Source organism: Ceratotherium simum, chromosome 13 (assembly GCF_057802395.1).
Source record: "Ceratotherium simum simum isolate JZ-2026a chromosome 13, ASM5780239v1, whole genome shotgun sequence".
NCBI classification, from domain to species: domain Eukaryota; kingdom Metazoa; phylum Chordata; class Mammalia; order Perissodactyla; family Rhinocerotidae; genus Ceratotherium; species Ceratotherium simum.
The window spans coordinates 50,908,446-50,980,534 of NC_141912.1; positions in this window are offsets into that span (position 1 = coordinate 50,908,446).

Genomic DNA, 72,089 nt, shown 5'->3' on the forward strand with positions numbered 1-72,089 from the left:
GGTGGGATCTCAGGCTCTTAGTAAAATAACAAAGAACCTGTTGATACCTTTTGCTGTATCCCTTTCCTGTGGGCCCATCTTTACCTATTTGATTGCCTCGCAGCCTGTATGTGGATGATCTAAAGGTCTGACATCTTTAAAGCTTTGATCATTCCAGCTTAATGATTAATCTGGCTTCAGCAGCTCTTAATAACATCTTTTTCCTCAAGGTCCTTGCTATTGTCACCTCTAGGCAAGGCAACTCTTGAGAACCAGGGCCAGTGGAGGACGAAATACATCTAATAAGCCCTCCCTAAGTTTCTGGGAAGTAAAATCTCTACTCAGTGAAAGCTAAAAGCCAACACAAAAGGATGAATCTTGGCATGGATATATCTTACACTTTGGCTAAACTACAACTAGACTCAGTCAAAGACTTCTTTAGCCTTGGCTATCTGCTAAGAAATCCCATTTTCTAAGTGTTACCAGATGAAGCCTGGGAGGGCAATTAATTGCCAACCTCAGGGCTAAATGCATGGAAGAGAATTACTGGTCCACTGCTGGATGGTCTAATATCTGAGTCCTACTTAGCATCGTCTTATAAACAGGAGTTAGTTTCTTTATATGATAATGATAATGTAGCGACCAGTACACCAAGATAAGGAAGTGGATGTTCCACATGGTGTCTGTCAACTGAAAGAATTTCTGAGCAGATAAGGGGCCAGACTATAGAACTGGAGCCCCCAAGAGGGCTTCTGGGTCTGTTCCACCTCCAGTACATTTCAATGAATTTTTATCTCTAATTTCTCTAAGTCTTGCTCTTTCTCTGTGTCTTTGGGCGCTTCTAATGCTAGCCTTAGCTGGATATAAGAAATTGAATTATGTGCAAATATGAAAATGCAAATGAAAGTCATGGATATTTCTAGCCCCTTTGCCTCTGGCTCAGACCTACAAATGGGAAAAGATGGGGATGTAAGCAAACTGGCTAGAATGTTCTAGTTTCCAATAGTGCTTTGGTCACGTTAGTGCTGATGAATCAGTAGGTACCGTATTACCTCATTCATGTAACTGCTGCCTTTCTTCTCAAGTATTTCTAGACTTGTTGAATCTCATTTAAAACATACCCTGAAAATCTGATTCAAATGCTAAAATTTGCAAACCCATCACTGCACATTTGAGGAGAGAGATTAGACTAAATAAACACCACAGCAAGCCCTCTCCGGCTACTTTGTCTTCATGGGACATCTTTTAATCCTGAAAAAATATGTTATAGATATACTTCTCTTTCTACTATATAATATAAAACACATGAATATAATATACAAAACATACAACGTGAATGTATAAAGCACTTATACCCATAAACGTGTACATATTAAGGCACACAACGTGTATACATATTTAAAATCTATGTCACATGTCCATATAGCACATGTGTGCACATACACACTTGTGATACAAATGCATGTACACATGCGAAATCTATATAATGTGTGCATGGCATATAACGTGTATGCATGTGACATGTGTATATTTTTGCATTATGAGGCACATAATATAAATAATATTTTACTATACATGTGTAACATATATACCTATATAGCTCATATATCTATAACATATAACATGTACTTATACTATATGTTTTATATATATGACATTTTTATATATATGTAAATATACAATATATAAAATATAAGACATATTTCAGAACATGTATATGTAACACACGTACATAGCAATTTACAAATATTTGTATAATATATGTATTATATAAATACGCTCCTCTTGCTATTCTAAATTGAAAATTCATGAATATAAAAATATGACTTCACATGTAATTTAAAATTTAATAAAATGCCCTTTCATAAAAGAGAAATAGAAAGAAAGCAATTGATAATAAAATAATATGTATTTCAATTAGGAAAATCTGGGGCATGACTATACTAGAAGTCATGATGGTGAGTTAGATTTTTTTTTTACCTACGTGAAATGACTAACTCTGGATTAAGAGCTGTAAAAAGATCAGAAGCCATTCCAGTCAAGCTAAACAGGAAAATGAAAGAACAGAGGTGGAAGCAAATACTAGACTAAAAACTAGCATTAGGCTACCTAATAACAGACTAGATTTATTAGCACATTATGAGAGGAAGAGGGAAATAACCCAAGTGAGTAAGGACAACATGTCAGCACACTACCTTTGCATATACGAATGTCCAGTGGGATATAAAAAAAGTCATGAGGGATGTAGGACAACTCTTTATTGTGTCAGACCGTCCACACTTGGCAGGACATTAACACCCATGGATTTCACCCACTAAATTCCAGTAGCACATCCAATCATTGGGACGACCAAAATTACTTCAGCAAATTTCCAAAGCACACTCAGAGACCCGGCCTTTCTCATTGAGAGCCACTGCTATAGAGAATGGACTAAATATTGCTTTTATCTGGATTGTCTTTCTCTAATTAATGAATTTGGATAAGCAATAGTGTACTATTTAAAACTTCTTCCTTTGAGATTCACAATTCTTTTCTGTTCCCATTTAAAGCAATTTTACAGGTTTCCATATGTCAAGTGTTCTTTAGCTTTCATTTCATACGTGTAATAATGTAGACGGGTCTGAAACATTGGTACATTTGGTCCACTCAGGGTAGACTGAAAATCTATGAGCGATACAACACGTTAGCCCTACATCCGTAAGACCGCTTAAGCAATGAGGATACCACCACGGTGGTATATATAGATCTTCTCTCACAGAAAGCAGCCTCAATAATAAACATCCTGGTTGTATTCAATCTCATTACTAATGAGGTTCACCATGGCCTGGTGAACATTTGTATATAAGAAAATTACATTACAATATATGAAAGGATAACTTTCAAGGGGAAGAAGTCACCAAAGCATAATCCGTAATCTCAGGGATGTCAGGAAGGAACAGTCTTTTAGCTTTGCTTGGTGATTTGGGGATGAAAGTCAGAGAATAATGGTGTATGATTCAAAGACCTCTTCTTAGTATTCATTTGCTCTTTCTCGGGGTCGTTGACAAGATGTTACCAAAACTTCTAAAAATGGGGCTTGGGATGACCATCCTAATTCAATGTATAACTCTGGCTAAACAACAGAAAGAGTGAATAAAGATTTCATGGCGTGTACTTCTGTATCCAACCTGGGTGATAAGCTGAATTCAAATGCTTCAAGGTCATAGAGAAGATGCAGGTGTGATTTGCATTTTGTTCAGAGCAAAACCATTAGCATTCACAGTGTCATACATCAAATGGAGAAAACTCGTGATCAGAACCTTCGAGTGTCTTCTCTGCTCGTGGATTATCTTATGTGACAATGTACTGGGAGATGCTGGTCCTCTATTTGACAAGGACTCTTTAATAATAACAACAAGCATTTTATTGAGCACTTACGATGTGCCAGGCACTCTTCTAAGTACTTCACCTATACTAACTCATTTAACCTTCACAACAATATTCTGTGGTGCTTTCTATTATTATTTCCAAGTTATAAATGAGAAACAGAGATACAGAGAGGTTGAGTAACTTGCCCAAGTTTACACATTAATGAAGGATAGGGCTAATTTGAATCCATGTAGTCTCATTCCAGTCTTCTCTTTTAACCAATATGCCCTGCTGTCTCCTTAACTCTTTCTTTCCTCTCCTTGAAACGTATCAGCTATATTTTAAGAATTAAAGAGAAAAATTTGGTGATTGGCCAATCTGGGATTGATGCCTGATTGTGAAAAGATGAGAACTGTCAAGAATCCCTAAAAAGCCTTGAAACTTTCTCAATAGCCTTAAATTTTTTTTTTAACCTCAGCTGATTGCCTATCTTGTGAAATGTCTACCTTACATAATGGCAGAGAAACTCATTCTAATGCTGCCCAGGAAAACTAAGACTGGTTGGAGTAAATATCTTTGTGTTAAAGGCTACAGAAAACGTTCTTGTGGTCATCAGATCTGCTCTTCTGTTTGCGTCAAGCATCATCCTACCTGTTTTTCTGGCTCCCAAAGATATTAGAAACCACAAGCACAGTTCTTTATATCTATGTTCCCTTTTTATGCCCCCTGCCCTTTTCTATGTAGCCAGCATTAACTATGGGGAGAGTTCACAAGAGACTTTGCAAATGGTCAGGCAAGTTTGACACACTGGGCTTTTCCTCACTCAACCCAGCTGCTCCTCGCCTCCTCCTCTTGCTTCCCTCCTGATGGAACACACCACACCCCTCATCTTTTTGATTGTGTGTGCTTTTCCCTTTCATTACTGGTAAAGACAGTAATGAATGAACCTCTTGTGTGAAAGGAGAGACAATGGTCCTCATTTGATGGGATTATTTACAATAGGAAAAATAGCTTTAAAAAGAGAAAGCGGGAGAGACAGTTATAGCAAGAGGCCTGACTGTGAAGCCATTCTTTCATGGGGAGTCTGGCACACTCCGCACCTTTTCCTGGCCATCTGCCAAGCTCTCCTCCACTTGAGGGTGGCGCTTGAGTTTTGTTAGTTTCCCTGTGATGCCCCAGGAGCCCGGCTCTGGGGTGTGACTCATTTCCGCAGGGAGAGCGCTCCGGTACATTAACAGCTCTGTCTTCTTTGATCAAATGACAGCAGGGCATCCGTTCCCATGGCCAGTGTTTTCAGATGATGAGTCTTTTCCTGGGCACACCCGCCTGGAGAGCAGAACACTTTCTGTAGAGGAGGCAGCTGAGGTTGGCTCCGTAGGCAGAGTATGTGCTAGACTCGTGAAGAAGGGGCAGCTTGAGTCCAGGGCCTGCCCTTGCCCAGGCTGGGCTCTTGTGAGTATTGGAAAACCCTGGTCCCTCGGGGCTAGTGGATTAGGAAAAGTTGCCTCTTCTCAGTGGATACAGCTCTCCAGCTACACACAGTGGTCTACATTCTGCACAATACAGAATGATACGTGCAGCTTGAGTAAGCCATGACACCTCTATTAGCCATTTGAGTTTCAGCCAGTGTTAGCAGTAACGTGGTGCACGGGCTGGGGGCAAGGGATCCACACGCAACTGCATTGGGAGTTTGTTAACTCTGCAGGTCTGTTATTTTAGGCAGGAAGTTTAAGTACTTCATGTCTTGATTTCCTTATCTGTGAAATGGTTATGCAATAATAACATCTAATCAGAGGTCACTTGAGGATTAAGTGAGAAAATTCATAGAAATCAAGTAAAACAGTGCCCAGTACAAAGAAAGCTCTCACTAAACGTTGGCTGTTACTATTTATAACTAGCAGAGTGCTCAGGTACCCTAGACCAAAGGGAAAGTAGCTAATGTGGCCTCTAGGATTGCAACTTCACCCTTCTGAATGTTTTTCTTTAATCCCAAGAATTCTACCCATTATTGCGTAAAAATTACAATGATAATAATGACTGGCTTTTATTGTGTATTTATCATATTTCATGCCCTGTGTTAAATACTTTGCATATATAATATCATTTAAGTATCCCAATGTCTTTCTAATAGAGATTTTTCTTTTAACCTAAGTTTTCAGATGAAGAGGTTCATGCGCAGAGAGGCTAAGCAACTTGTCTGAGGTCTAAAAGCTAGCAAGTAATTCAGGTGGCATTTGAGAAAACCCCTTATCTAGGACCCCACCGCTGAAATATGCTTCAATCTGCATAAATTTGTTGCCCCAATCTTTTTTTCTTCCCTCTTTCTATGTCCTAAAAATGCGTATCATTTCCTGTCCCTGCTGATTCCTTTCTGGAAGCTGAGATCATAACATTACAAACATTTAAGAGGTTGTACAAATAGGTTGGTGCAGCTGCTTTGTTTACAAGTGAAATGGAAGTGGTAAACTCATAAATAAAAACATCCTGTCCACAATGGTATAAGTTAAAGCTAAAGTATAATGTATTGCCCCTCCCAGGGGCGAGTTCAGTGGAGATCAAAGGAATCAATTACATCCTCCCAAATGCTGACGAGGCTGGTGAAGATGGGGTGGGCTCTAGGGGTCCTCCCAGTGTCCTCAAAAGCAAAAGCATTATCAGCCACAACGAGTTTTGTCTGTTTTCAATCTTTTTGTGTACTGGCTAGTTTTTCAGGTCATACGCTATTATTATTATTTTTAATGTAGATGGTTTTGCTAATGGACTAATTTTTTCTCCTTCCTTTCCTGGACTATTGTCTCATTTGTCTCCTCATTTTATTTATTCAATTTTCTTCAGATTGCACCGTTTGTTACTTGGCCTCGGGGAGCACTGGCTATTAAAACTACACTCATAACTGTAATTGACTTAAAATGATTTAAGAACAGCACAGCTGCCAAGAAATACAGGGCCTCCAAGTAGGTGCTGTGGCAGGAAGGAGGCATCAAACAAAGCAAGGTGCCTAAGGCGCTGAACCCCCAAATTCCGCAGAATGTTACCGAAGAGATGTTCTCAACGGGAAGCCCATGCGGGCCCCATTAGAATGCAACTATGCTCCTACTTCAGTACACATTACAGTAAAAGTGTTAAGTTTCTGGAACAAATCACTGGGGACGAGGGGTGCCATGAGGTGTAATTATTCACTGTATAAAATTTTCTCCATTGAACAGGGCTCCAGCATATTCAAAAGTTGATTACAAGAACCATTCATAGTGTTCAAGCAGGCATCTTTATCATAGCGTGAGATGCATCGATACTTATCCACACCTCTGACCAACCCTATTCTAACACCAGATCAACAAATAGTTTAAACAAACAAAAAGAAAAGAAAGTGACGGTGGTGGGATGGCGTCTATTTCAGAAAAGTAGCTTATACTTAGGCACTTGAGAAGCAGGGGAGAAGACAATAGCCTTTCAAATGATATTGATGGGGAGTGTCATGGCCTCAGTTTCCTCTTCTACAAACATGGGCACACTAATACCTGTGCAGCTAGCTGTGTGACTGGAAAGAGATGATGCACGAGAAAGCACTTTGACAGTCACAACACGTGATATAGTTATGAGGAATTATGTGGCAACACTTTGGGGAAAGCCCAAATTATGTTTTAGTGTCAGCTCCCAGAAAGCAGAATCCAAGGGAATCATCAGAGCACACAAGTAATTCTAGCCATGAGCTGATGGCAGCTGCTTACTCGGCCTTAAGATCAGGCCGGGGAAAAGTATAGACATACAACATATTGGAAATTTGAAAGATTATTAAGCCCAACTCCCTTATTTTACAGTAGAAAAACCTGATATCCAGAGAAAAGTAGTTACTTGCTGAAGGTCACCATCTAATTATAGGGAGAAGCAATACGAGAACCCATGTCTCGCAATGATTCACCGTGCAGTTTTCCCCGGCAATATCACCCTCACTGCTTAGAAGTCATGTGGAGATCCCACTCCCCAGCACTACTCCTAATTCCATTTTAGTCAAAATTCATTACCTGACTTCCTTTGGAGGGAGTTGCACATTCATGTGCAGTGTCACGTGAATGGGATAGTAATTATTTTATTCAAAATACTGGCTCAGTTGCATATTAGGCTAGTAAATAACAGGTAACTAATCAAAAGTTATCATGTGCTTCTTACTAGATAACTGATATCATAGAAAAACAAAACCTTGGGATTTAGGTTTTAGTCCTGACTGCTACTGTTTTCTAGTTTTAACCTTGTGGAAAAGACTCACATTCTCCTTCTGAACACCCTGTGGTACCTAGAGCATACCTCTATTGGATCATACATTATCTCCATCAGGACAGCAGCTGGGAGTTATCAAGTATTATATCTCTAGTAATCAGCAAAGTGCCTGAGTATCTAGCAGGTGCTAAAAAACGTTTGAGGAATAAAAGATAAAAACGAAGGAATGGACAGACTTGGGAGCTAAGGCCTATTGGTCTGGGATTGAAATGGGATATAAGTCTTGGGAAGGTCATGGTGAGTCAGACAGAGGTCTGGATCAGACTAAATTACTGGCTCAGCTGGGCTGAGGCTGCGGGATCTATCAAACATGGCAAAATGATCAGATGGATGGGGGAGGCACCATCAGGCATGATCAAGTACAGACACTGGGAAAAGTCCTTTCCTGGAGGATGGATACAAGAGATTTCATCAACTATTTCCCCTAATTTTAGTTTGTGTGAAATTTTCCATAATAAAAATTTTAAAAAGAGGTTTTGTCTTGTTTCTGAGCAACTAGGCTTACAAAAAGAAGTTAGAGCTGGAACAGCAAAACATACTGAATCTGAGGGTTGGGGCCGGGCTGTGGCAGCACCAGGGAGAGCTCCCGACAGTTGTTGGTGCTGCTTTAGAAGCTGGTTGTGGAGACATGCTGATGTTTGGAGGAGCCATGGAGGTCTCCTCTGTTGACTCTTGTACCTATGAACAAAGTCTTCCTTGGTGTTAGGAGGCTCAGGCTTATTAGGGTAGGTCCTGCTCCTTCACTCCAGTGCTTTTGTCTCACCCTCCATCCATACCATCAGCTATGACAGCCACAGAGCCTCTTGATAGTCTGGGAGCTCAAGGTTGGAAGTTGGTTTTTCCTGAGTTGGATGAGGAATTTTGCTTCTTCATGCAGGATCTTCTTCATTAGGCTCTTCCCCCACCAGGGCCCTTCCTAGAGTCTTGAGAACTGAGCTCTTGATTAGAGCCTTGATAGCAACTGACTGCTGCTAAATCACTTTAGGAAGGCAATTCTGCCTCTCTGGTCTCCATCTCATCATTTAAAAAATACCATACCTGAACCTGATCAGAAATTCGGAAGGCATGTCTCTGAAGAGCTAATCAATCTTACTATTCTTTGTTGCTGAGCACAAATTTTATTTGAAAATTCTTCTCAATGCAGTGTGACAATTGGTAATATTTGGCATCACTATCACATAATTTATGAGTTTCTCTTAAATGAGCATGGTAAAACACTTAGTGCCCAAGTTCTGGCATTGTGTATTTTTCAGGTTGGGTCACAAAATCAGGTGACTGAAATGAGATAATCTTTTCAACATAACTTAGTCCTGAGCTGATTATATCTTGGTTTCCTTCGTCCAAAATTGAATCCATGCCATACAGTCTCTCAAAATTATCTGTCCATTCATATGTTCATTAAATGAATATGGAATAACTCCACTGAGCATTGTACCTTCCCATTTGCTAGATACATAAAAGGCTGAATTAGACCAACACCTTGCCCTTTGGGAGCTTACAGTTTAGTAGAGGAAATATAAGGAAGTTATATGAATACTTATAATATGAGGTAGGATGTGATAAGTGAAAAAACTGAGGCACAGGTGAAATGTTTTGAAGTTTAGGAAAAGAAATATTTTGCATGAGAGTCGAGTATGAAAAAAAATTAGACATAAATAAATCTATTAGAAGGTCTTTTTGTCTGGTTGACCTAAGAACCAGCTTTCACAAATGACGACCAAGTGTCTACCATTAGTCAAGGAGAGTGATTTGATGGTCTACACCAAGCCTGGATATGTACTACTGACTTTCCTCCTGTTTCCCAGAAGCTCAAAGGGACAGAGCTGTGTGAATGACCTGTTGTAGAAGGTTACTTGCTACAGCTTGAATTTTATGGGAGTTGGCATTAGATTACAGAGAAAGCCATACAGCTGAGAAGCAGTGAAATGTGGTACATTTGTCTTGGCCTCTAATAGACATGCGCTGATGGAAGTGGTGGGTATTTGGAGAGGGGAGTGGGTATTTGTGCTCTCTCTGGAAGTGAAAGGATTAGTGCCAGATTCAGTCCGATACTTCTGTAGTACACGCTAAAACCTCTATCATTGTGGTATTTAAGAAACTTGACATGAGCCTCATCCTTTCAATGAAGACACATACATGCAAAGAAATGAGATATATTTCTTAATCAGTCACTTCCACTTCATAAGAAATCTTCGACCAGAAGGCACAACCATTGATATTCCAAGCAACCACAAAGTCATGATTTCTACTATTATTTTGTATTTCCATTAACTTAATTCATCCACCATGCCCCACCACTAATTGACCCAAATCTCTCAGACTTTGCAGAAAAAGTTGTTCTACAATTATTGATCAATCCACATTGTAAAATACCTGGTAATCCTCACAAGTGTTATAGGCATTGTGCCAGAGCTAAATCTGTTATTTGACTTAACACTGTCTTTCCCACTTGGAAAGTTTCAATTACAAGAGTGTTTCAAAGCGGCCCTAGAATAGTGTTATTAACACAGTGATGAATAGCTATGCTCAATTGAAAGTTGCTTAAGTGCAATTTCAACTTGCTCTCTATATGCAGTGAATGAAGTAAGACTTAACTAGCTTGCTAGCAGACTGCTTCTGTTTTCATTTTCTTTAAAAAAGTGGAAAAGCACCATGTTAGCAATACTTTTGACAGTATTTTATATATATACTTAATTTCTCAAAATGTGGTCTTTATTTGTTTCCTTTAAAGTAAAAACTTTTTTTGTCAATAACTTAGCTCCATATACTGGAGATGGATGTCACATCCAATTTCTATATACCTATAAAAGACACCCCCCCAAAACACACATGCAAAAGATATAATTTCATAAATGTAGATGTAAACTAAATAGATATGAAAAAGGAAGAATTTACAATGATAAAAATACATGGGTAGAAAGTCTCTTTTGTCAGAGCTGGCATAGAATTCTATAGAGTGCACCTGGTGCCTACTTTCTGCACCTGCATCCCACAGACTAAGAAGGAAAAATGCAAATGAATAAGAGGAGGAGTAATGGGTGTGGCAGAAAAAGAGTATAAAAAATGCCTAATTTCATGCCTGCCCTCTAAATAACTCTAGTTTCAATTTCTTTTCTTAACATATTAGACAATGATGACATTTTTGGAAAAGCACATATAATTGAGCCTGAACTAATAAAATTAGTGTGTATAAAAGGAAGATGCCAGTGTGTTCTTAGCCTTTTGACATTATCTACCACTATCCCAATTCCCTACTGTTTTCTGCTCTTCACTTTGCTGCAATTTAATTTTATCCAATTCAATAAATACTTACTGAGTGTGTTGTGTGCCAGGCATGGGACTTGGCAATAAGAGTCTAGAAATTAACAAGATGACATCCATGCCTCCAAAAAAAAAACTCATATCTGGATGAGAGGACAGCGCTTACCTCACTGCACTGTAGTTAATAACACAAGACCTAATCCAGACAGGGTTGGCAAATGGGAAGTGGGGATGGTGGTTAGCATAAGTCTTTCCAGATGAGCAGATATATGAAATAAGTATTCAGGAATGGAAGGCACTTAGCTGGAGAAACAGAGGAGGAAACAGCGTTCGCAAAGGCACGAAGTAGGGAGCGAATCCAGGCTTCGAAGGGAAGCGTAAGTAGTCCAGTGAGGCTATCAGGTAGATTTTAAGGCAACAGACACCAAATAATGAACAGAGAGCGGAATATGGGACCGAAAAAATGAATAGAAAAAAATAATTTTGTAAGATAGCAAATGCTACCTTGCATATTTTCTCTCTTTAACCCCTCTATCCTTAGTTTTCAAAACACCATCTTGGATTGGAAGAAGAGAAGGGCAGAAAAATATTTTACTTTGTTATTGTTTTGTTTCAAGTAGCATAACAGAAAAAAAGAAGCTGCAGGCTACTAGAGAGGCCCCTGCCAAGTGCGGCAGCAATAGAAGTCTACATGACTGACAGGTTAGAGGTGTAAAGGTAGGTTATGGAATATGACTCTCTTCCTTCTAGATTATTTCTCACGTGGATAGTCATAGGTAACATTGAAAGTTGAATAAATTACACATAAGGCTTACATAATTTTTAAGGATATTTAGGTCATTTCTAATTATAACCAGTTAAAAAGAAAACTTGGGCATGGTCCACCTTCATTCATCTATTCACAATTATGTACCGTGTATTGCTATGTGCCAGACCTAGTTCTAGAGATACGGCAGTAAGACAGGTAAGGTCCCTGCTCCAATGGGGCTTATAGTCTTCTGGGGAGATACTGATATCTAAAGCTAAACAAATAGATGAATAAGGTAGTTTCAGATAATGATGACATCATGATGAGTGAGTGGAGCAGAGTAGGTGATCAATTAACGAAGGTGGTCAAGGAACGTCCTTTCTGAAGAGATGTTTGTGCAGAAACTTGAATGAAGTGAAGGAACAAGATGTATAAAGATCTGGGGGGGAAGCTTTCCAGGAAACGGCAGTAGAAAGTGACAAGGCTGTAATGTGGGAATGAGCTTGGATTGTTGGAAGAAAAACAAAAATGTCAGCATGGCTAGAGCAAAGTGAGCAAGGAAAAGAGTAGAAGGAAATGAGGTCAGAGAAGTTATAATGGAGCAAACCACACAGGACGTTGCAGGCCATGGTAAGAAGCGTGAATTTTATTCTCGGTATAATGGAAGCATTGGTTAGTTTTAAGTGGAGGGGTGACATGATCTCATTTTTATGTTCCCTTTGTGATCACTATTTGTGGTCACATCAAGGTGCATAGAATTTACACCCATCATGAAGGATCTACAGACTGTATTTAGCATGTTCAAGACAGAAACTATGCCTCTGTGAGAATCTCCAAAGATGACTACTATCAATTCCTTTCCTCTCTCTATTAGCTCCATGTCAAGAGATAGAGCCCTATTTTCCCTCCCCTTGAATTTAGGCTGTACTTAGTGACTTGCTTGACTATTACAGTGTAGCAGAAGTGATCATATGGAACTTTAGACGCTGGGTCATTAGGTTTCTTAGTTTTCAACTAGGTCTCTTGGAATGCTTCTTCTTTGAATACTCCTTCTAAAATCCCAGCCACCACACAGTGTGAAACCTAAGCTACATGGAGGGGTCACGTGTAGGGCACCACAGTTGACAGCTCCAGCTGAGCTCCCAGACAACAGTTAACCTCAACTACCAGCCAAGAGAGAGCCATCCTGGATGTCCAGTCCAGTCAAGACTTGAGAGGACTGTAGTCCCAGCCAACACCAGACTGCAATTTCCTGAGAATCCCCGGGAAGAATCTCCCAGATGAGTGCGAGTCACAGAACTGTGGGAGAGAACAAATTGTTGTTTTAAGCCACTGAGTTCGGGGTGGTTTACAAAGCAGCAGTAGTTGCCAGCCTCTTTTGCTAAAAAGTTCGCTGTCTATTCCAATCATTCTCCTGCTGCCAAATCTGGTACATCCAGGTATCACTGGTCCTGTTTTATTCCTTTGCTTTTTCCTGAGTTTCAGAGAGTTTGGGGTTTTTTTCCCCAAAATAGAAGCAGGTGCAGTTGCCTCACATACACTTGGCTCAAATTCAAGAATAAGCCAGCCGTACAGTTCTGGATGTTCCAGAGCTGAGCTCAATGATCTCTCATAAAAGCCATGAAGATTGCCTGATCAAGCATTATCCTCTACAGCTCTCTCTGGCTTCCCCTCTCTTTCTTTTTGCAGTTTTAGGCATCTTCATTTCAGTATTTTATTGTTATTATTTATCAGGCAAATGAGGTTCATCTTATCAGCAGGCAGTCAGTGACTGCTATCTTAGATCACCCTGATTCCGTAGAAATGCACGTTATATCCAGGTTAGTTAGATGTTCATGACTATAAAACATAGGAAAGTTCATTAATTAGTTGATCATCATAGAGTGACAACTCTTCCTCTTTACATGCCAAGATGACCCAAGTCTGAATATATCTCATTTGCTATGCACATATTAGTTTTGGCAATAGTGTATCCTTAACATTAGTACATTACTTACTGCTTAAATGTCTGATAACAAAAACTTTGGTTCTTTAATCTTATTCTGAATGAACAAGTCAATGAGTTTATAGATAAGCATGGCTCTGAATGTAGCTCTTTCCACATCCATAAACATGAATAAAAGCAGTATTATGTAGAACAGAACAAAAATAAAATAAAACCCCTGACTTCATATTAAAATATTTTTAGAGAAAGGGAAAAAAATAGAGCGGATATCCTGTGGAACCTTCATGCCCATCAGTTCTGGGAGCTAAAAGGCTGAAACCAATCTCAAACTATGGAAAACATTTTGACTTGGAGTTGCAATGACTTAGTTTAAGTAAGCAATTAGCACCAGTAGTCTGTTGGCTCAGCAACCAATATGGAAGTAAGTCCTAATAAATTAGTTTCTATGATCTTTCTAATCTTATACAAAGTAACTCTTCGTTGTCTAACTAGGGTTTTTACGAAGGCTCTAAATAGCTATCAATTAACTTTCTATTTCCTGTTATAAAATGTGAACATTGCGATAGTCTTGAGTCACCCATGGACTCAAGGGGAAAAACATCACTTTGGTCATGTGACCTCTACATGGGGCATAAATGTAGTCTTTATATATTACTAATCATAACTACAATGGGACTAATCATGTTCTGACACCAAGTTAAACTGAGGAATTGGAAGAGGTCTTTTTATTTTGGGTCTTTGGAAATCTAGATACAACCCAGCAATTACCCAGAGGAAGTCGTCTTGCGAGGGCTTGGTTTTGGCAGAACCCAGTCTGCAGAAGTGGGCTTCTGTGCTTGGTAACCTTATCGTGTTGTTTCATATGTTGCTCTTGGAAAATATTGAAATTTCTCTTGAGTTCTTTTTTTTTCTAATTATGAAAAACAGCTGAAATTAATGAATGTTGTAAATTTAAATAACATCATACCATTAGTCATAAATATCTCAATAGTAGAGAAGCATATTACCATTAACATTTAAAATGATCAACAATCTGCTCAAGCTACATTTTTCTACTGGACAAATTTATCAATTTGAGGTTGGCTCCTATCGTTGTGACTTGTCAATCCATTTCATTTGGCTGCAAGATACGCCAACATATTTTGTTTTGAATAACAGCTACTTTTTACAAAGTGATCTATTTCGGAAGGAGGTGGCCAGAGGGAGGAGTGAGGAAATAAAGTTAACCTCATTACAATATTTATTTTCTTGTTAATAATTTATATAGGATGTTTTGAAATGTCTTTTTTTTTTGTAAATGTAAAGAAAATGTAAGCATTTCCTTTATCAGGACAAAGCAAATGAAGATACTAATCGATTTCAAATGAAATTATTTGGGTTAATTCTCATTTTTTGATATTTGAAGGAATAATATTCCTATTCACACATAAATGGTGCAAATATGATATCTGTTAAGACTATTTTGATCAAATCATCTAAGTTTTATGAAGAAGCCTGAACAGTAAGAGCCCTCATAGGAAACACAGAGACTAATGTTTCCCTGAGGCTTTGAGCTATGTGAGTTGCTCTGCCTGCAATTCCCTTCCTCCATTTGACATCTTCTGGAAGAACTTCCTTACTCTTCTGTCAGTATCTGCTCAGAAGTAACTTTCTCTGCGAAGCACTCCCTGATAACACTGAGGTTTCTACTACTCACCTCCCAGAGTCCCTGCAACACATCTCTAATATTATGCCCATCTGATATTATTTACATTTCTTTCTCCAATGCCATCTCCTTCTCTGACCAAAAAAGAAGAAGAAGAAAAAAAGACTATGGCTTCCCCAATGTGGAGATCATATCTTATTCTTCATTATAATCCATGGATTTAGTGCCTAGTACCTGGCATGTGTAGACAATAATACTGGCAGGTGAAAAGCTAGAGGGCTGTCCCTAAATGGACACTATTTCAGAATAAGCAGAGTTTTCTTTGAACTATTACAGTTATGCCTGGAAAATACTGCAGTTTCTTACCTTTCAAACCAATAATTGATTTGGTTTTCTGATCTGTAGTGGTTAACCTTAGTCTACAAGATCGAGAGGTTTGAGGCCCTATGAGAAGCATGCGAGTTTCCTAAAAGGATAAGAATCATTCCTCCCTAAAGTTGAAGGAACAGAAGAGTTCCAATGAGATAAATAGTAATTCTAGTTCTTTGATTACAGACGCATGTAAACCATGCATGTTTAAAATAAGGAATGGTGTAAGTAAGGTGTTCTTTAACTAGTGTGTTGTAGGTGAGCTGAAATACTTGTTAAAAAGCATTTTTTTTAAAAAAAGGATGTTTCTATGTATGTCTGTGTGATTTGTTTTTCTTTCCTCCACTTAGAATATAACATCATCAGGACAAACACCTGGCCTTTTACTTGCCTATTAGCTCCATCGCACTGTATTCAGTGCTCTGTCCTCATGGTACCACCAGGCGTTGCGTGAATATTTCTGGTTTTTAATAACTGCGGATACCGACAGGGCACATAAAAGCAAGTCCTTGGCAGTCAACACATATTGGTGCCCACATCTTGGTCAAACGCTCCTGCATCAGTCAACTCCCAGGGCTGTTGATCCAACATCAATCCACTGGCATCCATCTATCACTCTCCTGCTTAATGGCTCCCAGTGACTCCAGCCACCTCTAGGAATGAGTCTAAACCCTGAACTGGACTGAGAGGCTCGTCGTGAGCTGGCTCCTGTCTCCCTTTTCATCCTCGTCTATATCATCTGCCTCAGATATGTGACTCTCTAGCTGATGGGACTTCTTGGAGTTTCCCTAATGCTATAATAGGCTCTTTCACAGTTTCTTATACGTGTCACCTCTTGCCTAGAATGCCTTCACAACTTTGACTTTCTGGTTAATGCCTACTCAGTCTTCAGTGCTCAACTCAGTTATCACCTCTAATGGGAAGCCTAGAGTGACAAAGCCGACTAGCCTGATGTGTTTAATTTCTCTATTTTCATAAGCTTATTAGACTGTCATAAAAAAAAAGCTAACATTAGCTAACCTCAAGTATATTAACTCATTTAATCATTTTAACATTTGATCATTGAACCACCCTATATTTGAATATCAATTTCCCATTTACAACTGAGAGAACCAAGGCTCTGAGAGGGGAGGTAACTTGCCCAAATTCACCCAACTAGTAACTGGAAGAGTTAGGATTCAAACTGATATATCCTGTCTCTAGCTCCATGCTCTTACCCTTTCCACCATAACTAAACGGTCTTATACTCATGTGCCTTCTCCTCTAGATTAGGAGTTCCTTGAACACAGGAGCCACGTCTTAGTTTTATCTGGATTCTACTTTCCTAGCAAACTTCCTTGTCTACAGTAGATGCTCAATTAACATGTGATTGAATAAGTCCTTACTAAGATCACACGTCTTTGCCTTGACAAGGTTTGCAAGAGCAGTAAAAGCCACAAAAAGACCTATCTGAACCATCCAACCAGAACCCATTAAGACCTCACAGTTAGGGCCGGCCCGGTGGCTTAGCGGTTAAGTGCGCGTGCTCTGCTACTGGCGGCCTGGGTTCGGATCCTGGGAACGCACGGACACACCGCTTCTCCGGCCATCCTGAGGCTGCGTCCCACATACAGCAACTAGAAGGATGTGCAGCTATGACATACAACTATCTACTGGGGCTTTGGGGAAAAAAAAAAAAAGGAGAGGGATTGGCAATAGATGTTAGCTTAGAGCTGGTCTTCCTCAGCAAAAACAGGAGGATTAGCATGGATGTTAGCTCAGGGCTGTTTTTCCTCACAAAAAATAAACAAATAAATAAATAAAACTGTAAAAAAAAAAACAAAGACCTCACAGTTATAGCCTGTAGGGGAGACATAGAGACTTTCAATTTCTACATTAAGCTAGAAATTAGTAAAATGCAACAGTGATTTATTTGCAGTTTACTTCTAGAGACAGAGATGTGAGTTAGGGATGATTTGTTCTTTCGGTCTCCTGTAGCTATTTCTGGGTTTCGTTGTGGCAAGTTTCACCTCAGGTGGTGTGGGACAGTGATGGGCCCAGTGATCAAAGTGCCAGTGGTGCTTCGTGCTCAGAGGCCTCTGACTCTCTCTCCTTCTTGTCAATGTTCCCAGACAGCACAGCCCAGCTCAGCTGTAGAACAATTGGATCCTCTGACCTTTCAGCGTGTGCCCAATCCTGAAGGTGTCTTTTTAGTTGTTCCAGGACCCCACCAATTTCAACCTTATCCAAGCACATACTCTAAGCTTTTGGGTCAAATAGACCTGGGTTTATATTGCAGCTTTACTATTTACCATAAATGACTTTGGACAATATACTTGGCCTCTCCAAGCCATACTTTCTTTATCTCTAAAATGGGATTAATGAGTATCTACTTAATAGGGTCATTACGAGGATTAAATGACAAAATGTGTATCCAACATTACTGGATAAGGTCACATATCTAATTAAGCTGGGTCTAGGAAACAAATTCAGGTCATCTAATCCCAGAGCCTGAACTCATAGCCCTTAGCTCCTCAACAACACATTCTACTTGCTCAGACACATTCCTTCTTCAACTCTCCTACCTCTTCCATCTCTATCCTTTCACTGCTGAAATTCATAGAAATATAGTCTATCCTCATTGCTTTCCGTTGCGAACCATTTTTTCATCCCACAATCCAATGGACTCTGCCTTCCGTCACCACCACACCACAGTAATTACTCTCTAGGTGGTGAACAATGGCTGCTGACTGTGTTGATCAGTAACTACTAATATGCAACATTCAAACTCTGTTTGAGTTTATTTCTTGCTCACAGTGCTGAATAGTTTTGGGTTAGCAGGTTCACACATTCATTTAGAAACCTAATCTGACCAGGGCTTTCTTTCATAACTTGGGTCTTCCACTTGGGCTCATCTTCGTTTGGTCAGCCAAGACAAAAGAACATGGAAGAGTGCCAGGGAATGGTTCTATGGAGCAAGCCCCAGAGTGGCACGCATCACCTCCACTTCACATTCCACTGTTAGAACATGTAGACTAATTGTGAGGCCAGATAGGAGAGGAGAATATGGACTTTCCTGAGTAGCTAGAAACTCTTTGCCACACTTACTGAAGAAAGTCAAAACTATTCATAACTTTAAATTTCTCTAATATTAGGTCAGTGCACATTTCCAACCCTTTCTTGAACCGTTTCTGTACTTTCCTGCCACACTGTCTCTATCAGACTGCTCATTCTATCTGAATGCTCCAAAATACTTTCTTTCACACCAAAACACTTAAGGCAAAGCACAATATCACCTCTTTCACTAAGTTTTCTTTCTCCTTTCCTCTGAGGAGGAGGACAAAGGTAGACAGCAAACTTTTCTACTTTAGATCATCTAAGATCAAATCATAAAAGGTTAGCGCAGAAAGAGGCCCAACAATGCTTAGCCCAAAGTTTTCTTTGTGCGGGAGAAGAAGGTAAAATCTAGAGAGATAAAGGGATTGCTCAGGGCCAAACCATGACTAGAAACTACAATCTATTAGATTCTATTCCTGTCTATTCAACACCTCATGTTATCTTCTCTTGGTGTAGGACTAGCCCTATGGGCAAGTTTTATTCATCAATATTTTTCAGAATTTCTCCAATTAACCCAAAGTGTGTATTAAAAACAATAAAATTTTAGGGTTTGTAAAAATAATGCCAATAAAATCTTCCTTGTATAGACTGACAGATTAAAAATATTTTTCCTAGTTCTGCTTCATGATCCTGTAAGTTTTGAAAATCACTTAGATTTTCCTAGTGATTGCTCAAATTTCAGTGAGAATGAATATATATATATATCTCTTAATTCTTGGCAATTAAGTCTAGTGATAATTGTTTTTGTGCATTAGTCATAATCACTTTTTAAGCAGCAAAGCCTATTACTGTTACAGAGTGAGTTTCAGATGCCCTGCAGATTTGAGTAATTTTGGGTAACGCAGCTGTGTGTGGTAAAAAGATTTTACAACGCCTATAAAATGTTGCCTCCTGACATGTTCAGCAGTGAATCTGTGGCACCATATAGCAATTTCGGTGCTTTTCGTTAAATGCCAGATACCGTTTACATTGTGCAGTTTTTAAACAAGAGCCATCCTCCAGGGTCAGGAGGATCTGCAAGTTGTAAGGCATTTGGAAGTCCTGGAATGGGTGGGAGGGTCTTACAGATATTTTTCTGGAAACAAACGCGAAACAAACAAACAAAAAACATTGCACATGAGGGAACTGCATTTGCTTTACTTTGGCCTTCGCTGCATTTAGAAGTATTAGCGCTTCTTCCTAAATGTTTCTTCTCACAAAAGATCAGACGATCTGACTTGCAGTAAATTGTTTGCCCGAAAATAGTTTCCCAGGAAAACAGAACAAGATGAGAATAAGAAAACCATGGTGGATTGTGTAATACTTTTTTTTTTATAATAATAGTAGCTATAGTTTATTGATCCATACAACATACCCGGCATTCCTCTCAACTCCTTATATATATTATCTCCTTTTTTCTTTGTATGTCTTTTTTTTTTTCAATTATTTTATTGAGGTCATAATGGTTTATAACATTGTGTAATTTCAAGTGTACATTATCATTTATCAGTTTCTGTATAGACTGCATCATGCTCACCGCCAATAGTCTAATTTTTATCCGTCGCCATACACTTATGCCCCTTTACTCCTTTCACCCACCCTCCACCCCCTTCCCCTCTGGTAACCGTTAATCTGTTCTCTTTACCCATGTGTTTATCTATCTTCCACATATGAGTGAAATCATGTGGTGTTTGTCTTTCTCTGTCTGGCTTATTTCACTTAACATCATACCCTCAAGGTCCATCCACGTTGTTGCAAATGGGACTATTTTGTCTTTTTTATGACTGAGCAGTATTCCATTGTGTGTAATACTTCTTTTTGTTATTTGGAATCATCTCTCTTGGCTTCAACTACCTTTTTTGTTACTGTTATTGCAGGTGAAAAAAAAAAACCAGATATAATTATTAAATCGGTCATTTATTCAACCAACAATTTACACATATTTCTTTAGCCCCAGTATATGCCAGGCAAAGGGACAGAAGCACAAGATAAAGATGGCTCTGAGAAATAGGAAGAATTTTAAAAAATGGTTTCTGCCTTCTAAGAGATAACAATGTTGTAACTTGAAGCTCTGGTTTCTCGCCCAAAGTCGAGGCCCAATTGAACATTTTGACTTGGATGTTCTATCATCTCCTTAAGCTCAACCTGTTCAGATCTAAGTTCATCATTTTTGTCTGAACCAGCTTTTATCCTGGACTAAAGGAAATTACTGTATCTTATAACAGCAAAGCACCACACAAGTGCTTTGCTTTTCATTAGAATTATTCTCTACAGTGGTAATTATCTAAGACACAAAAAATAAGATGTTGGTCTCGATAAGCTAATCCAATTAATGCATCAAAAATGCTTCTTTTTTTAAATAGAGATTTTCCATGATTTCTCCTCAACACAATGTACAGTGTGTATTTCTAGGTAAACTGAAAAATATAGATGTGAACTAGAACCAGGTGACAGCTATATATTTTTGCAATACTTAAACAATTAGTTGGCCTATTTCTTTTTTTTCCTTAATCATCTCTTTATTTTTTATTTTTTTATTGAGGTCACATTGGTTTACAACATTATATAAATTTCAGGTGTACATCATTATATTTCAACTTCTGTATAGACCACATCCTGTTCACTACCAAAAGTCTAGTTGCCATCGTCACTGTAAAAATAAGATTTTGGATTCATCATCTTTCTGGGTCCCAAGTTCTCTCAAATAGCACAGCCTAAGCCCATGCTTTCTGGAGACTGTACTCGTCTTTCATGTCTGCTGCCTCCACTCTGTCTCCCCTTCTAGTCCACTCATTGCTCTTTACCAGGCACTCCCTGTTTCTCATGCACTGTGGGGTCATCACAATAGGTCACAGACTCTTGGAATTCGGCGCCTGTACCTTAAGCCTTGTTTTTCAGCTGTGATGGTGACTGAGCATAAGTTTGCATCTGAAAAAGGAGTTCAAACCCAGGTCCTGACGCCAACAAACTATGCAACCCAGTGAAATCAAAACAACTTTCCAACCTCAGTTTCCTCCTCTGTAACGTCAATAAGAGAATAAGGCCCAACTCACAGAGTTGAAAAGAAAGTAGAGTATACTTGAAAGTCATTCATAAATGTAGACTCCACACAAATGTAAATTATTAGTATTATTCTCCACAGTTCCTGGTTCAACACAATAAATATCAGTAGACTGTTTATTGATATCAAGTGAGTCTCCTAAATGTCTAAGACCCTGGAACATTCGGTACCAACGGTTCGCTCTTACATTTTGAGGATAAACCATGGAAACCAGTCCTTTTGTTTTCTGAACAGTGTGTTCAATGGACAGAAACACAAGATCCACACCATCCTTAATCCCCCTGCAGCTCTCTCCATGGGTTTCCTGGAGTTCTGCTTCATATCCCACAGTCACAATGCTGAGTGAGGGCCTGTCTCAGAGCTCAGTTAGGTTGCAGGACATATCAGAGAGAGCATTGAACTTTATTCCTTTTTTCATGCATTTGGCCAAAATTTACTGAAGATACATGGAGGTGTATGCAGGCGTACATCTCTGTGCAGTATAGTGATAGATGCTGGAGATGCACAGATAACTTAAACACGTGATCCCTGTCCTCAAGAAGTATCCAGTCTGGTGAGGGAGGCGTGCGGGCCAATATTTGAAATACAGTATGACCTGCCTGGACCCCAGAAGCCCATTTATATTATATGCTGTGTGTCCATGTGCATGTCATTTTACTTCTCTGATCCTAAATTTCCTTAACTGTTAAATGTGGTTACTTCACAGAGCTATTTTGAAAGTTAAGTATGTGGATGTGTCTCTGACACACGGTAGATAATAAATGCTCAATTCTCTTCCTTCCTATTTATTCCATGCAAGTTAGGCCATAACTACACAAACAGATGAATATCCCACTTTGGAGGAAGAGTGTGGCCAACAGTTGTGGGCACCATGCTAAGGAAGGGCACAGTTTTATACTTGGTCCATGAGGTCCCCAGAGAGACAATAGCTGCCTTTTATTGACTGAATCTCGAGTGTTAGGCGTTTTACATGCCTTATCTCTTGTCCTTATGACAACCTCAACATGCAAATAGTACCCACATTTTCTCATGACAAAATAGAGACTTTGAGAGCTTAAGCATGGCTGTTAAGAGAGTGGGCTGTGGAGGCCCACTGCTTGAGTAGAAATAACAGCTGTGCTCTCACTTGCTTTGGGACTGGCCTTGGGCAAGTTTTCTATTTTCCCTTAGTCTTGCTTTGTTCATCTGTAAAATGGAAATGATAGTTCCTTCTTCCATGTGAGGATATGCTTCCCTTTATTTGTTGACTTATTGTTGCTGAACAGTGGCACTGTTCTAGAAACTACCAGACAGACAAGACCTCTGCTCTCCTGAACTTTATGTTTGTGATGAAGGTAGACAATAAATGCATAAATACATTTAAAAGGGTTTTAGAGAGGGAAAAGTGATATGAAGGGAAAAAAAAAGAAAAATTACTAGGATGCAGAAATCTTCTCTAAAGAGGTGACAAAGGTGACATTCGAGCCGCGAAGTTAGCAACTCAAACATCCCAGGAAAGAGTTTCTAGGCCTGCGTTGAGGATTGATAAAATAATATATGCAAAGCACTGATTATTATTACTTTGATTAAATAACCATAAGCAGAGTTTAGAATGAAATCCTAGTCTCCCTGGTTCTGAACTCTGTGTTCTTTCCCTTACCACGGAGCAGTGCACAGTTAGCCACCAGCTTCCAGAATTTGTATTTCTCCCCATTTGGCTCTGATTCTAAAGCAGAGGTGAAGACCTCTGGCAAAAGCCATGAGGAAGAGTGAAGTGGGAGGCAGGTCCTGCAGGAAGTTCCACTAGAACCTCTACTTCCTCTACACACTGGGCTCTGTTGGTAGCATAAGCTGCCTGCCATGGAGGAGAGCAAAGTGATGGGGCAAGGGTATAAGACCTCAGCAGGAATTCAGTTGGTTACCCTTTCCAATCATATTATTCGTGTTGCATTTGTAGAGACAAGAGAGAGACAACATTAAACTTCATAGAATGACAGATCCTTACATAAAGATGCTTTTTAAGATTGATGATGACGACAATGATAATGATGATGATGATGATGGAGGTGTTTGCTATGGCATCTAGGTGGAGAAATATTCTTATTTTTGACAAGAAGTTGCCCTGAGTTTCTCGTAACACATGGGAGGCGTATAGGTGACCTGTAACTATTTGGCCCACTCCCAAGCCCAGCCTGGTCCACAGGTGCAAATAATTTAACTTTAGCCACTGTGGCTCAACTAATATATTTTTTCTCTTAAAGACAAGTCAATAAACTGTGATTTCTATTGTGAATGTTGAGCAATCTTCATGACTGGAGAGTTCTTCAAGCCTCATCTAACTGACTGATATTAAAACCTAAGCTCATGCATTTTTTTTCCCAAATTCTGAAAGTTTGTAAAAAAATTTCCCAGCCAAACTGTTTACATTCGTTGCAAGTAATTTTTATTTAATCTTTTTAAGAAGTAGGCTAGTCTTGTAATATAGGGATTTCGTTTTACAGATAATTAAAAGGGAAAAGCCTCCTTCTGCCCAAATGATCTATGTAAACCAATAAAAGTCACTTAGGGGCCTAGACAATTATCTGGATAATTATCTCAACCCTTTTTACTCTGCTATTATGGGCTCATAGTAGATGCTCAGTGGTAACTTGTTGATTGATTTGCTTTCAACTGTGAAGACTTGACCCAATAATTCTTTTTTCTTTTATATTCGAATGAGAGTCTCCCTTTTCTTTTAACTGAGGGATATTTGACAATTAAAAGTTTTATATATTTAAGATGGACAATTTGGTGATGTGATATACGTATATATTGTGAAATAATCACCACAATCAAGCTAATTAATATATACATCACCTTAGAGAGTTACTGTTTATGTGCGTTCCCGAGATGTGAGAACACTTGACATCTACCCTCTTAGCAAATTTCAAGTATAGTTAAAAAAGTATTGTTAACTATAGTTGCATTGCTGTACATTAGATTTCCAGAACTTAATCATTTTGCATAACTGAAACTTTGTATCCCTTGACCAACATTTCCCCATTTCCCCCTCTCCCCAAACTCTGCTTCTATGAGTTTGACTTTTTAGATTCCACATGTAAGTGAGATCATCAGTATTTATCTTTCTATATCTGGCTTATTTCACTTAGCATGATGCCCTCCAGGTTCATCCATGTTGTTGCAAATGACAAGATTTCTTTCTATTTCAAGGCCGAATACTATTCCATTATATATATATATTCCATATGTGTGTATATATATATTTAGAGAGAGAGAAAGACAGAGACAGAGAGAGAGAGAGACTCAATAATTCTGAGCACTCAAAAATATGTATTTATTTACTGTTATTTATGTTAAAATCATAAAACCCTATAGAGTAAAAATTGCTTTAGTCATTAAAAAAAAATGAAATAAGGCAGCATTTACCCAGCCCAAAATGATGTGAAAAGATACCATACTTACTTTGGTAACAATTTGCATTGTCCCATAGGTCAATGAATCAAAACTTCTTTCATTATCTACTTCCAAACCACACTTGATACTATTACCATTCTCTGGTTGGTACATTTAATTTTTTGCATTTTTCCCCCATTGAAAAATATAGAGAGCAGGGAGTTTTTGTCTTTTGCTTATATGCTAGAGTCAGTAACCTGAAAATTCATGATGATTTGTACAGCTTTGTTTTTTAAGGATGTGAAGAAGAGGTGATATCTATTTTGAATGAAATTAGAGGTGTAAAGATATGTGCTCTCTGTCCAGATTTCTAGTAGTACATAGGATGAATCCAATGGAGTGTCCATTTTGGAACTTAGACTTAAACTCACTTATGAGATGGTGGCAATTACTGTGAAAAGTTATATTTAGTTTCCAAAACAACCTTAATAGAAATAATCATATCTTATTTTTCAATGTGATTTTTGAAGCATCATTTGCATACAATAGAGGGCGTAGATTTTAAGTGCTCAACTTGATGAGTATTGACAATTGATATATAACATTTTCATTAGCCTCGCAAGTTCCCTCTTCCCTTCTCCAGCCAATTTTTAACTTTTCAGGGGCAACCATATTTTAATTTCTATTACCACAGGTCATTTTGCCTGTTCCTGGACTTCATATAAATGGAATCCTACATCCTACTTCTGAACTTAAAATTTATAAAGCATTCTTACTTGCATTATTCCCTTAGATCCTTATAGCCACAGAGGGAAGTAAAGGTACCAAGATACAAATTTTTACAGATGGGAACACCAAAGCTCAGCGAGTTTTCATGACTGGCTTAAAGTCACACAGTGGAAGGCCTCAGAGGCAGAATTGAAGCTGGATGTTCTGATTCCAGGTTTGGGACTCTTTTTGTTGAATTCTAGTGGATGCTGGAAAGACATTTGGACTCATTATCATCATAGCAACAACAGCAATAATAAAAGTAAATACCTGGGTCTGAATACCCACTTTGCTATGGCTTAGGTGTGTGATTTTCTGTAAGTTATTTGATTCATTTCAGACTCAATTACTTCATCTATAAAGTAAGCATAATAATATCCTCATTCCTGGACTTGACACTCCTGTTGGTGCTCCAAGACTTTTATTTCTTTATGATTTCTGTCGGAGGCCCTGTAAAGCCTCCAACAGGCAGAGTCAGAAGCTCACTGTCGGGCTATTACACACACGATTAAAATCTTTCTGATCATGTTGTGTTTTCATTTTTTCCCCTGCAAAATCATGAGCCCCTTGAAAATGGGATCCAGTTCTTGCTCACTGCTGTTTCTCAACTGCTTAGCACACTGTCTGGCCCAGAAGTGATGTGCACTCTAAGTTCACTGAGCCTGTAACAAGTAGCCAGAAATAAGGGCGGGTTGGCAAAGCTCCTCGGGGAAAGGACTGGCCTCTGCCTTTTTTGTCACTACTCGGATTTGCTTGAGTGGGTCGTACCAGATGGAAACTGTCTGTGGCTCATGTGAATAGCACTACACCTTTCAGGGGAAAATTTCTGGGCTCAATATCTAATAAGAAAGCATGAAAAATATGATGAGATTATTTTCACGGTCACACTAAAAATGTTGAATCACGCCATAAATTCCAAGTCATTGAATTATAATGCAAATCAGTTTAGGAGTAGAGGGTCCACCTACTTGTTGGAGTTAGAAGCCTGTAGGGCCTGGGGAAAGACCACTTTGCCAATGCTACACTTCCTCACCTTGCTACTTACTAATTCCGCAGCACTGCCTTTTGCCAGCTACCTATTGTTAACTGCAGTGCCCTGGTGGTATTAAGGGAAACAATAACGTCTGCTAATGCTGTCAACACCTTGGCAATATCTGCCTTTCTTCAATTACTTTTGTTTACAAATTACTCCTAATTTTGTTCTTAAAAGCTAGTTAAGAACAAATGCTGCTAGGATTGATGGGAAGCTAACTGCATGATTAAGTAATTACGTTTTTAAAGCTTGCCTTACACTAGGACTAATGATATGTCACCCAGTAGCAGAAACCTCGGATAATGAATGAGAAATGTTTATATGTACTTAGTTGCTTTTAAATCTCCCTTCACGCTAGAGCTGGTGCTGTGCATGGGGTACTGGGACGAAGAAAAGTAGCGACAGCTCGGCCTCCGCAGCCTTTGTGCAGAACCGCAAACTCCCACCAAGGGCCGTTTTCTGCCTGGACACTTTATTTTTTGCAGGGCTGCTGGTTTAGAGGGTTCTCTGATGAAAATGCTACATTGTTTTGTTGAATAAAGAGTTGAATGAATTTAACTACAAGGTGATTATATTTTCACCGCAGGGATCAGATTTAGAGCTGATCTTTGGAGTATATAGAATAGAATTAGCTAGGGCTGAAGGGGCTCTGCCACCCCTCCTCCTACTGGGGACTTTCACCCTGTGAGTGTTGGCGAGGTGGGTGTTGAGGACACAAGGGTGCCCCCACATTTACACCTGGGGATTGATTCTTAGGTCATTCTTAGGGACGCATGGCCTCTAGACTCCAGACAAGCATCAGCTCTCTTCTTCAGGGCTGCAATCCTGGAGAGAGAGGCAGAACTCATTTTGTAGTGAAGGTAATGTTTCCTCAACTAGAAAATAGGCTCTCCAATTGCCCAGCAGTTTTCTTTTCTAGGTAAAGACAGTGAGAATATAATTTTATACATGTATGTGTGTATAAAATAACTATGTTCTATCTATTTTATATATACTTTTTTTGTATATGCTTTTATAAGTAATTTATATTTATGTATTATTTAATATATATTTATATATAGTAGTATATATCACATGCATATGAAAGCATAGCACAATAAATATTCAATATGTTGCTATAATTATATGTATAAATCTGTTACTGTAATGCGTGTGTATATATTACACATAAACACGTAGATATATAATAGCTATATATTTATGCTATACCCACCTAGACACATATGTGCATATTATGTACTTATACACACATTCTCAAAAAATAAATAATTCAACAATAATGTTAGAAAATGCATGAGTTAATGAGTGTGCTCTAGTGTGATGTCATTATCCATTGGCTTACACTGAATGTGAGAATCAGTTCTGTGTTTAAATCTAGTCTCACATTGGTCATTACATGGCTTTCTTAATGTCACTCTCAGACTCCTTTACTGTAAAATGTGGACTATAAATACCAACCTTGAGGAGTTACTGTGAGGAGTAAATGAGATTATATAAGGAATTCATCCAACTGTCTTGCACATAGTGGGTACTCAATAGATGTTAATTTCGTTTCCTAAGAACCGCAATTTCTTTTACTCAAACATTGACTAATAGTGACCGCCGAAAGAAGCAACAGACTACACAATTTTCTCTACTTGTGAAATTCAAACTAGTTATCTCTTACCGCCAAGTAATGATGACTGTAATAAACTGTGGAGATTTCCGTTTCAATAATTGGATGATTTCAGCTGACTCTGGAAATGTAAATGGACCCTAATTAACGAATGCCTTAATTGTTCTTCCTTTTTCTTCTTTATAGACACATTATTTCCCGCCTGGGGGTCAATACATTCACTGTACATACGTCCAGATATGACTACACATATGCATATACACTTTCAAGGTACCGGCTTTAATGGAGAAGAACGAAGGATATGCATTAATTAGGACTACAAAAATCTTTTCAAGGACTCCATTTGCATCAGAATAAAGTCTATCTTTCTTAGTCTGGCATTCAAGGCCTTCTGAATCTGACTTCAACTATGTTTCAAGAGAGATTCCATTTTCCCAGAGAAACTAGCTCTTTCTTTTCTGAATTTCCAGAGGGCTCATTCTTTGTAAAATGTTGTTTGACATTTTATGGCTTTATTTAAAATTTTTTGCTATCTCACTTCTCAGGGCAAGGAAACCAGCTATTGAATTTAGCTGATGAAGAATTTTCTTATAATTTAAAAATAGGTTATGTTTTCAGCATAAATATTACTGGCTTATGAGAGAAAAATTTAAACAGATAGCACAGTATAAAAAATTTAAAATGACCTTTGATTCCACTACAGAGAGAGAACCCTTGATAACACCACAAGAGATAGTGGTTAAGCTCCATCCAAGATTTTTCCATGTTTCCAAACAAAATCGATCAGGCTCAAATCATTTATATACATATTCTATGTAGATTTTTTAAAATTTAGGATCATGTTATGTATATATATTTTATATTTTACATTATCATTAATATTTTATGGATGCTTTTACAATTTTATGAAATATTATTTGGAAACATTTTTAATAACTATAAAATAATCTTACAGGCAAGAGTATGGTAGTTAATTTATCCCATCTGTCTATTTATTTGTGTTTATTTAAGTTATTGCACTTTTATTCCTTTAACCAATAATGATGAGCTAAATCTCTTTATACTCAAATCTTTGTCTTTAACTCTGATTTTACTCTAAGGATCAATTTCTCTGAGTTGAACCTAAAGTTTTAAGAGTCTGATATAGACAACCAAGTTGTTTTCCAAAATACTCCTATGCATTTATATCACCTCCAACACTACTGAGTACCCCTCTCACTACCACTTCAAAATTTTGGAGGGTCTTGTTTTTAAAACCTTTTTGGTGGCATAACTCATCATAAATTTCATTTTTCTCTGTTCACTATTAATATAGAATATTTTCAAATTGTGAACTTTTCCAGTCAGGAGGAGAAATCCGGGTTTAGCCTAAATTCATTTCTTTAAAATTAGCTTTCTTTTTATTTGTCAATTATACATCAATAAAGCCGGATAAATAAATAAATTTTAAAAAATTAACTTTCTTTTCCTCCTTGTCTGGTATTTGGATATTTGTTTCTTTATTTTAGAAAAGTCAAAGTTTTCCTAAAATATATATGTTTTCTTGAACATGGTCAGTGATTTCGTTTGCATATTCTAAATCTGGGGAGGATGATTATTATTCAAAGATATTTAAAAAGTAGTCTGTGATCTCCTTTTGCTAGATGTCTTAGAGTGCTCCCACTATCCTTCCTTCCTCCTCCCCATCTAATTCTGGTGCACGTTTCAGGATGCTGGATATGAGTATTCATGACTTTTCACTCCTGGCCACTGCACATCAGATGTCAGAGTCTCTCAAAAAGGGGCCACAACAGAGGTCCTGGTGGGGTTGAAAACAGAGGACTCAAGGAGGGAGGTGACAGCCCTGAGTGTCTGAATCAGTGGGATCAACTGCAGGCTAAGTTATTGATGGTTCAGCCCAATTCTTTGGTATAAGAGAATTTGCGCGTGGGGGCAAGTATGGAGGGAAGTGATTGTGGGCTTGTTTAATCTTTTACCATTTCTCACCTGTTTAGCTGAGTTACTTTGTTTTACAGGTTTTGGCATGAGTTGGTGACTCAGATTTTCCAATTCATCCTACCCATGCTATAGTTGAGGGTAATTCTTCCACAAAATTGGTATAATGAAAAATTTGTGACATTACCTATTTCTGTTTTCATGGGTGATGAAAATGAATCAGGTACATAATTCTAATTGCCATCATGCCCTGGGTATATTTTAAGAAAATAATTTTTATATTTGAAAAAACTTTTATATTTGGAGAATAACATCTCAATGTCAATCATATTTCTTAATCCAAATTGTTGGTCCCCACAACCAAGAAATGAAATGAGCATTCTTCTTGGTATAAATGGCCTATTTCACTATTTGTTTTTTTTTTTTTTGGGTAAGGAAGATCAGCCCTGAGCTAACATCCATGCCAATCCTCCTCTTTTTTTTTTTTTTTTTTTTTGCTGAGGAAGACTGGCCCTGGGCTAACATCCATGCCCATCTTCCTCTACTTTATATGGGATGCCGCCACAGCATGGCCTGACAGGCAGTGCATCGGTGCGTGCCCAGGATCCGAACCTGGGCCGCCAACAGCAGAGCACGCACACTTAACCACTATGTCATGGGGCCGGCCTCTCACTATTTTTTCTTTTTCTTAATTAAAAAGTACAAAGCCGATATTTTGGTTTGTTGATGTTTAATAGATTGGTAAAAAATAATTTTTGAGTTGTAATTTTGCTTTCAATTCCTAACACGTTAACACCTAATTCCATTCGTATCCCAGTAGCAATTGCTATTGGGCAAGTTACTTAAAGTGGAAAGTTACTTGTGGAGTCAGTTATAGAGATTCACGTTGAAGCCCCTTAACCCACCTCCACCCTGGACATACATGTTTTCTCTCCTAGCCTGTAAGGCCACATAGAGGAAGATGTAAGTATTAGTTTTCATATTCATATTGCACAGTAGTCAGAGCTACTCAAAGGTAGTTCCTACATTGTGGAATTCCGTGGGGCACGTAAAACAATGAAAACTCTATCTGTCTATCTATTATCTATCTATCTGTCTATCTACCTATCTACCATCTACCAATCTATCATCTACCAATTTATTAATCTGTCTACCTTCTATCATATCTATCTAATTTACCTATCTGTATTTCTAAACTGTTTTCCCATGTCTGCATTATTTAGAGATATTAGAGATAATGTTTGAAATGTAAATAATTTCGGACAAGATATAGGTTGACAAAGTTTTGCTAAGGAAATGACATCTCTTGGATCCTTTTGAGGAGACAAGTTTTGACGTGGTGACTTAATCTCAAATGAGAGGCCAAGGTGGAGGAAGAGGAAGAGATCAACTCACTTTGGTCCTTCTCATAATCTTGATCCACTCACCCTCACTATTCTCCATGCCTGAGTTAGGGTATGTAGATGCCCAAAATGCATGGAAACTACTAGCTCAGCTAATGTGAAAATTATAAGTGCCTGCCTTTCTAACATCTGTGGGTCTGCATCAGCTCCACACAAAAAGGGCAACACATTTGTATTAGTGAACAGATAGCTCCAGTGTACCTTTTCCTCTCAGATCCTCAAAGTTCAAATTGGGCTGGGGTCAAGGTAACATTTGTTTATTTGGGGTTCACAATCAATATTAACTCCTACCTCAAAGAAAGGGCATTGGAGGGGAAGGGGATACAACGTGTGTCCCCAGAACCAAGGGACTTGCTGGATGAGTCAAGCAAATTCTTTTATCCATGCTTAGCTTCAGGTTCCAAGATTTAAAAATATAATAATAAGGTAATATCATAGGAAGGGGCTTGAGCTCCTTGGGCAATATAGATTCATGATGTTATTATGGTGAAAATTATACCCATTTTCCAGGGCGTTTGTTTTCCCTTTTCCATCTTCTAATGCAGTGGTTCTCAACCACTGCTGCATATCAGAATGACCTTGGGGAGTTTTTAAAGCATGCCAATGCCAGTGTCCCACTCTGGGCCAATTAAATCAGAACCTCCCAAGACCAGGCCGTGAATGCTCAAGTGATTCTAATGTGAAGGCAGGGTTGAGAATCACTGTTCTAATGGCACAAAATGCCAGCTGTTTCATAGCTCAGATTAAATTGGGGTGGGGATGTTTGGGGAGGGAGTGGTTTTCCCAGTACATAACTCCCAGCTAGCTCTGGCTCTTAGGACAAAGAACATCTTTAAACTGAGATCAAGTAAAGTTAATGCGAGTCCCCTGTCATTTCTCTGACCATTATAAGTGACATATCTGTGCTTGGTGTTTCAATCTCAAACATGTCACTGATTTCATGTCATCACTCCATTCCATGTTGCTGAGATCACTTCTGTCAGCTCCCGTTCATCTGGAAGTGTCAGGCCTACACTTAGCACCTGAGGCCCTGCCTGTGCTTCTGACAAGCTCTGTCACACAGAGGCTGTCACCAGGCCCAGCACACCAGTCACCAGGTTTCAGTCCACTGCCACCCAGACCATGGTCAATTGATTGCTAAGATTTCAACTTATCAGCCACACCATCCAACACTAGAACTGAAAATAAATGGCAAAGCAAATCACTTAGGGGAATGAGAGACTGTTGGACTTTTGGCCAAGTCACCCAGAGGTGATGGATAAGCCTTTCTTGACTCTGCCAAATTCCCTCCAAGGCATAAAGCATGCAAACACAAGGGCTGATGGGGAATCTTCAAGGTAGTCTTGCAGAAATGTTCAGAAAAGCACTTGGTTGTTTACTTTCCCAGGTGGGTAGTAAAATTGGAACTTAGGAAAGAGTCCAAGGGTTGGAAGAGAAGCCATGCCTAGAGGCATGTACACTGGCATCCTTTCTCAACCCTATTTCCCTCCATTGGAGGTGGGAGGAGTGGAAGGTGTATAAGAAGGTAAGCAATGACTGTGCATTATTTTTCTACTTAATCATCTATGTTCATAATGCCCTTGGGAGGTGATATAAAGTGGAAATTAGGATGATAGTATGGATACTTACAGATTATAAGGGTACCATTTAATGTCCTGAACTGTCTGGAAATTATCTCATCTTGCATGAAATTACTTAGGGAAGATTGGAACTCATTTTCAAAAAGATGCCAAGTGCTGTGCCTCACAGCATGCCGTCCAAAATCACCTATCCCACCAGCCTAGAGAACGATAGAAGCAGATGACCCACTCAAGATTGCCCCTCAGTGAATCACTCAAAAATAAGATTATCCTTTCCATCAAATCCCAGAACTGAATAATACTCTGTTATTAATGAAGCAAGGGTTGATATCCACCAAGTTTTACAAAAGCTGTCCCACAACGAGAGGGACAGTGATGCTTTATAATATCTGAAATATTAGAGAATAAAAATTTTAAGTTGAGTTTTTCAGTTTAATATTGTCGGAGCTGCTGATTCAATAGGCAAATCCCATGAAGTCCACAGACTCTCCAGTGACATAGTAATACATGTGTACTTCTGAGAGAATATCTCAAGTTCATGTGGATTATCCATTCATCTGCCTAACTCTTGGCAAATTTATTAGGAAAATAAAAGACACAAAGGCAGTACATTAATAAACCAAAATGCGCTTGGAATGGAAAGTTGGAAATTTCATCATACTTTTCCTTACTAATTTCCATATGGAAAAGCTTCTCTAAAATGACCATGAAAGTCAATGGGAATATGTGAACCTATATATAAGATATTCATGTACTCATTTATTTTTCAGAAAAAACACACCTTGAATGTCATAATTTCTATAGGAATGTGTTAACCATCTCAAAGAGGTTAACCTAATAAAAGCCTGGATTCAAAGAGTAGGTGCATAACAAATACTTACTAGCTGCTAAGGAAGTAGATTTTCAAAGAATGGATCGATGTCTTGTTACTTAGCTTAATGATCACATACATTAAAATTCCCACTCTCCTAATGCTCGCTGTTTTCTCAAAGAGGCAACAACTTGGGATGGCATCATAGAATCTGCAAATTTCAATACACTGTGCACAAAAAATTGACTTAAATGACTACTCTTATTGTGACACACACAAATTCTATTTCCTTCTTTTTAAGGACATATTAAATGGAAATTTAAAATATCCATAATAATAGAAAGCTGGAAATTTAAAGGCTGATTATTTAAACTTTATGACCATCAAGGCCCCCAACACACTTAGAGCGTATGCACCTGACATAACAGAGTTTCTCTTCACGGAGAGAGCTGACAACTCTTGGTGTCCTTTACATTCTCTGGGCAGACAAACTCCTTACCTGTCACACAATGTTCAGAGACATTTACATGTTTAACCAAGGGCCAAGGAGCTCCAAGAGCAAATATTCCTTGAGTCTTATCCACCATCGGCATTTAAATGTATGCACATCAGCCCATCTAACTTGGGAGGGAGGGCTTGATTGAAGCCAGAGCGCAGTTGGGTAATAAAGAAATAAGAGAAAAAATATCCACTCTTTTACAGCATGTGTCTGCAAGGTGGGTTAGACTCAGTAGCAGAGCCAGAGAGTGGAGACAGACAGTAACTCAGGATATATACAATAAGGAACTACTTCTGACCCTCCCTTATCCAGCCCCTTCCCTAGGAAATATGTACCCTGCTAAAACTGTGCAGTAGAACAGATGAGAGAACTGATTCGTAGGGGACCTAGCACTTCTGCTGTGGGTGTCCCTTCTGAAAGAGCTGAGAACTAGAAGAAGGTATTTTTTCCCTTTCGACCAAAGAAACGATGAGCGTTGAAGACCTGGAGGCACCCAAAAGATGGTGAGGAATTTCCTGTAGTGACCAGAGAAATTAAGAGAACAAGTGAGAGAAAAGAACAATGTGGGCAAGCAGATTATGGAGCCTCAGAGTCCTAGTTTGGGCCCATCCCATTGGGTGAGCAGAAAAAGTGGGCTTTCAGCCTCAGAAGTCCCTAGCAAGATGGCTTCAATGAAGGCTTGCAACAGAACTGCAGTGGAGCCCTGATGCCGTATGAGGTCTCTCTTCTCTCCCGCTGCCTGCCTCTTTAACTGCCTAGGGATTGAGGACAGGTGATGTTGGGGGAAACTGCCGAGATTTTGTCACGTGGTGGATGGAAATGTTGATCAGCACACCAGTGAACAAACCGTGAAAGTGACCTTCCCTTGGAATTTAGGGGGTGGGGCCTGGACAACATTTGGCTTGTGTTGTTGGCATGGGGACCTTCTTTCTACAGGTCTAACAAAAACACCTGCCATGTTTGATTAGCAGCTTCTTTTCCAGTGTCTCTAGAATATATGTAAAAATTCCTTGAGTAAATAATATGCAAGTGTTTTGTCCCCAGATTAGACTCCCTAGACTGTGAAGTGCAGATACCATGCCTTTTGGGTCACTGTGTCCTCAGTCACCGGCATGGCACCATGCACAGGAGGGTACTCAATAAATGTTTGTTGAAAGAATGAATAAATGAATAGATTGAATGAATGAATAAGTAGTCTATCAGCTTTATGTAGATTTAAGATCCCTAGAGTTACAAATGAAAGTATACAATGCTTAGCACACAACTTGCATGATATTATTCACCATGTGCAGTTCAGATCAAGGAGTGCATTGGATTAATTTCATAATTGCACACGTGGGCCGCCTCGCGGCTTAGCGGTTAAGTGTGCGCTTTGCTACTGGCGGCCCGGGTTTGGATCCCGGCACACACCTACGCACCGCTTCTCCGGCCATGCAGAGGCCGCGTCCCACATACAGCAACTGGAAGGATGTATGACATACAACTATCTGCTGGGGCTTTGGGAAAAAAAAAAAGGAGGAGGATTGGCAATAGATGTTAGCTCAGAGCCAGTCTTCCTCAGCAAAAAGAGGAGGATTAGCACAGATGTTAGCTCAGGGCTGATCTTCCTCACAAATAAATAAATAAATAAATAAATAATAAATAAATAAAAATTGCACACGTGTTTATGAATGGCTTTTTCAGTAGTCACAGAGAATTTGTCCTGAATGCTTTATTAAGGGGCGTTCCTTGTCACCAGCCAGTGCTATTGCATGTAAATATATGCAGGATGCATATGTTACCTGGAATTATCAGTGGCTCATTAGGAGCAAGCAAATGATGTAAAACCAGAAATCCTTCAATCACCTTCCTTCAAGATTCCAAATCCAGTACAAGATGTTTTAAAAACTGTTTCTACCCTTCAGGCACATTTGTACAGAAATAAAAGCACTTAGTGTCTATTGCCAGTTTTGTTGTACATTCTTAATAGTGAGAGTTGCTCACACTGTAGGCTCTCAACTGAGAGGAACTTGTGCACACAACACACATCAGTGGGTAAAAAGATGACTTTATCCTAAGGGGCGTGGGATGAAGGATGTAGCAGGTTTGTAGTTGTTGGCCTCACTCTTTTCTAGATGTTCATTTCACTGTATGTCCTGGGTCATATATTCATTTGAGAACTGTAGAGAGAGGCTAAGTGGTTTAGAGCTGTGCTGTCCAATATGGTAGCCACTAACCACAGGAGACTACTGAGTGCTTGAAATGTGGCTAATCTGAACTGAGATGTGTTTCAGGCATAAAACACACGCTGAATTTTGAAGACTTAGTTTGAAAAGAAAAAAAAATGTAAAATGGGGATTACACGCTAAAATGATAATATTTGTGGCTAAACAAAATATATTATTAAAATTAAGTTCACCTGTTTCTTCTTACATTTTTTAATGACTTTAAGAAAATTTAAAATTACATATGTAGCTTGCATTTGTGACTCATACCATGTCTACATTGTGCTGGTTTAGAAGGGCCACAAGATCAGGAAATATGAATTTTAGTTATTGAATTATTTATTTAGTCAAAGAATATTTATTGAACTTCTGTTATATGCCAGACATTGGGCAAGATGTGGATTTAGTGGTAAGAAAACAGACCAGTGATATGTGGCTCACATTTGGCCTCTGGTGCCTCAAGGTCTGCTCTCTCTCTCTCTCAGCTGCTACTATAGAAAATTCTACTCCTTGCCATCTTTGGTCTGCATCCAGGTGTCTGGTGCTCATCTCTTACTCTAGCCAGTGGTGAAATAATGTCATTTTCTGGTATCCAACTCTGTCTTGAGGGGTCAGGAAAGGGATCCATAAAGGTACTTTAGATACACAGTTTTGGTTTTTACTTCTAAGTTCGATCTTCATGGAGTCTGGAGTCTAATAGTGAAATATAGACAAATAATCACATACCTTAAAAATATGAGTACAAACTGTGTTAAGATGCCCACAGGCATCAGAGTGGATCTGAAGGCAAATTCTAAGGGATAAATATGGGTGGACCAGGTACATGGTAGTTGGCGGTGGGGAAAAATGGGAGTAGAGAAGAAAAACTCTGGGTAGAGGAAAGAATATATTCAAAGGCTTGAGTTGAGAGGGAGCACACAAACTTCAAAGAATGGAAAGGAGGCCACTAGGGATAGAATACAGAGAGTGACAGAGGAGGGATTCCTGAAGGTGGTGGACCAGACAATTAAGGGTCTTCTAGGCCCTTGCTACTGAAGGCGTCACCTACAGACCCCCAGCATCACCTCATCAGGGAGTTTGTGATCAGTGCAGAATCTCAGGCCCAGCCTGACATACTGAATCAGAATTGCATTTTGAAAAGATCTCCTAGTGATTTGTATACACATTAAAATTTGAAAGACATTGATCTAAAATTAATTAAAGATTTTTACTCAATGCTTAGAGCAAAGGGAAGTCATTGCAGGATTTTTGCAGATTGGTGAAGTGATCAAATTTATATATTTTTAAAAGTTGTCCTGGGTGTGGTGTGGGCAGAGGGTGGGCAGAGTAGAACTACCAAGACCAGGTAGGATGTTGGTGCAATAAGGCAAGAGACAACAGTAGCGTGGACAAGAATGGAAATGGTCTACACAGAGAGAACTGAATGGAGAGAAGTTAAATGGCAACATTACTGGGCCTCCTTGGTGGTAAACAGATACCATGGGGGAGAGAGATGCCCAGGATGAGTGCCGGACTTCCAGCTCCATGAATGGGGACATTCTTCGCTAACGAGGAAGTACGGGAGGAGGATCAGATGTGGGGCTGTTTGTTTGGTGTTGGGCTTTGGGTATGTTGAGTCTGGAGTGTTTTTGAGACATTCAAGTGGAAATGTGAAGAAGAGGATCACCCTCTTCTATATACCACACACACACACACACACACACACACACACACACACGTCCTCTCTCTCTCTCTGTCTCTGTGTATTTCAGCCTTCATTTCCTTCTTTAGAGTTGGCCTGATCCCACTCAACTCAAGTGTTGGAATGTACTCTTCCCTCTGCTTGGAAATGTTTCTTTTTTATCTCCATTCCTCCCCATTCCTACAACTCCTATTCACCTGGATTACTTGTATGTGTGTGTATGCATGTGTGGAGACAAGTTCTGAGTTGGCAATATATATTTGACTTTTGGGGGAAAGGAAGAAATCACCCAGGGAGAGATGGCTGAGGTTGCAATCTGAGTCCTGACTCTCCTGTGGACTGAGCACAAGAATTTCTAAAAGTTTACTCATATGAAAAAAAAAAAAGAAAAAGGATAATAAAAAGTATCTCACAATGCTATGATGGGAGTAAAAATAGATGTATATAAAAATAGTTTGAGAAATAGGAAGTATATTAAATTGTGCTAATATCGTGAAACATTTTGTCCAGGTAGAGTATAAAAAGATGTAAGATCAAGTTGCTTATTATAGAATCTCAGTTTTCTCATTTATTGAAAGTAGGAGTTAGAGAAAATTAGCTCTAAGATTCCTGCCAGCTCAGTCTAGGTCTAAGTACGAAATATTTTCGCAACTCTACCAAAGCACAAGTTTTTCCACTACCTTTGATTCTATGGTATAGGAATTAGATTCCTTATCCTTGTGTAGAGATGTTCAATATCTTATATTTTTTTCTCCTCTTTAGTTGAAGTACAGATTCAGGAAATGGAATGACAATACTGCATGCGCTGTTTAAAAGGAAATTATCAAACATTTATTAAGTGTCTGCTGTGTGCCAAGAATTGTGAGAGGCAAAGAAAAGGCATACTTATAATTTAATTAGAGAAATAAAGCATTAATGTATAAAATGATGCTACTAGAATAAAATAAAAATAAATATAAAAATACAGAAATGTCCCGGGGCAAAACGTGATTTATTGCCCTGGTACTGGGAGTAGAGCTTTACGGCATGGTACACATGATAAGAGCATTGAAGTCAGAAAAAAGGGGGGCATCATGGTCGACCGGAATAGTCTGGTTGAAAAAGGTAAGATTTTCGCATGATGAGAAGATGTGGGGAGGGTGTCTTCTTTGAAGGGGATTGTATGTACCAGCCCAGAAATGAGAATGTATATGCACATTTGCAGGGTGTGAGAACAGAAGTCTGTAGGGAAATAGTGAGGAATCAGGCTGAAAATAAACATTGCATATAAAATAAGAAGATGCATTAATACCAGGGTAACAAGTTTGAACTAAGAGATATAAGGTGATTCCCTGTATTTGGAAAAAATAATACCTCAAACTCCACAAGGTCTAAACTACAAAACCCAAGCAAAAATGTAGATTTAAAAAAATGATTCAAGCTATTCTTTGCATTTACAGTGTCTACTTTCTCTTTTTCAATTGGGCATAGCAAATAATATTCTTCATATATGTTAAATTAGGAATGTGAGGATATTGGTATACTCAGAATACAGATCACTATCTAAATGGGAGGACAACGTATTATAGGACCCAGATGTCTTCCAATTGTTTGGACTATTGCCCGCAATCACCAGGTGTAAGAGGAGAGAGACATGGTATGATGGGAAGTGTGGTATATATCAGCTCTATCGTGGTTCTGTAAACTTGCTTTTATGGAAAGAAAGCCCTGGAGAACAAGGCATGGGTTTCCTTTTAATGGGAAAATCTCTCGATATGAAAGAGCAACCTGACCTCTGACATAGACCTCATATTTCTACAGCATGATGTGCCATATCCTTGCATGATACCACGGTCTGTAAAATAGCCTCTTTCTGTACAGATGAACATAAGTTGGCAGAAACCATTGTAGAGTCAGTGTTCCATTTCTCCATATCTACCCCACCATCCTCTATCACCACCAGCCCTCATAATCATAGAAGCCTATGACTAGAAGAAACCTACAACAAAATTTTCCTGTATTCAATTTCCCTGCAGCAAACTTCACTTACAAAAGTAACTGACTATTCTTTTTATTTTGTGAGGGAGATCAGCCTTGACCTAACATCCATGCTAATCCTCCTCTTTTTGCTGAGGAAGACCGGCTCTGAGCTAACATCTATTGCCAATCCTCCTCCTTTTTTCTCCCCAAAGCCCAGTAGATAGTTGTACGTCATAGTTGCACATCCTTCTAGTTGCTGTATGTGGGACGCGGCCTCAGCATGGCTGGAGAAGCGGTGCGTCGGTGCACGCCCGGGATCCGAACCCGGGCCGCCAGTAGCGGAGCGCGCGCTCTTTAACCGCTAAGCCACGGGGCCGGCCCCTGACTATTCTTAAAAACAAATAAAAAATCACTGTCTGAAGAAGACCATATGATAATTTATTTCCAGTGATGTATTATACTTGCAGACTGGAAGATTCTGGCAGTGCTTAGACTAAGATTCTTCTAAGGTCTTTTACTTTTTACTTTCTTCCACAGTTTGATATTACCTTCCAGCATAGGAGTAAAGCCACTGTGTTGTCTCTCATTTACAATTCACTCTGGGAATCATAAAGACCAATTCAATTCGATACATATATATAGGTTCTGGGACCAAGAGGAAACCCTAAAAAGTATCCTTTCCCTCCAGGGATTTGCAATCTGGTTGGAGAGGCAAGACGTTCATACTCTAATTGATATTTGGAAGTCCCCGGCTGTCTATCTTTCAGGCCAGAGGGAGAGCCTTAAGCCACGTGGTCTGCAGAAGATGAATGGCTGGCTGGAATGGTTAAGGAAAACTTCAGGGAAGAGAAGTGCCTTGAAGAGTAAAGAGTAGAATCCGAATAGGCCAAGAAGAGCAAAGAAAGTGATAATGTGAATGAATGTCAGAAGACGGCACTGTAGCGACTGCTGATATAGTCCTGAAACTAACGGGCCTTTATCAGAGCATTTCCATCCACCTGAAAGCAAATCAACTCTCCTGTCTGCTTTGCTAAAGCTACCCAGTCTGCCTCCTTATGCTAAACTCTTTTTCCAGTTACAGCAAGGTCCATTTAGGATGAAGATGAGAATGCACGTGTTTCCCCTCAGAGTGAGACGAGATAACCAAGAGAGACCAAAGCCAAAGAGGAGGTTTCCACCTTGACCGCCTTGATCTACTGCCAGACCCTCACCGCAATCCTACATTCCCTCTGGGGAACACCAATGAGTCCTAAGGTTTCTGAGATCTTACAGTCTCTCCGTTTTCTCCAAGTATTTGATCTCTAACCTGTATGTGACTATATCAATTTTAAAGGGGAGAAAACGAAAATCAAAACCAAAAAAAAAAAAAAAACAAACAGTTCTTTTAAAAGCCTGTGGTTCGGCTTGATGCAAAAGTGAATGCTTTTCTCTCGCTGGGCTGCTGCTCTTCATTCTTTCCCTCTCTTCTGCAATAAGTGCCCACTGTAAACGACAAAGCACAGGCAAGAGCGTGCATGTGCATGTACACCCGCACACACACACACACACACACGCACACCAAAATTCGGATTCTGCCCTTTCCAATTACAAATCACGACCTGTGGTAAAATTATTGAAAAACAGATGAGCTTTTCATTCCAGCAATAGCCTTAAAACAAGCAGCAGTTCCAACTGCCAGGGTGATGTATAGACACCACGGAGGGCAGATGAGGGATTAATTAGGTCTGTCCTTGCACATTGCCAGGGGAGCACTTCTGTAGAGGTGATTGAAAACTAGAAAGAGTGGCATTAGTCTTCATTGTTGGTTAAAGGCAACAAAAATAAAGATGCAATTGAGTTGACAAAGCTTGAAGGTATGTGGCTGAATCATTTGGAGGTGTCAAAACGATCAAACCATAATTAATTAGCTAAAGTGCTCTATTTAATCCTTCAACTTTAATGAAGAATTCTGCATCCAAGAACAAATAGCAAAGGAGGTACCATAGGTTTCTGATATTTGTTAGGTTTGGAGGGTGGTAGTTAGTGGGGGAGAACTGAAGTTTTTCTCGGGCTGTAATGCTCAACACTGCTTTTAATCTGATTGTCATTTCCCTTTCTCTTGGAGAACAGTGGTGGTGTTCTCTGCATTTCTATGAGGGGAGCAATTATAGGCATCTAACTCTCCCTGCAGTCTGTGAAGTCTTTTTAAGGAGGCTTGGAAGACTGACTGTGTAGGTCTGGCTTTTGACCACTTGCAGATTCCTTGTACAATTTTCTAACAAATAGTGGGTCCATTTTCGAGCTTTCGGAATGTAGCTTTGGAACATAAAATCATAAATAATTCCTAATTATAATCAGGAAACATGAATTGAATGCCTACTATGTGTAGGGTACTGCTTCCTTACCTCTAAAAATATTTGCACCTGGGACAAGCACGTGATGTAAAATATTGCCTATAAAGATGATGATTTCATTTTTTTCCCTGTTGTCTGTAAATTTTTGGCCTACATTATTATTTTATAAAGTGGTTTCTGAGCCCCAAGGGAGCAGGAAGCAGGTTTGTGTTGTTCTCTTTGTATGGGGCCTAACTTGAGCCCCTAACGGTTCCCTGATGAGGCTCATGATTCAAGCAGCTCTAACTGAAGACAGAACTGAAATGTATTAATATTTAGCATTTTAACGAATTGGCTATAAATTAGCAGATTGCCTCTCTACCATTATGTAGAATTTTTATTTATTAGCTATAATTTAGTCCTGGTTACTACTTTTAAATTTGTATAGTGTTTTCTTTTCTTTATTACAAATTATTACTGAAAAGACAGGAAAAGCATCAACCTTTTATGAAATAAAAGAAATAGAATTGAGGACAAGATAATCCTCAAAAAATTCAAAAATTCAAAACTCAAAAAAGCCATTCTTTTCAGCTTTTCAGCCTGCCAAATTATTAAAATATGCAGAAAACCCCTTAGAATGGGGATTGCCTGAAGTATCATCTAATACAGATTTCAGGTAAAAATAGTGTTCTTTCTCTTTTTAAGGATCTATATTAAAATCATTGTTTTAGTAACTTTTAAAATATAAATCACTATTAAAAAGAAGGGAATTAAACCACGTTGGTAATTATGCCCAGGACAAGTATTAACTCAAACATTATTAGTTAATTAAATAGTTTAGATATTTATTCTCTATAAATATCTTTCTTGCCCAGAGTAATAACACAAAGTAGTATCATCAGAAAGTGTCCATTCTTTTCTCCCTCTCTGAATAAGAAAATATGGAAGGCATGTATTTTGTATTTAAATGTTGGAAATTTTCTCTTGGAGAAGAGATATTGCCAGAGAAATGTAGAGATTCTGTCCTTACTGTCGAAGAAAAAAATACTTCTAATTGAGAATGTTTCCAAAGAGAAATCACTGGGAGGTTAAATAAACAGCAATCTTCCCATTTTTCAATTCTCCTTCCCCATCCCACACATTAGCCTTTCTTCGGTCCCTAAGGTTTTTGAAGCATGTGATCTGTCTGTCAAAAAATTATCTATTTACTTGTTTCTTTAATGTTTGCACTTGGACTGTTCAGATCCATGTAATAATTATCTATCTTCAGTATTAAGTCCCTTAGGGACTGGGATGGTGTTCATAAAAAATGTCAACTGGTAAATGTTACAAAGCAAGCAAAAGTTATAACTGAGATGTGAATGCAGAGCAATGTTTTGTGATCATTCCACATACCATGGACCCTCTTCACTGGTTTCCTTTGCTTTTGAGACAAAAACAAGCCTGGGGCAGCAAGGAACCTCAAGCAGTTAATGGTGATCATGGTGGTGAAGTCTCCTTAAACGCATAATACAATTAATGTATCACCACACACTCTAACAAGGTTGACAGATAATAATGGCAAGAATGCATACCTCAGAACATCACCCAACTTACCTTCATTCCACACCTATGATCTACCGAAATAATGTACTAGACACTGAGCCGCTATTTAAACAAATAATTATTGTTGTTAATAACATCTTACACTTAAATGCCACTTTATTTTTTCAGAGTGCTTTCATAGACCATCACATTTGATCCTCAAAGCAACTCTGTAAGATAATTGATATTATTCTGTTTTACAGATCACTCAAAAACAACCCACACAGTTTCTCTAGCTGTAACAGCTAGGGACACGCCACTCATCTTCTATCTCTCTCTATTGAAAGGAAGTTTGCGAGTAAACATCTTGCCTCGTTTAAATCCCAAGTGCAACTTCATTTTATAGTTCTTGTTAAAACTATCACTAGAGGTGAAAGGTATTTCATGAATTCTTGAGGTGTTTACAATGTATGTTTTCCTGCTTTTTTATTTTGAAAAAGATGAGTCTGGGTATGATGATAACTTGTACGTGGCTGAAAATACCAATAGAGTCTTCTCTTCTCTGTACAGAGAGAGCTCCAACCATCCTTTGGGGACCCCTTTGCAGGCTCAACATGGCTGCCTTTGCTTCAAAGAAGGAGCTTGTGCTATTCTTTATTAGTGAGCAACAAAATGCACATGCTACTACCGGTAGTATTTGGAGTGGGAAGGAGGTTGGGAAATGGTTATTTCTAGATTCCCTATGGGGAGCAAGGAAAAGACATTGGAGAGGAATGGCTGATCAGTGAGCTCCAAATCCCAGAGAAGCTCGTACAGAAGGAAAGTCTTACTGTGGAACCAGTGGGTTGCCCTTCAGTTGATGCTGAAATGACGAACACATCTCATTTTCTTGCAAGGAGTAGATTACTGGCAAATGAGAAGAAGAGAGGGACACTTACAAGGATCTTTCAAGAAATAGGTAGAAAATATTTTAATTTAGCCCATCTTTCTTGTCTCCTCCATCCTCTCTTCCTACCTTCCTATTTCTACATGCCTTTTCCCAGACCACCTGCACTGGCAAAGTGGGGGAGTCTAAAGGCATGAATTGCCCAATATATTATGCCTCTGGCTCATCTGAGTCTGGTTCTTAAGAAAAACATAAGGTGGTAAGGATACCTGTGAGTGTCCTCTTTCAGTGCCTAGCATATAAACAGAAAAAAAAATGTCAGTAACATATTTCTGTAGCTGACATGTAACAACACACACCTGAAGAGGCTTGGGCAAACTGCCAAAGTATCTGACAAAGTTACCTGGCAATCAAGGATCTTTGCAAGACATCCGTTACATTTATATCCTCACATATGGTCCAGAACAGTGCCTGCATTTGCAAAGTGTAGAGTGCCAGGCAGCTCTCGAGTCCAGTTAAACCAGTTTCATACACTTGCTCAGGTGGTGTGGCTGGGCCATTTATCTTGTTTTTTCCCCTGAGTTATGGAGGCTGTTGTGCAATAATTTTCTTTGCATATCTGCAGCACTTTTCTGTTATTATCTTGACATATTCACTCATAATAAACTTTAAGTGCCAGTCAATCTTAAGAGAACACTGAATCTATTTATTGTCTCAGAGTTCTGAAAGCACACGGCTTTGGTTGTGAGGCAGACATCTTTTATGCCTCTCTCTGATTTCCTCCTCCAGGCTGCAGCTCTGTTACACTATGTCTCCGAGTTACTACTTCCTGTTGCCGTCATGTTCCTTTGTGGCTGGATTTCTGCTACACACATTTTTTTCTGGATTTTTCTTGGAAATTGCTATATGATTTTTTTAAATTCTTTAAATCAACAACTGAGCTGTATGTTGTTGCTGTGTGTTCCATCTGGAAGACATAAGATCAATAGACACAGAATCTCAAAAACTGTCAAATAAAAACAAACGCCAATTCTCCAGTTCCTGTTTCCAAATCCCAAGGTACCGCTAAAGCCCAACATATATATCTGCAGCTCAACACAGGGCTTGAGGAGACCAGAGAGACAAGCAATGGTTACAGATAACTTGAAAGTTGGGTAGATGCAACACAAAATGCAGCTTCTTTGCTCTCCGGGAAATGTCCACTACTTATCTTCCATTGGTGTCATCTTCCCAGATGGCTTGAAGATGGGGGTGGAGCCTCTGGATCAGTGGTCTCAATTGGGCTGATTCTTCCACTCCAGGGGATATTGGACAATGTCTGGAGACATTTTGGTTGTTACAACTGAGAATATCCTATTGGTATCTGGTGGGTAGAGACCAAGGATTTTGCTGAACATTCTAAGATGCAGAGAACAGCCTCTACAACAAATAATTATCCTTCTCAGTGTGAGTAGTGCTGAGGTTGAGAAATCCTGGTCTAGATCTCGAGGTATGAAAATAAGAATTGAAGTAGTCAACAGAGAACTTCATTCATCTTCCGTAAGATTTTCTCTTTTATCCATGGAATGTCATTTGACAAGTCATTGCAGTTAGCAATTTGTGTGTATATACCTGGGGGAAATATGAGAAGATGGGCTGGAGGTAGACAAACGAGCTGAGTCCAGAGAGGAGCTGAGCATGAGTCGTGAAGTCATCTCCAATCATCTGCTCAAAGTTGATTTTTTTCCCCAGGAGTCTCTTTAAAAAAAATCCAGTTTTGAAAATACTTTCAGTTTCTTTGTCGTAGTTAAGGGTTTTCTCAAGCATATTCAAAGCAATTTGTTTTGCCCTGACAGTCTTTGCTATAGTCCATGTAGTTCACTTTTTCTGATTATATAGATTTGAAAAAACGATACGTTCAAATTTCAGGATCTCTGGAATGAGTGAATGAGCAATACCAACCCTATAATGGTTCTGGGGCGGGGGTGGGGGGTGGAGGTGAAAGAGGTAATTATTGATAAAATGTCTACCATTTATTGGGTATGTACTATGCACCAGGCACTATGCTAGGTACTTCTTCATCTTCTTCAATCCACACTATACTTTGAGGTAGATATTATCTCCCTCTGTTGTGAGGAACCTGGGGCTCAAGAAGGGCAAGTCCCCAGCTGAAGGACATACAGCTGGGAGGAGCAGAGACAGATTTCAGAGCTTGCTTTGGTGACTCCCAAGTCTGGGTGTGTCTCATGTCAAAGACTCAGATGTGCCTTTGCTGGGGCACGGAGAGGAGGCAACACTTGCCCAATCAGGGAGCAAAGAGCTGTTGCATACAAGAGCCTTGAGCTCTCAGTATAAGAATCACAGACTCACAGAGTGAGTAGGGGCTTCAGAGATTTTTTTTCTAAACGCTTTATATTACAGATGAGGAAATAAGGTCCAGAGAGGAAATGTGATGAATATTATGCTCCATTCCCAGATCCTTTGTCTTTCTTTTTGTGCCACCAATGAGAGCGTGAAAGTGTGTAAACAAGTCAATGGGGAGATAGCGTCTCTCCCTGTCCACGCTGGAGCGGGAACACTCAGCCGGCTCCATTTGCTGGCATCCCTGCTTTGCATTTCAGGGAAAGGGAGCCTTTTTTCTAGAATTCCCTTGCTCTCTGCTTAGACAAAGCCTGGTTTATTTACCTGTAGGACATAATACAAAGCAGTCAGTTTTGTATGAGGAGCACATACTTTGCAGACTTGGTTTTTTTCCTTCTTTCTTCTCAACTTGGCTGGTTAAAACTCAATAAGTGCTAAATCATAATACCAATGGTTTAGGATTAATTGTGATGTTTATTTTGGTACATTTGCCTCAGGATCTGATGTGTGTTTTCACAAACCTAACAAATAATTTTACCTAGAATACCAGACACTGTTCAGCCCCCATTAGCCACGGTTGGATTTGAACCAGTGACCTAGAGGTGAGAGGCCACTCATCACATTACCGATGCCCCAGGCCACGGAGTTCACTCGCTGGCTGTTTCTTTAATGCAATTGCCAACAGCAAGATCAGCAGTGGGAATTCTCCCCAGTACATAGATCCTAAGGTCTCAGAAATTCAGCATTTGAGAGCTCTTCTTTCTGCCTTAGAGTTTGGACCTATTAACTAGCAACATTGCTAGAGAAACTGCAGAGGGATAAAGGATGGTGTACATTCAGCACTGTCCTCCCAGAGAAGAAGTAGGCTATCAGGTTATAACCATCTGATTTCCTGTCAGGCTGGTTGATGGTTTAAGTCACCAATGTCCATGTTAAAGGAAATATTCAAGAGCATTAATGATTTGCCAGTACCAAGAGATGTGATGAACAATTTAAAAATACTTCCCCTCAATGGGAGAAAATGTATTTCTATTAAGGGACCAGAATCGTGCTACGCTTGTTGGAATTTTTGCTTGTGCACAAGAATTTAGCTCGAGGTCTACGTCTGTCACTAAAATTGACAACAGCCTATGGCTCTGCACAATTGAAACGTAGATCTTAAATTTCACATCATTATCCAAATAAAATATATCTGCCAAGGGGGACTGGTATTACACAGTTAGAGAACTGTGATACCAATTGTCTGATTAACATATTGAGAGGAATAGAAGAATTTCTCACCTATTTTCCAGAGGGAGGCTGGCTGGGGAGCGCCCGTGAAATGGACTAATTGATCAAGCTCCCTGAACTGGGTACAGAGATGCCCAGCAACGTGTCTGGCTGGTGGAGGCAAGGTTTTCCTGTGGTGTATAATATATGTAATGCAAGAAGAAGGGATGGGGCACAAACTAGACATTCCTTAATCCTATCTTCTAAAAGGAAAAGATGGGAAATCATTGGCCCCTCATCACCTGGTCCCTTGCTGTTGGGCCTCAGATTTACTCAGCAGTACTCAGATGGAAGATGCACACCTGAACTTTCTCTTCTCAAAGCCTTTCCATAAGCCAAAACCCTGATAGCTCTGACTTTGGAGTATTCATGAAAAGTGCCACAGCTGTGGAATACTAAAAATGCATCTCTAATTTAACAAAGAAAAAAAATTGGAGGGAGTTGTTTACTCTAAAAGACACATTAGCAGTCATTAGCACATGTGTTGTCTCTCCTTTTTGCTCTGTGTTAAGTCACGTGTTTTCTGGCTTAGTGCTCGATTCTAAACTCCGATGGGTGGGTTAACACCCAAGGGCCACATTGTTGTAACTCATAGGTTTAGACCACAGCAAGTTAGAGAATCTCAGATGTATTTAGTTTCTCAAGCTGGAAGTAACCATAGTGATCAATATTGGTGCAGATTTTTTATTGTTCCAGATGAAAAAACTGGGATCCAGGCATTGAAATGACTTATCATCTAATGAGCTAATGGTATTTACAATGAGCTTTAAGATCTAAACACTGGCAAATAACTGTTATAATTATCTCCATGGTATCCGAGATTCATTCTGCCTTAGTTTAGCCTTGCAGAGGGCTTTCAGAAGTATCATCCCGTGATAATTTTCGTCAGCTTACAATCCCTTCTTGTAATTACTGGTGTATTTATGGCATTTCATTCAAAATAGTCCAATGTCATTCTTACAATGGTGGTTAAACTATGTCTTACTCCTCACTCACTTTTTCACCAGTGCAATATGGTTTAGATCTTGATCTTCTGCATGGTGGTGTGTTCAGACATGGTTTAAAATTGTAAGGCTAAAAATTCCAATCTGGCTTTTTTGTTAAGTAACTGTGAGACCAGAGGCAACTCATTCTATCTCCCTCTGCTTCTGCTTCTTGATGGGAAGTGGAATTTTTCACATACTTCCTGAGCTGTGCTGAGCAGAAATGAGTAAACACTCCTTCTACCATGACTTTAAAGAAAAAGGCAAACAGGGGTAAAGAATAGTATCTATTTTGAGTCTCAATTTCCTAATCTGAAAAAAATGAAAAGAACAATACCATCATCTTAGGTTAATTTTCAGGATTAGATAAGAAATATATAAAGCAAAAGCACTTGGCACACAGACTGACACCTAGAGATAAGTATCCTTCCTACCTTAGCAATCACTTCTGCTTTTTCTGGATTTTAACATAAAGCATTATAAATACCTTTACGTAAGACACTTTTCATAGTCTGTCTTGTATGGCAGTTAGAGGTTAATCCCTTGAAATCCTAACCAGATTGTAAATTCTTGGGGAATGTAGAATCTCATCTCATATACATTTGTTTCCTTACAGAATCAAGCCCGATGCCTTACTCCTATACGTGTTCAGTACAGTCTTTTTTTACTTACTTATGAGTAGAAAGGTAGATTCAGGCTTATGGAATAATAGTCCCTCCGGGTAGTAATATTACAGGCAAAGAATTAACTGAATGGTTCTACTTCAGATTACATTAACCACAAGACTGTGTCAACTTTCCTTGGTATTAGTATCAAAACCTGATGAGGTATTTTTCTCCATGCCATACCTCATAGGCCATGGAGTACTCAAGGGGCCATTATGGCCCATGGGCAGGCTGCCATCTGTTTTTATAAATAAAGTTTTATTGGAACACAACCACATCCATTTGTTTACATATTGTCTAGCTTCTTTTGCACTACAATGGCAGAGTTGAGTAGTTCAGACAGACATTGCATGGCCCAGAAAGCCTCAAATATTGTCTATCTGGTCCTTTGCTGAAAAATTTTGCTGACCTCTGGTACAGACTAGACTAGACTGGATAGACTATACTATACTGAACTAGAGTTTCTTGCTGCCAATGAGGAGAAGAATATAACAAAACAAAAGAGAAGTAATACTTTAGCTTTTTATTTTCTTGTGGCTCATTCAAGTGAGTTAAGATTAATGTTTATCAATTTGTCCTTTAAAGGTGACTATAAAATAAAATCCATATGTACATACATATATTGAAATTTGTTGTTAGAGATTCTAGTTTTTCTTTAAAACCAGCAAAGTTATAAAGTAAATGTACGAGCATATTATGATTTCTTGGAATTTAAAAATCCCCTTAAGAATGTGTTTATATATACATGTCCTTTCCACCAACTATTCCACAATTATATTATACCGCCATATCTACAGCATGTGGTGAAATCAGATAGAACTGAAAGGTTGAATTGCTGTCACTTGTCAGGATTCCATAAGACAGTCTTGGATTCCAGGAGCCATGTCCCAATTCCTGCCATTCACAGGGCTAGGTGGAAGGAGTTTGTTAAATTGGTCCAATAAATTAATTCTGTACACAAACACAGGCTTTATTTACTCTGAAAGCTCACTGAGTGTCATTTTTGTTGTTGCTATAACCTTGGGAATTGTGTATCTCCCTGGAGAAATGTTGGAAGGGTGGGACCTACAAAGAGTTAAGAGAAAACAGAGACAGTGAGAAACGAGAGAGAACTCCATTCCCTTGGGCATTCTATTTACTTTGCTTTAAAAAAAAATTTCCCCTGATCTTTACTGAGATTCATCAGTACTTTTTGAAATCATAAAGTATGTTACCCTATTTGGGACCCAAAGAATTTTACAGTTCATACAACTTCCCTGTGGGTCTTAAATTTAGTCTGATCAGTATTCATAATTCCTCTGAAGAACAAACAAAAACACAGTCCCACTGGGAAGACAGGGGCTCTCAAGCATGAATTAGACTCCTTTTGTTCTTTTACTCTTTCCATTCTTGAATCCATAACCTAGCTCTGTCAAAGCAAAATTACCAGAAAGTGATATGAAACAATAAACCATCAGCCATTTGAAACTTCCCTATGAAAAGGAAAGCAGTAGGATTGTGAACAATATCAAATTATTTTCCAGAGATCCTTAAAAATATATTTTTTAAAGACATGCCATCAGGACGAAAGAGAGACAAAGAGTGAGACTGAGCAAGAAAAGCAAGCCAACAGATAAAGGATTTGAAGTAGTTATAGATTTACCAATTGGATATTAATTTTGGCAACACTGCCCTAGTATCATGTAGATTTCCTTTGAAGGTTACTAAAAGACAGAGAGAGAAAGAGAGAGAGAGAGCTGACTGACCATGTACAAAGAGCAAAGAGTTTGGCAACACACTAGTTTGCCCTGCCAACAAATTAATTGAAAGATGGAAGGAAGAGGATTCCAGAAAGACTAATTCCTTTTCCTTGATTGTGTCTGAACAGGAGTCATTTTCCTAGATCATTTACCTAGAATTGGAGACTGTAAGACAGCTTGCATCATCCTCTGTGCCTTCCCCATCCCTCACCACCCACCACCAGCTGGGTGAGAGACTGAGTTGAGTAAGCCTGGAATGACTCAGGAATTCATTTTAGTCCATCATCTTTCTTTCAGAATCCTTAGGTTACTGCTTGATTTTCTAAGACATCTTGGGGAAATTACCTGTCCTTTCTTAATTGACTAGTTTATGATTTTAATGAGTTGGAATTGCTCAAGGATTTCGTTTTAATTTTTACAGTCTTCCACCACAGATGCTGTATGTCTCCTTCCTCTCTTATCTGACGTGGAACCAGATGCCTTGCGAGAAATATCTGTAGTACTTTCAAAGGGGGAGAAAGATGATTCTAGCTGGGATCCTCATATTCCTCACAGTATAGACTAAATATTCCAAACTGGTACAGAAACACAATTAGAATGCTAGGATTTAAAGAAAACCTTGACTTCATATAATTCAACTTATCAACCCAGTTTCTATCATAGCTTTGTTCACACATTATAGGAAGTCAAGTTAACTTCTGTCAACATTAAGTACTGAGAGTGCACCTTGGCATGAAGCAAAGTGCACTGGATGGGGATTCAGATGCTCTGGGATCAAATCCTAACTCTGCCACTTAAAGTTACAGGATGGTGGGCATCACTTGAATTGTCTGAGCCTAAATTTCCTAATCTATAAATGGAGATAACAATCCCTTTTCTATCTACTGCATAAGATTTTCACATAGATAGCATGAAGAAATTAATGGAAAGGCAGCTTGTAAACTCTAGGTGAGGTGGTATATGAAATCAAGGGCTTATTCCATTCCATCTTATAAAGTGGCATGGCATATTGAACAAGGAAGTGGGGAAAGTGAGTCATGGTTATAAGTGGTGCTGTGACTTTCACATAGGATACTATCTGTAAACACAGGCTGCTTTCTTTTTCAGACAGAAACTAAGTCTTTTGTGCTGTTTACTTGGAAATGGGTGTGGGAGGGAAAGAGAGTCAGGAGGATTATAAAATTAAGTTCCTTAAGGCCTTGTCTGATCATTCCAACCTTGGTGTGCCAAAAAATTCTGTTTTATTTTGCACCCTTCAGGAAAATAATTAAATCCTTCTCAATCTTATCTCAGAAGAATTTATCTTATCTCATACTTGACTTATTTTAAAGATATTTAAATGTAGGGTTTATATTCTGCAATAGCTTCCACGGTGTATAAAATTGCAATATCTCTCACATAGGAGAGAGATTATGAATATAGTCAATGACACAGTCATATAAATCTAAGCTGAAGTCAGAGATTATGGCACTCTTTCCACAAAACTTCTCTTTAGAAAAATTTCCTAGAAATTGCAATTGACTTTACACACAACCAATAAAAATATAAAAATTACGAAGGCTGGTGATCAAATTGAAAGAAGACATTGAAGAGCTGGCAAGAACAGAGACATAAAATATATATTCACTGAGACACATTGTCCTGTTAACTAAATGTACCTTTTGTGATCAGTAAGATTGGGCCTCTGAGTCCTCTATTTATCCCAAAATAAATGCTGGATAAGAGAACCACTCTGTTTTATTCATAGCCCTGATCCATGCCACAAACATTTAAATGAACTAGGAACGTTACAGGGCTCTGACTAGTCTGGCTTGATAATGAAGCTACCATCAAATGTTGGACTTTGAGGCAACTGTGAAGTTGCCCCCACCATAGCAACAGGAAGCCTGCTTCCCACGAAAATGTTGGGGGGGAAAGCAGGTAGAATTTTGGATATGTGATAAAACTACCAACACATTTGAAATCAGGTAGGTAAATTTACAGTTTCACTTGTTCTGGAAAATTTTTAGTCAATTCAGAACACTAAAACAAAGAAAACCACAAATACTTTGGGACAGTTAAACTAACAATGACATTTCAATGGCAACATCTTCTGAAGAGAGACACCACTGCCACATCCACATCATCTGGGCCTCTATAACATCTTGAGTCTGTCTCCATCCGTCTAATTTCACTCTGCTGCTTGTTTTAAGATACAATTTAGAAACCCATGAATCTAGTGGGAAGAATGTCTAGCTAAAAAAGGTAAGTACCGAGTATTTCTTAAGTGAGGTTCAGGTCAAGTGCTCATAAAATTAAACTTATATGGACTCTTCCTCATCTCCAGTCAACTGGCAGAGTGGCAGTAACCTGATTGGAATGGTTTGTCCCAATTGAGTTTGATTTTGAATTTGAATGCTGATAAGCCATAAGGACTGTTAAAGACCCTTAAATTAACAAATGAGTCCAAATATTTTTAAGCATGTAGAAATTCACAAAGAAGCCCAGAAAGCTCTGAGTAATGTTAGCTGAGAATTCTGTTAGCCCTTGCATCTCTTAATTTTGTGAAGCTGGCTTCAAGATCTATATGCTATTACAGTAATGCAATGGCCAATGAGGTCTAATCTCTAGAAAAATCAAGCATATACAAGAAGGCATGGAGTTAAGTCAAGAATGGGCATAGTTATTTTCCTGAAAAGAACACAACACACTCAAGAAATAAGAATGCAGTGTAGTATGGTATTAATTCATGCTGTATTGGGAAGCAACAAGTGTTAAGCTTACTACCATATACTGAGCCCTACTCGTGCTCTTTTATGGGGATTTTACATTCATTAAGTTGCATTACCCTGAGAAGTAGGGATTTTTACTCCCATTTTAAAGATGAAGAAACAGAAGCTTAGAGGGTTTATCCAGCTTGTGGATGGTTAAGTTAGAGCTCCAAATAAAGAATAAAATGATCAAGGGTTCAATGACAATTTAATAGGAATCAGCTTTCCTGAGAACAAAATTGAAATTCCTTCACATCTTATTTGACATTTATTTCATTTCAGTTTTTCACATTTCACTCCTTTATTCACTCAAGTGTTCTGATTGCCAGCTCTGTCTCTCACTGTGCTAGAAGGAGAAGATCAAGAAGAAAATATTACAGTTTTTGCTCCCCAAGAACTTAGTTTGGTGGGAAGTCAAACATATGAACTATTGGTAGTATACAAAAGAACTCTGCTTATCCTCTGAAATCATAAGCCAAATTCTCCCGTATACCAAGAAAATAACGTAAATTGAGTAACTACTCGGGGCATATAAAGAACATTTCTCCTTTCTCTGTCCAGAGTTCAGGGTACAGCTTGACCATCAAGTACCTAGAACTTGAAAGAGCAGATAGTAATGAACAGGAGAGGGAATTTCTTCATCTTTTCTGGCAAGTGATATGTCTAAAACTGATACAACAGACAGATCCTTGAGCCCAGCTCCCAGTGGTAGTCAGTTAACTTTATATAGATAGCATCAGAGAGGATTGTCCTAGATGGATAAAGATGCATGTGCTTAGCTTTATCAAAAAAATTCTATGCTCATCAAAGGTAGAAATAATGGAGGAAACAAGTTATTTTCCACATCTTAGATATTGGGCATCTCCAGTCTTTAGGAACATTTTGGTGGTGATCTCTGACATGCATACATCAAACCTGAAAGTTAATTTTCATTTCCTATATTGTTTGATGCGGGGAGAAAAACTTTTGGAGAGGAGAATAGATGTTGGCTTTACCACAACAACTTGGTTAACTTTAAGCTCTGTAAAGGTAGAACTATGCTGTTTTTATTCACAGCTCCATCCTCAAAATGTAGCACAGTCCTAGCCCCATGCAAACCATATAATATCCACTGGTTACATGAAGAAGCAATTTAATCTAATGTGATGGTACTATCCCAATTTGTCCTAGTAAAAACAACCCATTAATTTTTATTTTTAACTGCAGAAATCCTTTTAGGCAGATGGGAAACCGATCATGTTTACAGATGAAACTATAAAAGTAAAGTATCGTTAATAACTCAATTGGGGGGCCAGCCCCATGGCTTAGCGGTTAAGTGCGCGCTCCGCTACTGTCAGCCCGGGTTCGGATCCCGGCGAGCACTGACGCACCACTTGTCTGGCCAAGGTGAGGCGGCGTCCCACATGCAGCAGCCAGCAGGATGTGCAGCTACGACATACGGCTGTCTGCTGGGGCTTTGGGGAGAAAAGGGGAAAGAAGGGAGGAGGATGGGCAATGGATGTTGGCTCAGGGCCGGTCTTCCTCAGCAAGGGGAGGAGGATTGGCATGGATGTCATCTTGGGGCTGATTTTCCTCACCAAAAAAAAAAAAAAAAAAAACTCAATTGGTTCTGAAATCAACTCCCCATGAAACTCTTCCATTTCCACACATAACATAAATATTTATCATAATCCAATATGAAACAAACCCCTTAACATTTTCTCATTTCTGTGGAGAAGTGAACCCAGACTTATTTTGGGTATTAATTAAAAGTGAGGTGTCACCTTGGTTTATGTCAAAATCATGGCACCAGAAAATAGCTGTAACATTGTCCTTCAAAGACTAATGCCACTAGGATTATTGTTTATTTTGATTAGAATGGATTTGTTATTAGAAACAATATTTTCTCTCATACCGATTATATGCAACCACTCCCATTTGACAGACAAAATACGTTGCTGTCAGGAAGACCCATGAGTTCTTATTTTCCTGTCTTTTTGTCTCATGATCATAATAAAAATTTTATTTCGTTGTCCACTTTCACTATTGTATGTTTACTGGCACTATTTTCTGGTTGTTATTGTTGACATTTTCTTTCTCCAATTTGGGCTGCTACAGTCCCTTGAAAACTTTTTTCAACCAATTTCAGATTAAACTGGCTTCCTTCTTTCAAATAGAACTCCCATGTCAACCCTAACAATCAACAAAAGACACCCAAAAGCTTGCTGTTACTCACCGAAACCTAATAGTTTGCTTGTGCTAACTGCCAATGCTCTTAAAAATACACAACACACCCATCGCCATAAACCCACAGCAGCATTTTCACTAATGGAGGAAATCCTGGAACACTGAACTATCTTGAAAGCAAATGGTAATTAAACACTTTTCCTAACACTGGGAAGCTGGGGTGGAGAAGGAAAGAAAGCTAGGGATTGGAATCCATTATGTGGCTGAGGCTTCTGTCTGGTCGATTTAAGCAGATTGAAGCCGAGGCAGTGGCACATAACCGCCTCAGGTGAGGGAGCGCAGTGTTCCTGTGGGGTTATCAAACCGGCCAGGCCTTGAAGGCAGAGCAAAGCCCTTCCACTGGGAAGTTCTTCCTAAGTGCTTGCATGGCATCCATGGGATTATCCCACCCCACTCACACATCATCTGGCTTTAAACTTCAGGCCCTCTGGCAAAGAAGAGACGAAACATTCTCTTTGAGCCCTCCTCCCTCTTATCCCATGGTTCTGCCTTCCCCATCCCGTTTCCTAGCAGCCGCTGGCTGAGTCCTGCCCTTCTCTGCCAAGCACCAGGCTGGATTAGCTGCAAGCCAATAGCTGGGGGTGAGGATTAAGAGGCCAGCATGCACTTTAATACAAGCTGCCTATAATTAATGGCATTATTAATAGCTTGACTGAAAAATTCATTAAAAAATCCATTAAAAATAAATACCCTTTTACAAAAGGCATTGCCTTGGGTAAGAAAAACAGAAAAAAAGATAAAGGAAAATTGATTGGTAGCTTTCAGTTCACAGAAAGACAGACCATAGTTCAAACTGATTAAAATTGAACATTTTAGATTAAGCACCCTTGCCAAAATATTCTCTGTAGTTACCCAATATGAAAATATTATGATGGGTCACATATTTAAATTTTTATGTATCAAGGGTTGGGACATAAGACATACAGGTAACTGCTTGAAATAACTCTTCAAGCGAACATTCTTGACCTTCAGAAATAGTAGAACGTCCCCTGAAATGCTGGTTAACTGTATCTGATTAACTCAGAGCCTCAAATGCAACGGATTTGTTGAGAGGTGGATTATTCCCCACAATCTCATGACGTGTTGAGCAACCTCTCGTCTGTGCTAGCACAGACAGATCCTTTTTTCTTTTCCCTTCTTCTCTCTCTCTCTCTTTTTTTCCTGTATTCATTCCACAGCTCTCCTCCTCCATATATCTGTCTCTGTAACTTGGGATCGATCTTATTGAGTTTTGCCTCAGCCCAAGTAAACAGTGTCGATGGTGATTGGAATGTCTGTGGTTCAGATGTTTGCTCAGAGAAAAGTGGAGAAGGAAAGAGAAAGTGCTGTTGGGTGTGCAGCCTCTCCCTGACTTCTTCTCTATGAAGATTTGTTTGTGTTGATACTAAATCCGATCTTCTGGGTCAGTTTTGCTCTGGGTCTAATCTGCTCGTTGGTGTGAGATGAACATTGTCTTCCAGAGGTACAGGCGACCATGTCCTCTCAGAAAAAGACTCCATTCATGAGCGTATTTGCTTGAAGAAAGCTTTTATTCACTTCACCTGTTATGTTGTGCCTATAGAGCACAAAGCCAAGTGGAGATTAGGCAATTATCTGGTTAATAGGATCAACATAGACAAGAAGTTCATTCAATAGGCATTTCTGACTGCACACCACGCACAGCTCAGCCCTGGATGCGACGAGAGGCACAGGGTAAGGAGGAAACATTGGGCTGCTTAGTTCCTAACGTGATAAAGGAAATGAAACCTAAACACAGCCAACAACTGACACGCAATTTACAAGCAAGGGCAGAACTGTATGGGATTCTATGCATTACAGTCAGGAATATAACAAGTTAAAAGTTCCAGGAAGTGGTTAAGCCAGGGTAAAAGTTTCTTGGAAAAGGCAAGTTAATGTCTATATATGTTCAGAGATCTCCAATTCACCACTTTTAAACTGAATATTTTCAAACAATGTATAGTCTTTTTACCTTTTAAAATGTGTTAAATCCTCTTTGCTGCTATTACACTAAGTTCCCACGATTTTTGCTGAAGATTATATTTAATTCCTAGAAATATTGAGAAACTTGTTTTTATCTCGATTCACCAAGTTACCCACAGATGTTATGTAAAAATTCTGGCATTGTTTCAGCTCTCACTTTTCTCTACTTAATCACTGCTTGGTGCTTGCAGAGGTCTTCAAAGTTATCAGTGCTGTGTAATATACACTCGCTAAGCAGTGAGCTCCCCAGTAGAAAGATACTGATAAAAAATGCCCTCGATCTGTCAATCGCCACTTTTGTTGCTAATTGGCATCGTGCTGAGTACTACCCAAGTAGGAAGTGTTGGGCTGCCCAGCATTCTCATTTTCCTCCATTCTCTTTCCATAACTTAGAATCATGGTGAATCATCCTTAAAGTGCAACATTTACAATTTTGTGAGTTTCTGAAACTTAAAAATAAGTGCTCTGGGTTGGAGCTCTCTTGCCTACTACTCCCGGGCATGCAATCCTCAACTGATAGTTTTTTCACTTCTCTGTTAATATGAAAACCTACACCACTGTTGAAATATTCAAAATTATGTCAGTTGGCTATTTTGTTCATGTTTACCAAACATATATAACTAAATGTATTTCTGAAATGTCTACCGATGGAATCAAACAGCTGTTTTGGCACACGCTGGAGAAAGACTGCATCTGGGTAATATAAACAGAAGGATAAGAAGGGAAGTGCGGGCCCGAGGTGAGAGAGGTCCCGCAGGAATGAAGCAAGATGAAGGGGAAAGGCGCTTGGGGAATTATGTCACCGTCTATCCCTGTCACTTAGCACCCGGCAGGACCTGCATCAGGTAGATTTGGGGTGAGAGGACACATTGGTTTTGAAAAGGAAGGTTTTGGCAGTTAGGCAAACAAGGTCTAACAAAGACTGACGAAGTCATTAGTTCTATTTTTTCCCCCAAATATTGTGATTCCAGATGTCTGAATCTGCTAAGAAGTTTACCAACTTTCAAGCATTTGGTGATCACTTTCTGTGAAAGAGGAATCAAATGATTGCAGACGTAAGACGGAAGGAATGTACCCGAGATGTGGAGAAGAAGTAGCAAGGATTAGGAAATGAAAAAATTTCAATGACACAATCATCAACTCTTCTCATCTCAACTAAGGTAAAAAAAAAAAAAACCTGGCATGGGGGATTTAGACAGTTCTCAGTTCAGATTCTGGATGATTCACTCATTCATTCAGCATTCATTACAGCAGTGTAAAGTCTTTGAGGGTGGAGTGTAAGGTGATGATAATGATGATGATTTTCCCAAAGTTATACAACCCTAAGGCCATTGGATGCTAGCAAATACACTCATAACTTTAAGCTGCATCTGATAACCAAATGGAAGCCAATCATGAGGGTATGTTATGAATCCAACTAAGTCCTGAGAATCAATGTTTTGAGTCTTGTGTTCCTGGGCATTGCCATCATTCTAATAAACTGTTTTCTGAATTTAGTATGATAAATTGAATGGGTTTAGGGGTTGTTAATTCTAAAACCTACTCAGTTTCAGTAAAAAATAACTGCCAAAGCATTTCATGCCCAAAATGTTAATTCTAATACTCTCCTATGTGACATACTCTCCTGAAAGAATGCAGGGAAATAACTCAAACCTCTTCTCAGAAAAGTATAATGGAATGCAAAATAAGTGAGAGTGCATTCCTGTTGGGAAATTTTTTGAAAATTCTTTGTGACATAAAATTTTTAGAAAATCTTTGTAAAAAAAAAAAACCTACATGCAAGCAGGGACTCTGCCATGCTGATCGTTATATTCACAGTGGTTAGAACAGTGCCTGGAAGAAAGTGCCTGATCAACAGATCTTTACTGAATACATAAATAAACCCTGCAGTGTAGTAGGACACGATGGTTGATAAACAATGCTTTATGGCCTATCAGAGTGCCTGGCTAATAAAAAGCATTCAATTTCTTGATAAAATGAATAAATGAGTGCTTGTTTCAGGCAAGATATATGATCTTATGTGGCTTATGAATCACCAAATATAAATTCTGTATTAAATAAGGAGATTTGGAGGATGACACCACCAGTCTGACATGGCAGTGGAATTATTGGAATATAAAATGGCTCTTGGGATTGCACCATTCTGTTAGAATGCATCTGATGCTCAGACAGTTACTCAGATTTTTCCATGTTTATCATCTCCTTCAAGGTTAGAGCTGGCAGCGAGGTGGGGGAGGTATCTTCATGGGAAAGTACCATAAAGTTACAATTTTCTCATAAACGGCTATATGGGCAGGGTAGAGTATTGCCTACCTTGTGTGATGTTAGGGATCTTGGTTAAGCCTCTCTGCCCCTAACTATATTCCCCTATGTTAATTCCTGGAATTCACAGTAACAGTTTCGATCTTCTTTCATACTCTTAAATATCATGTATACAATTTTCATTCTCTGTACATAGATGTTATCAGTCATTTATCCTTTAGTATGAATTAATATCTAATGCTTAAATGAAAGTTTTTGGAATTGGAAACAGAAAAAAGGTTAGAGAGAGAGAGAAAGCATATGGACACAGGGGACCTGAGAGGAACATCATTGAAAGGAGGAAAAGTGCAGGATGGAGATGTAAAAAGACAGAACTTTGAAACCTAACATTTTTCTTCCAGTAGAGAGAAAGCAAAAGCCACTTTGGTGCACTGAAGAAACTAAAGTGACTCTTCAAACTGTAGACATTCTTCAGCCTGTGACTTTGGTTTCTCTTTTTAGCACTCTGAATGAGTCCAAGTGAATATCTCATCACTTCTTCAGTTGCCCATGCTGCAAATTTCAGAGTGCCCTCTGGGCACAGGGACCTGGGCCTTTCACAATAATTCAGCTCAAGGAGACCAGGCTAGGGGAAAGATGGGGAAGGCTCTACTTGAAGCTGGGGGTGATTTCCCCTCCTGGATGCGTCACCTCCAGGATAGAATTCCAAAGGGACTGTTTATAACAAGTCAGTGTGCAGTTCTTTTTCTTGCTGGGTTCCATCATCTTAGGCCAGAGCTTCATGCCGGGCCTGGGTATCAGCAGCACAGTCACATGCACGCAGGCACTCTCTGGCGCCGAGTAGGCTTGGAGTAACTAAAGCTGCACTGGGAACCCAAAGAGTTAACACAAGAGAGAGAACTCCTGGAACCCTCATAGGTCTTGGATTTAATGGAGAATATCATCCAAAGACAGAAAAAAACAAATTAACAATAAAATGGCAGTATGTGGGAGCTACCAAATAAACACAGCAAATGCTAAGTGTGGTGAGGGGTGGTGAATGAGAGTGAAGCTGGGTAGTTTGGGTTCCAAAACTGTTTTCTTGATGGATGCATTTAAATGGATGCAAAAAAAACACTCCTTTCTGAGAATTGGGAAAATATCGCATATTCCCAAGGAGAACACATATTTTTTCCCATTCTAGTCAAACTTTATTTCTAGAAACTCTCAAGGAGCTATCTATATGCTTCTATCAGTTCTGAATTTGGTTGTTTATGATTTTGCTTAAAATCAGTAGGCCAAAACTAGGACTAGGATGTGGAAACATCTCTGTACAGAATTCTGTTGCAACAGATGTGACAGGTGATCATATAGAGGTGTGAGAATGTGACTAGTGGACTGGAAGGTTAGTCAACCATGTCTTGATGTGAAGCTGGGGATGAAGAAGGATGGAAGACATTTTTAGGGGTCTGCAGAGCCTGATTTTTCAGTCGTTGGGAAGGCATCTACATAAGATACCTTTGTGAATGAAAATAATTCAGTTCACATGTAAAGAAAGTGAGCTTTTAATTTTTGACTAATTAGGAGAATCAAGACATGTATTTATCAGGGACTCCCAGAAGATGAACGAAAGACATGTTCCCAGTGACTTGGCAGGAGCTTTTAAGGAAGCAAGAAAGAGCTCCATCTCAACATAAACATGCTGAGACAAGGAGAGGAGGCCAAGAATGTTGACTTTCAAGTGAAACTCAGCCAGAAAACTTCAGAAATATGAAGTAAATCAACACTGGCTTGAAAGAAGCTGATCTGAAGAGAGCAAATGCTTTCTAATTAATTCAAAACTGGTCTTGAAGTTGCTTTTGGAGAACATAGAGGACTATCTCTTCTTGAAGTGTGAACTCGCCAGCTGGTGGTCCTAAGAAGATGGTCCTAAGGCACAGGATGTCAAGAGTGGCTTGCAGAGTGAACAATTTTGCTGCAATTTTTTAGGCAGCATACCACTCGGCTCCCAGCCTCCCTCTCTGTAATCAACTCCACTCCTCTCTGCACTTGCCAAACAGACACATCAGTTCTGACGGCATGTGCCCTGCTCTGTATGCAAGAGATATCCAAGAGTATTAACTAAGTTTGCAAGAGGAATTAGGATCTGTAATAAATGCTTTAGCAAAGAGGCTTTTGGGAATAAAAATGTGTCTTCAGGCAAAATTCTCATAAACTAGACATCATCTTTGATTTACAGTTTATAGTGTTTTTTCACTGTATCCAATATCCCCAGCTTGAGGGCTCCTGCTCCATGTGGCATGATTGACTGCCCAAGGTGGGAGGGTGGTTCTTTGCACTGAAGTCAAGTCAGTGGAATAAGAAATTGAGGAAAACCCAAAATAAGCAGAACTTTAGACTTTTTTGCTGTTTTTTTTTTTTATATTTTTAGTAGTTAAAAAAAGATCTTTGTCTACTACACCATTTGCCAAACAGGAAGCTATTGCAAACACTTGACTGTTGTTTTAGAAAAGGTGATTCCTTGCTACCTCTTTTGATATTAGGCACAAGATGAAGACCATAACTGGGAAGGTGTGCTACCACATGCTATACTGGGGACATCAGAGATTCATTTACACAGAGATTTCAAACATGGAAAAGAGACCCTTTGAATACAGTTGGAAGATGGATCTTTCAGCTCCCTCAACTCTCCATGAGATTTTAAGAGTAAATAAAAAAGAGGAGGAAATAAGACATAATTAAACAAACTTGATTTAGCACCAATCCTGCTCAAGGCACTGTGCTAGGCACTTTGGCAGTGAAATCAGGCAATATAATGGCATCGGGTGGAAAAAACAGACTAATATCCTATAAATCTACAAGGACAGATAACAATCATTAATTAATAAACACATGCAAAGGACAAGAAAGGAATCATGTTTTACAGAAAATTTTACCTGTTTTTGAGCCACATTATATTCATCATACAAGACCATCAGAAGGATTACCTTAAAGACACAAGAATACTCTTCTACAGAGCCATATAAAATGGACATATAAATAGTTGGAATACATATTTAGAGCAATCACTTTGGCAAATGAGTGCGTGGGTACACATGATTTATGAGTTCCTTACTTCTCATTTGTTCAGAGACAAATAGATGGTAAAAAGCATCTCTGAACATATTTTACACTGATTCTTTTAATGTTATTGCTATTAAGCAATTTATAAGCTAATATACAGTTTACGAGTAGGTTCCAAAATAATGATCTCCTGTCCCTCTTTTTCACACTTCAAAAGTTATTTACAGTTGGCTAGAAGCCATGGGAAAGCACGAGATTATTTCCACACCATGTTCTTGTGTATGGACGTTATAAGCAATAAGTGGGGGGGGGGGGGGGGAGAAAAGGTAGAGAATGTGCTGAAAAAGTAGTATTCTGCGAAGTTAAAGGTTTTTCCAAGAAACCAGTCAATGGTAGGAGAAGATATCAGGCAATACTTGGGAACTTGGAGACATATGCTCCAATAGCTTGAGTTAATGCAGATGGGCAGAACAAAATAGTTCCATAAGGGAATTGAATAAGCCAACCACCCCCAGACCAAAGGCTGAAAACATTTTTATGGTAGCTTTGCACCATGTTTCGAAAGGACTTACGTGACTTTAGCATGTATATTGGTTCCAGATTATCAGCTCTGTTTCCGGATTTGAGTTTTGTCATCTCTGAAAAATGTTCATGAATTCCTGGGAAAATCCCTGCTCTCACGAAATCTAGGTTTTCCGTAAAGTGGATATACCAGTACCCTGATCAAAACTTAATTTCTGTTTGTTCAGAGGATACTTCCTGGATAGCAGCTATTTTTGATTTTCTTTTTCTAACTGCTTTGAAACTACCAAGTATGAGACACTGTGAATAGTCACTTTCAGCATTTACTATTTTGACAACTTTGTATGTTTTTACTTCTCTCAACTACATCATGTCTTTTGTCTCAACCAATGGGTCATAAAATATTTTCTATTTTAATGAAAAGCTTGATAATATCGAGAAGAAACTAACATATTCTGTGGCTAATCTGAGTGAATTAAATGTCATTCAACACAAAATTTAACATCGTGATTTCAAAAATGTAGAGGGTTAAAATTAATCAAAGTAAGTAACAAAATCTAGGGGGAAAAAGGGAAGAAATATCCTTACTTTTTATTTTTCACATCCGACAATAATGACTCAAATGGATGTCATTGAAATTTTACCCACGGATTCATTCTGCTATGCAATTGGGGAGAAATAAGAGATATGCAAGAAATAAGAGATGTCAGGTAAAAAAGATAATGTCTAGCAGGGTAGGTAAGTTGCAGAGGGGGCCCTTTGGTGTGTGTTTGGGCTTAGAGCACATGAAACTTTTGGAAACAAATGCACGTATTTATCAAGAGAGAGTGATCTCCACGCAATTTATTTTCAAATCATTTTCTAACTCCGTTGTTCTTATGGGGGTTAAAAAGAAGAACAAGAAAGGCTTGTTAGATCGTGTGGCTGTGTCAAACTCCTCTGCTGTCATGCATGTAGTCTCCTTTTCAGCAGAATCTATGGAAGGAGCCTTCCCTTCCTGCAGCGTATGGATAGCGCTACACAAACAGACAATGAAGACACGGCTGTGTGCCTATGGAGATCAGTTTCTCTTTGTTTCTTCTTGTAAGATACATCTGCTTTATGATACAACCAGAAGAATAAGTGTAGAAGGGTGACAAGGGTTATAGATAATAAAATAAAGAGGATATGTAGAAATTAGAAAAATAGGCAAGGCTTCTGCTTTTGTGTCTGAATTTGGGCGACCCCTGGTCTCTTACAACCCTTCTTTCTCCCCCACCCCTCACCAATGTCCTCTGAATACCACCACAATTTAGCAAATGAAGAAACAGGCACACTTGGAAGATGATGTTTTTCCCCTTCTTGAAAAAAAAAAAAGAACAGAACTAGTCAAGCTCAGGACTTTTCAAGAACCCACGGAACTTGCTTCTCTTGGAGTACCACTTGGGTCCTGAAATAAAGACAGACAGAGTCAAGGGTACAATTCTGGACTTTCCAAGCTGGCTTTTGGCCTACTGTGCAGCAGCTGATTCTGCAAACTTGGCGTCCGTAAGGGAGGTGCCCGCCCTGTTTGCATTGTGTGGGTGTGTTAATCTACCACCCATGTCAAATTGCCTCAGCACGAAGTGTGTTTGAAAGGTTCGGCTTGTGAGGTGGCTGAGGATTTGGGGGAAGGGTAGAAAAAGCTTGGCTTTTCTTATCTCATTCAAATTGGTTTGTCCATCTCTGCTACCATGTGTCTCACCAACATCAAGATGGGTGATCTCCTGGGGGACTTTTAGTACATTCCCCTCTGTCCGTGGAGGATTATATCCTACAATCTGTCCCCCAGCGCTTTATACACACCCATTTAAAATAGCTCCAGTAACAGGATCTTTAATTGACTCCAGGGATGGTGGGGGCTTCTCAGTATGATTGTCGTTTTGGTTCAAAGGAGAAGAATGAAGTGGATTCTGTGCCTTGTGTCCGAGTAACAATATGTGAAAAGATTCATTTAGTCCTTAATCCTCATGGAAGATCTGAAAGGAGCTGATCGTTTAACAGCCACACAGTGTTCTGCTTTCGAGCTGTTTTTCTTATTTATGTCTTGGTTGTTAAAGCTCTAACCATTCTCTTTATTGTTAAGTGAAGAAACAAAAAGAAAGAAAGACAAATTGGTATTAGCAATTCACAAAGCAATGACTCCACTCTTAAAAATGAAATCTACTAGAGTCTCACAGGAGGAAAAAGTTTGGTTTGGAATATTTTGTGAGTCATTAGAGAACAGATCCTCCTGCATGACAACTGGTTTCTTGTGGAGAAATATGGAACAATAAAACTGGGCAAAGGAAAACATCAGCTTTGGGTAAACTGATACAAATAAAGTGAGTTTGACTTTACCTGAGTCTAGTCCAGCCACATTGCCTCACCTGGGCACAAATAGTTTTGAAACAGGTATAGGATTGCATTAGTCTAGTTATTTATAGCAAAAATCTTGGGCAGTTTGGAATTTCCATAATTAAATGTTGTGGGGAGGACACAGAAAGTTTTTTCTCAAGTCTCACTTTTCCACCACGTCTCCAGTAGTAAATCAAACTAAGAACATTCTATTACAAAGTTAGGGAAGTGGGAAGTAAAGAGATTATGGAGGCTGGTTAATATCGGCGAAACAATTAATGTTTCCTTTTATTCTTCACAAACAGCACTTGTGTGTCTCCATCTGTTCTTGCCAGGTTGTACTGCTGTTTACGTCACCTGGTAAGCTATCAGAGAACAAGCTAAAAAAAGCTTCCCAAATTTCCAAGGATGGGGAAATGTAGGGCTTGAATGAAAGTAGGCTAATAGATATAATATTTCCTAATTTTCTCTGGTGTGGTGAGTGGCTCACCCATGCATACAACGTGACCCCAAAGTTTAGTGTACCTGTGACACAGGTCGAGAAACTCAGTTTGGCTTGCATATGGATTTTTCCTGCTATATTGGATCATTATTCCAGATACGTGCATAAGGATACATCCTGATACAGAGCAGTCCAGGAAGATAAATATATGAATAAATCAAAGCAAATAGAAGTGGCATATTTTGTTAAATATCACAAGGTCCAATGTGACAGAGGCCATGTCCAACGCATACACATCAATAGCACCTGAATTACTAAGAGAACAAGAGATGGCATCTAATAGCTACTAAAATCTCGATTTAGAATTTTTCTTTTCTTTTTTCCCACTTCATTTTTTATATTTTTGAGAGAATCAAAAAACTTGGGATTCAGTGTAGTGAGATCAAATTTCAAAGGAAATTGGACATATAAGAAGAAAATATTTACATATAAATGTAGCCCTTAAAACCAAAGGAAATAACCTGAAAATAAATCCTCAGTTGAAGAAATTCTAAGTTATTATTGAAGTAAATTCTGGAGAAGCAATTTTGAAAGGAGTCAGTGCCAAGCTATAACACCATGGGGATCTAAAGCTTGGCTGCATAATTAAAGGTCTAGCCAAGAGAACAGAAGACCACGGACTCCTCATGGTCTTTAGTGACCAACTAAATGGCCACTTAATTCTTTTCCACAGAAAAATTCTGTGATTTGATTACTATTATAAGATCACCACTGCATCTTTTACTAGTAGTAAGTGCTATTATCACAGAATATAATACAAAGGGAAAATAATTCAGTTGTGGTATCTTGCCTACCTTATCTCATGAATCACCTAAATTGGTGTTCCAGGGTCCATGGCAGGCCAGAGCAGTGTGTAGTAAGTGGACAGCCTTTATTGTAGGCACCTAAGGGAGTCTCTTGGCACTGAAACATCTTCTTCAAGAGTGTTGGGTACCCCAGGTTCATGATCCCTTTCTGGGATAATTCTTTAAGATAAAAGTATTGCTGAAAATCACTGCTCTCCTTTCCCTAGTGCTCTATGAGGGAGTTGTTCTTTTTTTTTTTCCAAGTTAGACAATAATAGAATGAAATTATTGATTTTATAGGAATCCGTTCTAAAATTGGTAGAGATCAACAGATGAAGGAGAAGAGTGGGATGAGCAAGTCTCATAATGTAGAGTGCAAAATTTTCTCTACGCCACTATTTTTGCCTTAGGGGTTCTGCTGTCTCCTTGAATTGTCACCCAGGATTTGGGCAGAGTCTCCCCAAAGGACTTTTCTGATATTTGATTTACCTAAAATATTTTTATATATGTAACCCATTTTTGTTGAGCAATGAATAAAAGATTTCCTTTATGGCAACTCCCCAACTGTACAAATTACTTTGACAAACAGGTCACCCTTATCTTTCCTATAAGAGCTGCCATAAACAAACCCTAAACACAAGTCTAAATGAGTTTTCTAAAGCAATATCCTTTGGGATTCAGTTCTCTGTCTATGCTTGTTGATGGTGTTCCATCCAATACGCTCCAAGCACGTTAAGTATATGATACAATTTCCAGAAATCCGGAGCTTCATAGATATTTAGAATGAAATTTTAGAAAATGCAACACTTTTTTTTTGTTCTTCAAAATAGAGTAACAGTGACTTTGGTCCAGCTTGACCTTACTGTGAAATCTGAAGTCCCTAATCATGTACCTCTCCAAAGTCCATCATCAGATCCTAAGAGTTGACTAAGAATTTTGTAATTTCTTTAAAGTCAGAGCTCTGTCTTAGCTTTATTTATAATCTTACATGGCCCCTTTTACCATGCTTTGCACATAGTATGCTTTTAATATATTTACTGATTTGAGAATTTACTACCAAAAAGTAGCATAATAATAATAATACAGTATAGAGGTAGAAAAAATTATTCATAGTTCTGAGTAAAGCAATCCCATTTTTCTTTGGGTTAGTTAATGTCATTCAGTGAAACAGATGAAAGGAACTAGTTCAAGTATTAGCAGGAAAATAAATGATTAGTTTTCATTATCTTTTGAAGATACACAAAGATCTGTCAGTATAATGCTATAACTAACAGACAGCTACATGCCAGCAAGGTACCTTCAACACAGCCAAAGGAGTGAAGCATAGAATATTCACCACAGGCAGCCATAGCAAAAATGCCCTTCAGAGATGTACAGCTTGGCCCACGTTCCCACTCACTATGCTACTAGTTCTAGACCTTGACTCAACATAGCCCGTTTTTCTTTTGATTTGATGGCTGTGAACTGGCAGTCACAGAAGGACATTGTACCACTGCCAACCTAAGATACCGCATACTGATTAATATAGCAATAACAAACAGTGTGGTCATTTAAGTAAAGACATCAGGAAAATCGCCTGCTTTTTACTTTTTTAATCACAAAGACAAAACCAATCGACTGACCAAAAAAGAACAGTTCGCGTTTCAGTAATGCCAAGAAGGTTCAGAGTGAGAGCTGGAAAATTTCTCGATGTTTGCCCATTGTGTTAAATTCTGTAAATGGTGATTCTCTTCATTACAGGATTGATGAAGATTATCACAGAAGTCCTTGGATCTCCTGGATGGGAATGCTCAACTGTTGAAAGCTGTTGAGATATTCACCATCCCTCTTTCAGATCTAGAATTAGTGCCAGTCACGGAAGTCAGCTCAGATCTCGGGTTGAAAGTTTCATTTTTAGTATAACACAATTGTCTCTTGCCAAGAGCAGGATTTATTTTAGTCTTAGTCAAACTTCATATATAAACGTTTAGGTCTTGCTAGAACCAATAAACCTTTATATCCTTTGAAAAACTGTGATGGATTATATGCCTGGAGAGTGTGCACTTCTCTGAAGGATAATTAAAAGCTTGTTCTTTTCCCATGTGCATCAAAAAAACAAACCTAGATGTGGATCCCTAACAATCAAGATATGAATTATCAAGACTTGAAGCATATTTTATAAGCGTTAGTCTTGAATAACAAAAATGAATTAACAAAATAAATAACAAAACACAAAAACACAAATATCAATAATCACCATTTAAGTATCTTAATTGTTATATGAGTAAACTAGATTCAATTTATCAAATATTTTAATCCTCAAAACAACCCTGCAATATATGTATTATTATCTCCATTTTCAGATATAACATGTTAAGTAATTTGTCCAAGGATTCAAATTAATTCTTTCGGACTCCCAATGCTAGTTTTTATTTTGTTTTTTTATACCACACAACTTGTAGTAGAGACTAGCCATAGTCCTGGAGTACAAGCAGGGACATGGCAATCAGATATTTGTGTTCCCCTCAATTCATGTTGAGTGAGTGTGGTAGGCAAGACAATGGCCCTTCAGAGATGCCCATGTCCTAATCCCCTGAACCTCTGACTGTTAGGTTACAGAGTTATGGTGAATTAAGTTTGCAGACGGAATTAAACTTGCTAATCACCTGACCTTAAAATAGAAAGATTTTTCTGAATTATTTGATTGGGCTCAATGAAATCATAAGGTTCCTTAAAAGTGGAAAAGGAAGATATGATTACAGAAGAATGGTCTGAGAGATAGAATATGGCTGGCTGTGAAGATAGAGGAAGCGGGTAATGAGTTAAGGAATGTGGGTGGCCTTTAGAAAGCTGGAAAAGGCAAGGAACTGGATTCTTCCCTAGAGCTCCCAGAAAATGAATACACCCTACCAACCTCTTGATTTTGGCCCAGTGAGACCCATTTTAGACTTGTGACCTCCAGAGCTAGAAGCTAATAAATTTGTATTGTTTAAGCCACTAAAGTTGTGGTAATTTGTTACAGCAGTCACAGAAAACCAATACAGCTGGTGTATACAACACCCCTCCTTCATCCGTCTCTGTTGATTTTGTACCCAACCCACAGCTTTATCTTCCAATATGGCCTCCCACTAGCTTCCGCACCTGGACCTTGAAGTTGGTAGAACATTGAAGACCATGTCTCTTGAATTACCCCAATAGGCAACACAGAGGACCCTATCTTGGCAATCCTAGGGCCCGCTCTTCCTTCAGGCTCTAGTTCCAGGGGTCTAATGTTGAATAAAGGAACACTAATAGCAAGACTGATAAGCATGTAATGCCACATCATTCTAAATAATGTATTGTGACTCAAGGCAAAATAAAAATTAAATTACATGCTTTGAAAACTTCATAGTTTATTTAAGG